At 40.9% G+C, this 70,289-nt stretch overlaps 2 protein-coding genes across 2 annotated transcripts; both read right to left on the bottom strand.

Annotated features, from left to right (window-relative positions):
* Positions 1-9,574: 9,574 nt before the first annotated feature.
* On the bottom strand, positions 9,575-31,941 carry LOC109876668 (hydroperoxide isomerase ALOXE3-like). Its single transcript, XM_031814567.1, has 14 exons — positions 31,845-31,941; positions 31,420-31,578; positions 26,288-26,369; positions 25,683-25,805; positions 21,613-21,716; positions 21,341-21,510; positions 21,069-21,209; positions 18,867-19,070; positions 18,537-18,623; positions 12,597-12,766; positions 10,562-10,683; positions 10,232-10,332; positions 9,931-10,101; positions 9,575-9,793 (listed from the first exon to the last, which is right to left on the bottom strand). The coding sequence occupies exons 1-14, from the start codon at positions 31,939-31,941 to the stop codon at positions 9,614-9,616; spliced, it is 1,911 nt and encodes a 636-aa protein (XP_031670427.1). The 3' UTR covers positions 9,575-9,613.
* Positions 31,942-54,457: 22,516 nt separating this feature from the next.
* On the bottom strand, positions 54,458-65,952 carry LOC116352906 (hydroperoxide isomerase ALOXE3-like). The gene is made up of 14 exons (XM_031814566.1): positions 65,860-65,952; positions 64,973-65,180; positions 64,637-64,718; positions 64,397-64,519; positions 63,533-63,633; positions 62,810-62,982; positions 61,223-61,366; positions 59,158-59,361; positions 57,737-57,823; positions 57,292-57,461; positions 57,037-57,158; positions 56,720-56,820; positions 56,332-56,502; positions 54,458-54,652 (listed from the first exon to the last, which is right to left on the bottom strand). The coding sequence occupies exons 1-14, from the start codon at positions 65,950-65,952 to the stop codon at positions 54,473-54,475; spliced, it is 1,959 nt and encodes a 652-aa protein (XP_031670426.1). The 3' UTR covers positions 54,458-54,472.
* Positions 65,953-70,289: the final 4,337 nt, after the last annotated feature.

Below are 70,289 nucleotides of genomic sequence, written 5' to 3'. Positions count from 1 at the left end.
AGTAACATGATTATTTCCAATTTGGGGACTTCTGTGAAAACATATAGATCCTACAATTCACGTGTGTTTATATTCTTTGTGAGAGCACACACAGGGCTCCATTGCAACATTTTCAGTTGGTGGCACAAGCCTATGATTTGGTCACGGCAATATTGTTGCAGGGTCAGGCAACAGAAAAAATGTGTAATCTAATAATCCTATCTAAACTAGTCAAAGTGCTCCATTCTAAGTGTAGGCTGCTTGACTACTAAAATGGTATGATTGAAAAGATGAGTTGTATAAACTAAATCGGATGTCCTTGCAGGAATTCATGATGCAAGTTACTTTGATGTGCAACCTTAGCCAGTGATTGTCACACCCAAAATGCATGACAATAGGACTACAATTCAAAATAGGGTTTCAGAATTGTTCCATATAGTAATTCATTTGTACACATTGTTTTGGGCACTAATGTCACATAAGATAATACAGAAAGCTTGGGACCCTATTTTTTGTCAACGTTAACAGTGTTCAAAACAGTGTTTTGCATGCATTCACAGTTTCAAATGTACAACAATCACTAAGCTTGTTCTATCCCACTTGTCAGAGAGGGTGAACGTGCACTGTAAATATGCAACAAAGCAGCAAGTAAAAACTCTATGGAGTCCAGACAACAGTCTGATTGGCCAGCAGGTCCGGTGTAAATGGTTTGGCAGCCTTATCTATTCATTCAATCAATTGGAATAGTAAAGAAGCAATCCACCCTTGATGAGCGATCAACAGGACAATAGAATCTTGCCGAGTTGAGAGCATGTGAGAAGTCTTAAGGGTGTGCGAAAGTGTTATCAAATGTTCCTATTAGACCAGGTAATCCTACATGCTATTAGATCAAGTAATCAGCTGTTTTTAAGAATGTAACTAATCCCGGGTTACATTTTCTAAATAATCCGGGCAGATTGAATTACATAAATGTAGTAACTAATTATATAATCCCTGTCATCATGTCATCTGTTACTACCCAACGCTGAACACAGGTATGTTTACATCATACATACCTAGTTTAACTAACGTCAAATCTTTGGAGTGTTTGGAGTGTTTTGGAGTGTTTTTTGGAATGTAGATGTGTAGCCAACTACTGGAACGACTCAATACATTTTTCTCAACAAAGGAAATAAATGGGAATTCATGTGTCATGTGAATGAAATATTCTGTTCCGACAACAAAGTTGACAGGACCACTTTGAAAATGAGAGCATGGAGTTATTGGTCTAGTACACTCAAACTCCATTCTGGACCACGAAGCCAGTTATACACACTTCTACTGCATGTTTTAATTGTTCCCCTTTGGTTACTGATTTAGACCTGAGACACAAAGTGGGTGCTATTAATTATCACGAAGAACAGAAAATAGTTGAATACACCTGGCCTGGTAGATAAAATGTCTAGCTCTAAAGACTCAAGTTCTGCGTCTCTTTTGAATGTTCAAAAAATAACAGGGTCTCTTATTAATCACCAGGTAGTTTTGATGTTACTCTGAAAATGTAGTTCACTACAAGTTAAACCCCTTCAAATTAGTGGATTCGGCTATTTCAGTCACACCCTTTGCTGACAGGTGTATAAAATCGAGCAAACAGCCATGCAATCTCCATAGACAAACATTGGCAGTAGAATGGCACTGTCATAGGATTTATTCAAGTGTCAAGTAATCGGTAGCTTGTTTAACTATATTTCAGAGTAGCTTCCCCAGCACTGCTGAATGAGTGGCCATCATATTCATCACGTTCATTGCATCTTATACGTTTCAAGTTCTTGTTCAAATGTGTATTATCATCATCATCATCATCAAGTTGCAGAAAGAAATACTCTACTTCTAGATTTGTGTGTGCCCACACTCATTGCCGTTTTCTTAATTTTTACTATTTTCTACATTGTAGAATACATCAAAACTATGAAAAAACTATGAAAAACACATATGGAATCATGTAGAAAACAAAAAAGTAGGAGATTGCAAATAGGATACTGATGACACTGATAAGTGCCACTGACCAGTAGTAACTGTAAATTGGAGCTGTTTTTATTTTATTTTTAGAAATTGAGTATTTCTTTCTGCACCCAGTAACCAATAACACCCATGGAATCATGTAGTAACCAAAAAAGTGTTATTTTATATTTGAGATTCTTCAAATAGCCACCCTTTGCCTTGATGACAACTTTGCACACTCTTGGAATTCTCTCAACCAGCTTCACCTGGAATGCTTTTCCAACAGTCTTGAAGGAGTTCCCACATATGCTGAGACCTTGTTGGCTGCTTTTCCTTCACTCTGCGGCCCAACTCAACCCAAAACCATCTCAATTTGGTTAAGGTCGGGGGATTGTGGAGGCCAGGTCATCTGATGCAGCACTCCATCACTCTCCTTCTTGGTAAAATAGCCCTTACACAGCTTGGAGGTGTGTTGGGTGATTGTATTGTTCAAAAACAAATGATATTCCCACTAAGGGCAAACCACACTGGATGGCGTATCACTGCAGAATGCTGTGGTAGCCATGCTGGTTAAGTGTTCATTGAATTCTAAATAAATCACTGACAGTGTTACCAGCAAAGCACCCCCCACACACCTCTTTCACCATGCCTCACGGTGGGTCCCACACATGCGGAAATCATTTACCATCATTTACTTTGATCTATTCTGCCTCTCACAAAGACACAGAGGTTGGAACCAAAAATCTCAAATTTGGACTCATCAGACCAAAGAACAGACTTCCACCGGGCTAATGTCCATTGCTTGTTTTTCTTGGCCCAATCAAGTCTCTTCTTCTTATTGGTGTCCTTTAGTAGGGGTTTATTTGCAGCAATTTGACCATGAAGGCCTGATTCACGTAGTCTCCTCTGAAGAGTTGATGTTGAGATGTGTCTGTTACTTGAACCCTGTGAAGCATTTATTTGGGCTGCAATCTGAGGTGCAGTTAACTCTAATGAACTTATCCTCTGCAGCAGAGGCAACCCTGGGCCTTCCTTTCCTGTGGTGGTCCTCATGAGAGTCCTGTTTTATTATATCGCTTGATGGTTTTTGCGACTGTACTTGAAGAAACTTTACAAGTTCTTGAAATGTTCCAGATTGATTGACTTTTATGTCTTAAAGTAATGGACTGTCATTTCTCTTTGCTTATTTGAGCTGTTCTTGTCATAATATGGACTTGGTCTTTTACCAAATAGGGCTATATTCTGTATTCCCTCCCTGCCTTGTCACAACACAACCGATTGACTCAAACTCATTAAGAAGGAATGGAATTCCACAAATTAACTTTAAACAAGGCACACCTGTTAATTGAAATGCATTCCAGGTGACTACCTCATGAAGCTGGTTGAGAGACTGCCAAGAGTGTGCACAGCTGTCATCAAGGCAAAGGGTGGCTATTTGTTATTTCATAGTTTTGATGTCACTATTATTCTACAATGTAGAATATAGTAAAAATAAAGAAAACCCCTTAATAAGTAGGTGTTCTAAGACTTTTGACCGGTAGTGTAAATATATATATTTTAAAGGAACAGTTTCCCCATAATAAAACAAGAGTTTAGTTCATGTTAGAGTGATATACACTACCATTCAAAAGTTTTGGGTCACTTAGAAATGTCCTTGTTTTGGAAAGAAAAGCACATTTGTCCCAAAAAATAACATCAAATTAAACAGAAATACAGTGTAGACATTGTTAATGTTGTAAATGACTATAGTAGCTGGAAACTACTGATTTGTAATGGAATATCTACAGTATATAGGCATACAGAGGCCCATTATTAGCATCCCTCACTCCTGTGTTCCAATGGCACGTTGTGTTAGCTAATCCAAGTTTATCACTATAAAAGGCTAATTGATCATTAGAAAACCCTTTTGCAAATATGTTAGCACAGCTGAAAACTGTTGGTCTGATTAAAGAAGCAATAAAACTGGCCTTCTTTGGACCAGTTGAGTATCTGGAGCATAAGCATTTGTGGGTTCGATTACAGGCTCCAAATGGCCAGGAACAAACAACTTTCGTCTGAAGCTTGTCAGTCTATTCTTGTTTTGAAAAATGAAGGCTATTCTAAGCGATAAATTGTCAAGAAGCTGAAGAGCTGGTACAATGCTGTGTGGTACTGTCACGCCTTCATCTGTTTCTCCTGTCCTTGTGATTGTCTCCACCCCTCCAGGTGTTGCTTATTTTCCCCAGTGTATTTATCCCTGTGTTTCCTGTCTCTCTGTACCAGTTCGTCTTGTATGTTTCTTAGTCAACCAGCGGTTTTCCCGTTCTCCTGCGTTTTGCTATTCTCCTTTTTATAGTCCTCCGGGTTTTGACCCTTGCCTGTTTCTGGACTTTGTACCCGCCTGCCTGACCATTCTGCCTGCCTTGACCACAAGCCTGTCTGCCACTCTGTACCTCCTGGACTCTGATCTGGTTTTGACATTTTTGCTTGTCCACAACCATTCTCTTGCCTACCCCTTTGGATTAATAAACATTAAGACTCCAACCATCTGCCTCCTGTGTCTGCATTTGGGTCTCGCCTTGTGCCTTGATAGAACGTTGGTTGCAATTTCAGTTTAATCCACCTGAAAAGACAGAACAAATAATACAACAAATATTGTGGTTAAACTCAAATAAACTTTATTTTTCGATGACATTTAAAAAATATATTTTTGTAAATTATATCACAAATAAGACTGGAGTTATGTTACACATGCATGGCTGTTACACATGCAGCTAACACAGACATGTGGAAATGTTTGCTCTACCCCAAATTACAACCAACTAATTGCATCATTACCACAAAAATGGAAGAGGCAAGTTGAAGTGGGAAAAAGTTAGGAACTTTTTTTTTCTAATGGCCCTGCATTAAAGACTACAATTGGTTAAAGAAAATTGTGATAAATATATACCAGTTTCATTTAAGGACCAACAAATTGACAGCTGTACCATATAAATTGCAAAATAGTTGAAGAGATTTTTGATGTACCGATTCCATGGCACATCGTCTTTGAATTGACTCGCAAAACAATGCTGGATTCAAAAAAAGAAACGTCCCTTTTTCAGGACCCTGTCTTCCAAAGATAATTTGTAAAAATCAAAATAACAGATCTTCATTGTAAAGGTTTAAACACTGTTTCCCATACTTTCAATGAACCATAAACATTTAACAATTGTTCCACAGGTGCATGTTCAATGAACCATAAACAATTAACAATCGTTCCACAGGTGCATGTTCATTAAGACACTAACAGCTTACAGAGGCACGTAGGCAATTAAGGTCACAGTTAGGAAAACTTAGGACACTAAAGAGGCCTTTCTACCGACTCTGAAAAACACCAAAAGAAAGATGCCCTGGGTCCCTGCTCATCTGCGTGAACGTGCCTTAGGCATGCTGCAAGGAGGCATGAGGACTGCAGATGTGGCCAGGGCAATAACTTGCAATGTCCATACTGTGAGACGCCTAAGACAGTCTACAGGGACAGGACAGCTGATCGTCCTCGCAGTGGCAGACCACGTAATAACACCTGCACAGGATCGATATATCCGAACATCACACCTGCGGTTCAGGTACAGGATGGCAACAACAACTGCCCGAGTTACATCAGGAACACACAATCCCTCCATCAGTGCTCAGACTGTCCGCAATAGGCTGAGAGAGGCTGGACTGAGGGCTTGTAGGCCTGTTGTAAGGCAGGTCCTCACCAGACATCACCAGCAACAACGTTGCCTACGGGCACAAACCCACCGTCGCTGGACCAGACAGGACTGGCAAAAAGTGCTCTTCACTGACGAGTCACGGTTTTGTCTCACCAGGGGTGATGGTCGGATTCGCGTTATTCGTCAAAGGAATGAGCATTACACCGAGGCCTGTACTTTGGAGCGGGATCGATTTGGAGGTGGAGGGTCCGTCATGGTCTGGGGCGCTGTGACACAGCATCATCGGATTGAGCTTGTTGTCATTGCAGGTAATCTCAACGCTGTGCATTACAGGGAAGACATCATCCTCCCTCATGTGGTACCTTTCCTGCAGGCTCATCCTGACATGACCCTCTAGCATGACAATGCCACCAGCCATACTGCTCGTTCTGTGCGTAATTAACTGCAAGACAGCAATGTTTGTGTTCTGCCATGGCCAGCGAAGAGCCCGGATCTCAATCTCATTGAGCACGTCTGGAACCTCTTGGATCGGAGGGTGAGGGCTAGGGCCATTTCCCCCCAGAAATGTCTGGGAATTTGCAGGTGCCTTGGTGGAAGAGTGGGGAAACATCTCACAGCAAGAACTGGCAAATTTGGTGCAGTCCAGATTTGCCAGGAGGAGATGCACTGCAGTACTTAATGCAGCTGGTGTCCACACCAGATACTGACTGTTACTTTTGATTTTGAACCCCCCCCCCCTTTGTTCAGGGACACGTTAGTTACATGTCTGTGGAACTTGTTCAGTTTATGTCTCAGTTGTTGAATCTTGTTATGTTCATACAAATATTTATACATGTTAAGTTTGCAGTTGACAGTGAGAGCACGTTTATTATTTTGCTGAGTATCTATGTGTATATATTCACCCTGGGGGGTTGGAAATGATGCAGACAATTACATTGATGGAAGCAACAATCTATCTGCAATATTAAAGCTGGTCACCCCCCCCCCCCCCAAAAAAAAGAACACTAAAGAAATAAAAAATATGTAAATATTGTAATTCTTTTAAAATGAACAATTCACTCGAAAAGCACCCTGGGAAATACACCCTACGGTGTTAAAACAACACCACCCCAAAATACTGTAACACTACATGTGTAATTCCCTAACACTGGGTAAGTGTAACAGCATCAGCTCTAATACAGCACTCATTTAAGTCAGAATTTGAAACACCCATGGTGTTAGGGACCCAATACTCTGAGGGTGTTAGTTCATCAACATATTGAAAACTGTTAGTTGAACACCATTTCGGTGGGTCAAATAGAATTTCTAAGAAAGTATTATTTTTAACACTGTGGGTGTTCAAATTCTAATCTAATTTGCTGTGTACTGGGCCAAACCGAGCCAGGCCAAGCCAGGTTGTACTGAGATAGCCTGGTTACATTCCTGAAACAGTTTGGTTTGGGTCAGTATGATTAAGGTGACTTAAAAAAATAAAAACATAAATGAGAGCTGTGCTATAAATTCATAATTTCCTAATCATTTTATGCATGTATTTTTATTTTCATACATGAGGGAGGTAGACAGCGCTTCAACCTAAATGAGATGAGGTGCAGGCCGTGTAAAAGATTTCAAAAAATATTCGCTTTAAATTGCAAACAAGAGTCACACCTATTGTTCTCTCATATTATTCTGACACTTGTTTAATGTTCATCAACATTTCAGTGTCACGTCATTTAGTAGGAGAGACTCATTTTCACCAGGAGTCCCTGTAGTCCGTAGTTATATGACACCAGAAATGAATCTGTAAGAAAGACACTGTATTTATTAACAGATATTAACACATACAAATGTAATAATAACATCAACAAGTTCTTTGCCTGTGAGGGGGACACCATGTGGCGGTGTGTGTTGGTTTAACACAGTTAACACTCGTGATACAGCGATAACATTCTGACTGAACCCATAGTGAGATTTCCCTTTATCTGATAGAACTGGGACAGTTTAGCGAAGCTGTAAAACATTGTCTAGGTTGAAGGTGTGGCATGTTTAATAGTGTATGCCTTTATAGATTGCTTTCAATGTAAGGCTTTGCGTTACCCAGAAAATGCATCAAAATAGGTAAAACTGAATATATTTATCTCCCGAGTCGTTTTAGATTGCTACACTGTTCTCTACATTCTCAGAGTTCAAATAGGTGTAGGGATTCATTATAGACAGAAATACTCCTCAGTTTCATCAGCTGTTCAGGTGTCTGTTTGGTAGAAGCAAGATGTGGAGGTCCTTGGCTGGTGGGGTTATACATGGTCTGTGGTTGTGAGGCCAGATGGACGTACTGCCAAATTCTCTAAAACAACATTGGAGGCAGCTTATGGTAAAAAAACAACAACATTAAATTCTCTGGCAACAGCTCTGGTGGTCATTCCTGCAGTCAGTTTGCACGCTCCCTCAAAACTTGAGACATCTGTGGCATTGTGTTGTGTGACAAAATTGCACATTTTAGAGTGGTCATTTATTGCCCCCAGCACAAGGTGCACCTGTGTAATAATCATGGAGTAAATGGCTTCTTAATATACCAAACCTGTCAGGTGGATTGATTATCTTGGTAAAGAAGAAATGATCACTAACAGGATAAAAACTAATATGTGCAAGAAATTTGAGAGAAAGCTTTTAGTTCAAATGGAACATTTCTGGGATCTTTTATTTCATCTTATGAAACATAGGATCATCACTTTACATGTTGCATTAACATTTTTGTTCAGTGTATTTGCCGCCATCTTTTCGAGGTCTGATCTCCTGTCATTGATCGAGACAGGTGGGTGTCATTCAAAGGACTCTTGATTTCTGAGTCAGGCTCATGACATGCAGCACTTTAGGGTGGACCGTCTGTGGGGTGGACACCCATCTGTCTTAACCATGGAAGTGTAGAAGACACTAGTGCCTTCCAAGTTGAGAATTAGGTATCGCCTAGTAAAGGCTTGTTGAAAAATGGTCCCCAATTCAATATCCAATGCCATGACCCTGTTCATGGGAGGATAATCAATCACATTACAAGTTATTTCAATAGCTGAATCATAGTTTAACATGAAGAATAATGACTGACTACTGAAAGTCTGGTGGAGATGTACACGTTTCACCATCTTCACCTTTTATATCCTTGTGTGCTACACAGTATAAGGCACCGGTGTGTAAAGGTTAACCAGTTTAACAAAACGGCTTGGGCAACATGGACAATGAACACTGAAAGAGACAAGGATGAAAATTAACTCAGACTTTATTGCATGAAATCAAAAAGCTGTTGATCAGCCAGCAAATAGAGTTACGAAGCAGAGTTAGAGATTATAATTGTATCTTGGATGTATGGACAGGAGTTTCCTTTTGGCTCTCACACAATTGAGTGGGTTCAAACTACACTTCTAATAAATCAGGAACGTCACATGTAATTCTCTCAGCAGCAAGGCACTATGGGAAGTGAGGTCTGTAGGTGTTGTCCATTTGGTAGTTTATTCTCAACACTCCCCTTTTAGAGGGATGCAGGTATTTGAAATAAGTTCTCCTTAAGGTCACCTGTCTCTATGGGAACCATACACCACACCTCCTGCTGGTTAGCTGGAAAATGGAAGCCCACATACTGAGTCCAGGTGAAGCAAATATAGTAGATTCCTGTTTTGCATGCAAGGTTAGGTTTTGCCAATAACAGGAAGGGACCTGAGACACAAACATTCAGTGAAGAACCCAACTAAATACTTAGATAAAAAGGGATCAGCTAGTGGCATTCACAACAACACAGACGTAGAAACATTTAACTTCTCATCTTGGCTGCATGTGGCTATTAAAAAGAAAAAGTGGACTGAACCGCAATAGAGTAAAGTGGGTCGTAATGATTAGGGCACACCATAAGATAAATGTTTTAAAACAGGTTTCAACAGAAAACAAGGTAGTCTCTCCTTGTATCTGTGCATTTCTTCCATTTGGTGCCTAATAAATACGACCAACCCATTTCACAGGGCCACACTGTTCTCCACATTGTTGGGATTCAGGTAGGTATATGACAGGGGCAAAGAGACATTCCTGCCTTGGATTTCAAAGTTGTATTTTTTCAGCACATTTTGAGTTTCGTGAATCAGTTCCAGAGGGGTCTTCTCACTGAAGTGATCCTGATAGCCATTTCCAAAAGCGACCTAAGGAGCAGAGTTGATGAAATTTGAAATTCATGAACCAGTGATATTAATTATGACTACTGAGGAAATGATTTGAGTGTCATGAAATGCTTTAACCTTATATATACATTTTTAAAAACAGTTTCTCATATACTCACAAAGTCAGTAGACTGTGAGCTTAGAAGGTACACCGCTGCCATGCCATGGACGGTGGTATTGATGTCAGGGAAGGTCTTCAGCATGGTGCTCTCAGTACACTGCCCCTTAGTGGTGGGAGGTGGCTGTTGCAGAGCGATGGCGAAGTTGGGCATCCAGCCCCCAAAATCAAACTGGAATGACAATGGCGAAACAGATCAAACCACGGCTTTTCCAATATAATTAAACAGAAGCAAACTAAAATCACATTTTGAATAACAGTGGAGGATACAGCACACAGGTTGACGTTTCAAAGTTCATTACCTGGCCATTGTTGAGTGCAGCATGTTGGACAGTCACTGTGAAGATCACCATGGTGAGAAACTTGATCAGCTCTGTCATCAAACTGAAAGACTGAGGGATTCCTGCACAGAGGAGATAGTATGCCACAATGATCAGACACCGAATGAACAAATGATCCAGAATATAGTTTGGGAATGAGAAGCATAAGGGAATGGACACGTTTATTATCAGAAATAATTTAAGTGTAGTCTGTCAAATTGCACCCTTTTCCCTATATAGTGTACTACTTTTGACCAGAGAGCTGTTGCCATTTGTGATGCAGATTGTGTCTTTAAATGAGAAAAGTGTAACCTGTGCTGGTTTCTGCCAGGAACCCATGGAAGAAGATCTCCTTGATCCAGTTCTGCAGTTCAGAGTCCTTCTGGACATCTGAGTCACAGGTGTAGTAGTGACCAATCATTTTCTGAACAAACCTATACATAATATCAGGCATTAGCCAAAACACAATGACAACATGGCAAAAGAGCAACGATGCATTTTAGAAAACCAGGTACTAAGAGAAATGTTTTTCAGTTTTGTTTTGGTGAAGACATTCTTGAGTTTACTAGCAATTATTAATATTTGGGTCTTTTTATTGATGAACATATTACCTTTCTATACGGAACATCAGCCCTGGCCGACTCAGCAAGTAGAGCTCTTGGAGTTATAGGAACAACAAAAACTCATAGATATTGGCTATGCTACGTATTCCAAACTGTATCAGATATGCATGTGTCCTGTTCTGGACTGTTCAGCAGGAGTGTGAGGTGCTAAGAGGTATTTTAAAAACAAACATGTCCATAACAGAGCAGAACGTCACTTTTTAGGTGTCCACAAGTTTGCACCTATACTTGCAATAACTGGGGACATGGGCTGGAAACCCTGTGAGGTGAGATGGAAGGCGTGTATGACAATAACAGGGGACATGGGCTGGAAACCCTGTGAGGTGAGATGGAAGGCCTGTATGACAATAACAGGGGACATGGGCTGGAAACCCTGTGAGGTGAGATGGAAGGCGTGTATGACAATAACAGGGGACATGGGCTGGAAACCCTGTGAGGTGAGATGGAAGGCGTGTATGACAATAACAGGGGACATGGGCTGGAAACCCTGTGAGGTGAGATGGAAGGCCTGTATGACAATAACTGGGGACATGGGCTGGAAACCCTGTGAGGTGAGATGGAAGGCCTGTATGGTGAGACTTTGGAATAGACTGTTGGATATGCCAACCGCCAGAATAGCTAGTAACGTTTTTCAGTGGGATCTATCCATAGGGGGAGCCTGGGCAATTGAAATGGACAACCTTTTTCAACAGTCTGACTGAACATCTGTACGAAAACCAAATTAAGGGAGACAGATGATTAAAAAACAACTGCTGATGCAATATGGAAAAAAATGGGTGGAGAAGATTAATTATAAACCCAAATTGAGAACCTTGTTTGATTAAAGGTGCATTTGTGTGTGAGTGATATTATGTATGACCTACCTAAAAGCAAGAGATCACTATGTGTACTGATAAGATCAGGGATATTGACTCTGCGTATTTAAACAAATTGGTATTGTGGTGAAATGGAAGAGGAAACACTATGTAACTATTGTGACCTCTAAGAAATAGAGAATAAAACTTCTTATCCTCTATAGCCCTTTCTACCATGATATACGCTTGTTCTTATTCCAGACAGCACACCATATATACCCTGGTATTATGTGGCTGAGTGATGAGGAGAAATTGTCCATTGTGTATTTCCATTTGCGGAATATAAAAAAAAAAGTTTGGACTAGAAGGGCTACCTATAATTCAATTGTAAAAATATTAGGCTTCTGTGGTTAATGGCGTGTGCATATAGATTGTGTATAATGTAGGCTTGTCTCCCATATGAATCTTCTTTGTGCCACACTAGGTTCAAGTGGCTTCTGTTCTTTCTTCTTCCTGTATTTATTTATCTGTATATGGTATGCATGTATATTATTTTACTGCTCTAGGGATGTCATTTACTATGTATTGATTTGTACCTTTATTCTATTTTTTACTCTTTATACAATGAGCAACGCAGAGAAACCCGGAAGAAGAATTAGAATTCAATAACCATAGTGAATTATTGTATTGTTCATGCATCAATTAATCCCATTAGGGAAGGGTTGCCAATTGACGTAAAAAAAAAGGGGGGGGGGGGGGAGCAGTAGAGTTTAGTAGAGTAGAGTTTAAACTGAGCAATGCAAAATGCAGTTGCATGAGTTTATAATACACAAATCAAATCATTCTGCTTATGGAGGTTTACAGAATTTCTTTATGCAGATCTGGGCTTTTTTTGCACCATGAAAATCTATAGGCCTGTACAAACATTACCTGTGGACGATGTCCCACAGCCTGAGTCCATCTTCCCTGTAGAAGAAGTTGGGGATTGACTCCAGACCACGTGCTGTGATGTCCTCCGGCATACAGAGGGAGCTGTAGGTCAATGAGGCCATCGCATTCTTCAGGAACTCCATCATCCCTGTACCTCCTATACTGGCATTCTTCAAGATGGGTTAAAGGGATAGTTAACCTTGTTTTGAAGGTCTAGTTTAGGGCAGACAGAGCAAAAACTGTAGTGTGTCTGGGGACTCGCGATGAGCATTTATAAAATCGCAGATAAAGTAAACTCAGAGGCAAACATTGCATCACGGCCCACTTTCCTGGAATTTAGATTTTTACGGGCTCCCGGGCACTCTACAGCATCCTGATAATTTTTTGATATGTTCGAAAAAGTACTAATCTAGTGTCAGCCATTAAGATACTAATGACTACCGTAAAACTTCCATTTCACAAGTTTAAGGATCAGACATGAAAATGGGTTTAGAATATTTGAGGAAATTATTGAGGATTAAGGAGGGAAATGAGAATGGACCAGAGGAAGCTAAAGGCTGCAGATGAAGTATTTGGAGAGATTGACCATAGGTTTGGCTTGGAGTTTCAGGTAGACATCAGTCAGGCCATGGTGGATAGGAATTGCCTTCACCACAGAAGCCTAATAAGAGAACTCCAAGTGAGTCGGACCCTGGAGGGGAAGTGAGCTGTTCTGGACTGCAGGTGCTGAATGGTTGGCGATATAGCTGAGGTAGTACAAGATGCCCATGAGTAAGCCAACAGACCCAATGAGCAACGGTGGTAATTCCCTTCAAGGAAGGAAATATGGAGGAACCAGGCTCAGCTGGGGAGCCATTCCTCTTTTGGCTGGTTGGGTACGATATGGTGCATGAGGTAGATGGTGTCCATGAAATGAGGCATAGACTGGAGGACTGTGCCAGATTTAATGCAGGTTCTGAGAGATGAGAAAGTTGTGGGCTGTCCTGATGTTGATGTCAGAAGAGATGTAGGAATGATAGGCTTGAGAGAACCAGCGGCCAAGGAGTTGTACGGTGTTGTCTTAGATGCCATGGAAAAGGCTCCAATGCGGAAAGATTGTCCGGAGAATGGGTCAGCAGGATAGCCGGACAGGGATAGTATTAGTCTCAGATGGGAATGGAACCAGAATCTGTGATGAATAGTGTATTGGATGGAGAGGCATTTTGAGATTGAGCTGCAGGAAGCAGAAGGGTGGTTCGATGGTAGACGGCAGCCAGAACAGGTAGACTGTGGTTCCAAACTGATTGGTTTTGCTGTGTTTGATGTGTTTGATGGTGAAGTCTTTGTTGAGGATGGTTACATCTGACACACCGGGATGACAAGGGTTGTAGATAACAGATGATATAAACTCTGAACATTGCAGGAATCCCAAAAGAAACCTTGATTCTAGTGTGGAAGAAACTGATGGAGATGTAACCAGACCACAGTATTTGGATGCAGGCAGAAAGGATGTCTAAGGTGATGGGCTGGTGGACTTGTGCGTTGAGGCGGTAGACTTGCGGGTGACAGGAATACGAAGACCCAGTAAGCAACTTGAGAAAGTGGCCGGATTCCGACCAGGTATGTCCAGATGGAGGATGTCTGCATGGAGAGGTGTGACAATGGCAGGTAATAGATGGTATGGAAACATCTCCAGGCTGTCCAGTAAGAGGACAGTGTCCTTGGTGCAATGGCAGATAGGATGGAGTGGCTGGGAGATTAGGAGAAGGTTCACGGGAAAGTCATCATGGTTTAAGGAGGGATTAGGGTTGGTAGGGGTTCTCCATACGGGGAAAAGCACCTGCATCTCTGAAATTGGAGGCGGGACAGAGAATCAGCGAAGGAGTTACATTGACCGGGTACATGTGCAGCTCTGAGAAGGAACTAATGGGTGACGGATGGCTAGGTTAGATGTCTTAAGAAACTCATGATAGGGAGGTAGTCAGAACGGCCCTTGTTAATGAGGTGTACTTCTCTCTGGAGGAACGAATGGTCGAAGGGCCATACCGAAGGTTGTCAGAATGGATGAGTATGGCCCTTCGACCATTCGTTCCTCCATAGAGAAGCAGCTATGACAATTAGGTACAACTCGAGAGGGGCAGAGGGGGCTGCTGGAAAGAAAGCAATCATCGAACGATCGATGATACGCTTCTTGCCTGAATACTTTTGGGTGGCAATTCCGAGGGGACTGATGCGGTAGGTGGAGAATAGCGGTGAAGAAAAGGGGCCAATCATAAACCCCTGCTTCACCTCCTTGACCAAGAGGGAGGAAACTGGCTTGTCAAGTGCAGAACAGAGGTTGGAGCAGAAGTGAGGAGAGCAGAAAAATATTTCAGGCCATCAAGAAAATAAATATTGGACAAAGGATGGGTCAGGGGGAAAGTCCAAGGCCGCAGCCATGGCGGTGAAGTTGATGGGCTGGTGAGGTTAGCTAACAGTCATTTATCAGTAGAAGGAGTGGGATTGATGGCAGGATTTTAGAGTCCCATGACGAAGTGCTGCAGCCTTAGTTATTGAAATTGTTGCAGATTATGCGACCGGAGAAGAGCACAGGACGACCACATTGGTCCTTCCTCCCACAAGACACGGCAAACGCATAATATCATCTAGCAGGAGGAAGAAGGTAGGGCGGAACAGCGAGCAGAGGCAGGGCAGATGACACTTCAGGGGCGACTGAGCAGAAAGAGAGCATGGTGGCAGGGTGGGATGGGCAACCACAGAGGTGGCAGGCGAAGGATACTTTGACAGCAAATATGCAACAGTAGAGCGCCACGTCGAGGGCGCCCCAGTATGTCATGATGTTCCACTGAAGGAGCCTGGAAGCAAAGTCTTCCGAGAACCGGCAATGGAAGTCGTAAAAGGTTGCACCACCGAAACGGTGGTGATTAGTAGTCATCCAACTCTTGAGAAGGATGGGATGAGCAGATGGCGTCTCTGTAATGGGAGAAAGCCAAGCAAAACTCTGGGACAGCGAACCTGGAGTGGTGAGGGTCAGTGGAGCTCAGGGGCACCTGGAAGAGGTCGCGGTTGATAATGTGGGGTAAGGCCTGTGCGGGAGAGGAAGTGAGGAGAGAGGCACGATTAACACCTACACCTTGTAGTATCTTCTGGCAGAGAGGGGAAGAGACTGCAGGCTGATTGAAGATCAAGAAGTTGGGTGGAGAATGAGCCGGGGTGGCCATAGAGAGAAACTGGTGGGCCAGAGAACACACAGAGAGAGATGAAAGGCAGGGGGGATGTTGAACTCCGGCGTGCAGGGCGGTGGGGAGAAAGACCTAGAGGCCAGATATGGCATTGCAGTTATTTTAAGGCCTGAAATAGTGATAGGGCACTCTGGTTAAAGATGGTGTGTCCTTGATAATGGGGTCTAGAAATTGGTCTGAAAACACATCGGAATCCGAGGCAGTGAGCTCAAACTCCATAGTAAACGAAATAAGGACGCTAACTTAATTAATTAGAACTACGATGAAACGAGTCTTATCACGTTCAGTGTCTTGCATGCAACGCAAAACAGAGAGGATGAATGACTGTTAGGTCAGATTTAAGTAAGGTGGTAGTGGTGATTAAGGAGAGTGAGAACAGGTGTTGAGGTTGAATAACAGTTAGTAGCAGATCGAGCTTGTTTGAGGAGTTATGTTCAAGGCAGCTAGTGTTGCCAACAGTAGTTGAGGCTGATTGGCAATGGTTAGCTGCTGGTGCTTGTTGAATTGGCAGGGAGCTGTGTTCAAAGCAGCTAGTTAAGTGTTAAAGTCTGGTCATTTCTCACAAATGTTTGTTATTCATTAACACCAAACTCTTATAAACGGCCGGGCATCATTTCATATTTTACCAAATAACACACAAGTGTAATTAGGCTTTGCATGACATATTTTGCCAGTCTGGTCTGGTGGAATCTAACAGCTTCTTTATCTCCTGCTGAATGATTGATTCCTGCCAAGCCAAAACGCAACTCTGTCTATAGCTAGGTTTCCATTCACTTGTCGAAAGATTTTCAAGCGAATGTTCAAATATTCAGATAAAAAATACGTGCATTTTAACTAATAAGAGTGTTTCTGTCAAACTGGCTTGATTTCCATCAAAGCTGGGCTTGATGACCTAGTACACATAAAACAGTACATGTTTTCATGTACTGAGTAAAAAACAGAAGTTCAATGTGTTTCCATCACATTTTCAACTCTATGGTTTTGTCACAAAAATTGTTGAGATAAATAGCAAACCTCGTCTTGGCGCATCCTCTCTTGTCTAGATAACAGTTTGCTGATAAAGTGGGGAGGGTAGGATACATGATGAAATATGGATAAGAGCAAGATCATTTTTACTTGAAAATAAGTATTGGCAGCCGTGCACCCATCATCATGTCATCAGCAGACAAATAATACCCTCGATATTTATTGAAAATTCGCATCAAACTCATCACCGTGCACTTAACCAAAATGCGTAATTCATCATAATTTATTTAATCTGTAGTCTAATAAACTCTTCATGCTTTTCCACGCTGTAGTGGGAATACAACATATCATTGCATGTTTACTTCAACATGATAGTCATTATATCAATATTTGAGCATAAAAGCCTTTCCACAGCAATTGTGGCATAATCTATTTCACTGATAAAATGATCCACCCTTGTCTAGCGTATTTTGTTTTGTCAATATTAGGATGCTTTCCTGAAAAATGTGCTATTTCCTTTAGGCCTGTCAGGAGTTTTTATATGCGTCATCTAATTCAGTGTTTTCTAACGGTGATCAGTGTTTTAAACATCAAACAGGGTTATCGAATACAGAACATGTGAATGACTGATTCCAGAGCTGCTCCGTGGTTGAAGCAAAACAATTACAGGCTATTAATTACATGTTTATGGCTGAGAGGTTCACAACAATGCAAACCTGACAGAGTTCAGCCCGATGATAGAATCACTCTACTGAGGTATGTGTTGCTAGGTGTACATCTCATAACGATAACCAGCTCCTTACGATTTGGCTTGACTGATTTGTCAAATGTGAGAGGTACCCCAATGTTAAGATTGTATAATCGTATAGTCTTCAGAAGGCCTTATTTGAGATTTACCGAGTGTTGTTTCATCCAAACAGTTTTTAAACCTGTACAGGCTCGGTGTCCCCACCGCGGGGCGGTTGAGCTGCCGTTCTGTACCTTGTCACACCACCCTGGATTACTGAGCTCTGCCCGCCATTAACCTGTAGTTTTGCCTGCCCCCTGTTCTAGTAATAAACATTTGTTACTTCGACACTGTCTGCATCTGGGTCTTCCCTAAAACATGATAAGCGCTTGATGGTATTTGACTGGTACTGTATATTTTCGGAGCTTTCTTAAATATCCTAGATAAAGCACAGACAGTTAAACATCTTATTCATTATGATTTATCAATGTGTTTCTATGGGCTACAGTAAAGGCCAAATTGAATATTTTATGAAATCATTTGTACATATTTTGTGGGATACCTAAAGTGGTCCTAAAATTCTACCAGTTAAGCCTACTTTGCATTTAACATTTAATTAAGAAGGTTCATGGGAAAGTATTTCTGTTAACCCACAATACGGTTATCACAACTGGCTATACACGGACAGAGTGATAGACAAACGCACGCATCACACAAATAGACTGGAGCAATATTGCTGGAAATGAATTGGCAGATATTGTTTTAGGTTTCGCTTTTTAAGCCAATAGTGGCAAACCAGGGGTGAGATAATGTTGCATTGATTAGATGGTGTCTAATACTTGTGAGATTTGTTAATGAATTGTTTGGCGAGCTAACCATGTGGTCTGCGAGCTATTGGTATCTCGCGATCGACCTGTAGGAGACACCTGTGCTAACTGATACAATCAGTTTCCGCTAGCATTGTGACATTCCATAAGTATTAGCGCATTATAGAACATAACACAATAAGAATGGAATAGGCAGTACCTCTGTGATCACCCCATTATCGGATATGAGGGCCTGTCTAGCTAGAGTGTTGATTTGCAGAGTGTAGCGGGAGTGAGAGATCAGGAGCTATGGAGAAAGATGTAACAATCGTACATGAAATTCACACCTAAAAATGCTATGTATTGTAGTATCCTACAACCTACTGCAATTTTCAATTATAAAAAAATACATGCATTTTATATATAATTTTTACAAATTCTTTAAGTTTCTCTTGAATTATCATGTTAAACATATTCAGTTGATTGGAAAATAACTCACACAGATATTGTTCAATAACAGTTGAAAACATGCACAGCAGTAGGTATGTACCTTGTAGATGGGATGCACCATTGGTAGGTTGCGCAGTGTCGACATGGCAAACACCTCAGCCAGCAGGTGAGTCCTCAGCAGGTGAAAGTTCAGCTCGTGTTCAGCGAAGTCAGCGCTCCTCACAAAGATCTTGGCCAGGAGCCAGTCATACTCAGAGTCAGTAGGAAGGAAGATGGGGTTGTCTTCTCCAGGATCCTGCTTCAGCTGTGAAAGGAAATGCAAAACACAATCATAGCTAGTTTCATTAATTGACTATGTGTATATTATTACTATAATTCATTTAAAGACAGAGTACCAGTCAAAGGTTTGGACACACCTCCTCATTCAAGGGTTTTTCTTTATTTGACTATTTTCTACATTGTAGAATAGTATTGAAGCCATCGAAACTATAAAATAACACATATGGAATTATGTTATAAAGGGGATTTACATTTTTGTGCTTTTCGTATAACTAATTTATTTGTTCTATTCATGTGCTATTCTATAAACCAATTTCTGTGTTCATGCAATGGTTGACTGTACATATCCTCACTCTCAGCAGCTGCAATTTGCCCAGACAGTGTTTTGAGAACAAACTAAAGATATCTGCTTCACGGTCTCAGCTTAGAGAGAAAGAAGCCTCGTGAGGTATTGGTCTGTCACATGTTATGAACCAGTATTGGTCTGTCACATGTTATGAACCAGTATTGGTCTGTCACATGTTATGAACCAGTATTGGTCTGTCACATGTTAAGAACCAGTATTGGTCTGTCACATGTTATGAACCAGTATTGGTCTGTCACATGTTATGAACCAGTATTGGTCTGTCACATGTTAAGAACCAGTATTGGTCTGTCACATGTTATGAACCAGTATTGGTCTGTCACATGTTATGAACCAGTATTGGTCTGTCACATGTTAAGAACCAGTATTGGTCTGTCACATGTTATGAACCAGTATTGGTCTGTCACATGTTAAGAACCAGTATTGGTCTGTCACATGTTAAGAACCAGTATTGGTCTGTCACATGTTATGAACCAGTATTGGTCTGTCACATGAATTCAACTAAATGGTAATGATGAATTAATTATGCTAAATCATGCAAATATAACTTGTCTGTATATTGCCGTATATATCCGTAAGACAACTGCTGGGTCTGCACAGACAGAGCTCCTGATTGACATGTGTACAATGGTGCATTGAGATGGTTCGAACCTCTCCAGCGCGCTGACAAACAATGATTTATTTCATATTCATTTTGAGTGTCCCTGTGAAAGAATTTCCACAACAATGTAGTAACCAAAAAAGTGTTAAACAAATCAAAACATATTTCAGATTCTTCAAAGTAGCCATTGTCTCTTCAGACAAAATAAATCTGTCCTTTGTCTGAAGAGTACATTTTCGATTTTTGTTTCCAACCTCCGTGTCTTTGTGAGACGCAGTAGGTGAACGAACGTTCTGCTCATGTGTGGTTCTCACTGTGAAGCATGGAGGAGGTGTAATTGTGTGGGGGTGCTTTGCTGGTGACACTGTCAGTAATTTGTTTAGAATTCAAGGCACACTTAACCAGCATGGCTACCACAACATTCTGCAGTGATACGCCATCATTCTGCAGTGATACGCCATCCCAGGACCTCAGAGTGAAGGTAAAGCAGCAAACAAGCGCTCAGCATATGTGGGAACTCCTTCAAGACGGTTGGAAAAGCATTCCTCGTGAAGCTGGTTGAGAGGATGCCAAGAGTGTGCAAAACTGTCGTCAAGGCAAAGGGTGACTACTTTGAAGAATCTAAAATATATAGTATTTTGATTTGTTTAACACTTTTTTGGTTACTACATGATTCCATATGTGTAATTTCATAGTTTTGATGTCTTCTCTATCATTCTATGTAGAATGTAGAAAATAGTACAAATATAGAAAATACCCTTGAATGAGTAGGTGTCCAAACTTTTGACAGGTACTGGACATAAGTTTAATTGTTTAAAGAAAACGTTGTTTTGAGTGTTGTCTGTATGGTACATAAGGTCATATGATATAACATGAATCAAATTCTTAACTCTTTAGTTTTAGGCTAACAGTATATGCTGTTACGTAATTTCTGGGCAATATTTCTCTCCATTTAGGGGACCCCTTTTGTTTCAAGAGCATCCCCAGTGGCAAATGTTCTGTTAAGCTTCTTCAATGTAGATTTCGGAACAGTACATTCTGCTTCATGTGAGATGTACCTGGATTGCGATGGGCATGAGCTTATTGTCTGTCATGTAGAGCAAGCAGAGAGGAGCAGCCAAGAAGTGCTGTTTCCCGTTGATCACATTTGCAGTCACTCCATGCAGGCGCTTGTAGTCAACCAGAAAGATGTTGCCTTTCTGTTTAGGTTAGGACATGAATGAGTAAGGAAGACGTCAACACCATACCAAAGACTAAATGCAACTTACTCAGGAGGAAACCATTAGAGCAATAATAGAACGATGAGTGACAACAGACTATTTTGACAGACCTGAATTTCCGCTACAAGACTTTTTCCAAAAAGGGAAGCCTTCACCATGTCTTCTGTGACGGGGAAGTTCTCTGGAAGCTTGGAGCAGCGATGGATCATCATGGGGTTGAGGCCGTTCAGAAGCTGGTACCCAAAAAACTCGTCCTCCTTCCAGTTCTTTTCGACATAGTCTAATAGATAACAAAAGTATCAAATAATGAGATGCTAATGGTTCCAGTAAACCATTTGAATCCATGACTTATTCAAGACAGACACCACTGACCAGACCTTACCATAAACATCAGTCTTGTGGCAATTGAAGACACGACTGAGTTCATCTAGGCTCTTCCATTGTTCCTTGTTGGTGGACAGTCCTGCTAGATTCAACTCCACCAATCTGCCGGGGCAGAGAAGGAAATTAACTTCAACATGCAAAAGATTTCGTTGGATGGTGCAGTTGGTTAGAGATTGGTTTTAACACTACCAGTGTCCCCCAGGTGTCTGTGTTGGGTCCCTTACTCTTCATCCTCCCCCTTGGGTGGTTGATTCATGCACAGGCCACATATATTGAATATGTGTCAATCGCGATTTGATAAATGTCTGCTCTTTGGGTTAAATGTGTTCCTATAGTCCTGTGTGGCCAGTTGGTAGACTATGGCTACAATGATAGTGGGTTTGATTCCTGCTGGGGCCACCAATATGAAAAATATATGCACCCACTTTAAGTTGCTTTGGCTAAAAGTGTCTGCTATATGGCATATATTAATGTATTATATTTATATAAGAAATAAACATACCATACATATCAAATCAAACTTTATTTGTCACATGCGCCAAATACAACAAGTGTAGACCTTACTGTGATATTCTTACAAACCCTTAACCAACAGTGCATTTCAAGAAGAGTTAAGTAAATATTTACCAAATAAACTAAAGTAAAAAATAAGTAACACAATAACATAACAATAAGGAGGCTATATACAGGGGTTACCGGTACCGAGTCAATGTGCGGGGGTACAGGTTAGTTAAGGCAATTTGTACATGTAGGTAGGGGTGAAGTGACTATGCATAGATAATAAACAGTGAGTAGCAGCAGTGTACAAAACAAATTGGTGGAGGGGGGGTCAATGTAAATAGTCCGGTGGCCATTTGATTCATTGTTCAGCAGTCTTATGGGTTAGGGGTAGAAGCTGTTAACGAGCCTTTTGGTCCTAGACTTGGCGCTACGATACCACCTGCCGTGCGTTAGCAGAGAAAACAGTCTTTGACTTGGGTGACTGGAGTCTCTGCCAACTTTATGGGCTTTCCTCTGACATCGCCTATTATATAGGTCCTGGATGGCAGGAAGCTTGGCCGCAGTGATGTACTGGGCCGTACGCACTACTCTCTGGTACGCCTTACGGTCAGATGCCGAACAGTTAACATACCAGGCGGTGATTCAAATGGTCAGGATGCTCTCGATTGTGCAGCTGTAGAACCTTTTGAGGATCTGGGGACCCATGCCAAACCTTTTCAGTCTCCTGAGGGGAAAAAGGTTTTGTCGTGATATCTTCACAACTGTCTTGGTGTGTTTGGACCATGATAGTTTGTTGGGGATGTGGACACCAAGGAACTTGAAACTCTCGACCCGCTCCCCCACTACAGCCCAGTCGATGTTAATGGGGGCCTGTTCAGCTCGCCTTTTCCTGTTGTCCATGATCAGCTCCTTTGTCTTGCTCACATTGAGTGAGAGGTTGTTGTCCTGGCACCACACTGCCAGTTCTCTGACCTCCACCCTATAGGCTGTCTCATCATTGTCGGTGATCAGGCCTACAGCTGTTGTGTCGTCAGCAATCTTAATGATGGTGTTGGAGTCGTGTTTGGCCACGCAGTCGTGGGTGAACAGGCAGTACAGGAGGGGACTAAGTACACACCCCTGAGAGGCCCTAGTGTCGAGTTTCAGCGTGGCAGACGTGTTGTTACCTACTCTTACCACCTGGGGGCGGCCCGTCAGGAAGTCCAGGATCCCTTTGCAGAGGGAGGTGTTTAGTCCCAGAGTCCTTAGCAAAGTGATGAGCTTCGTAGGTACTATGGTGTTGAACGCTGAGCTGTAGTCAATGAACAGCATTCTCACGTAGGTGTTCCTTTTGTCCAGGTGGGAAAGGGCAGTGTGGATTGAGTTTGCGTCATCTGTGTATCTGTTGGGGCGGTATGCGAATCGGAGTGGGTCTAGGGTATCCGGGAGAATGCTGTTGATGTGAGCCATGACCAGCCATTCAAAGCACTTTATGGCTACCGACATGAGTGCTACGAGGCGGTAATCATTTAGGCAGGTTACCTTCGCTTCCTTACTCACAGGGACTATGGTGGTCTGCATGAAACATGTAGGTATTACAGACTCGGTCAGGGCATATGTAATAACATACACTGAACAAAAATATAAACGCAACATGTAACAATTTCAAAGATTTTACTGAGTTACAGTTCACATACGGAAATCAGGCCCTAATCAATGGATTTTACTTGACTGGGAATACAGATATGCATCTGTGGTCACAGATACCTTACAAGGTAGGGGCATGTATCAGAAAACCAGTCAGTGTCGGGTGTGACCACCATTTGCCTCAGGCAGCACGACACATCTCCATCGTTGATCACACTATTGATCATTGCCTGTGGAATGTTGTCCCACTCCTCTCAATGGTTGTGCAAAGTTATTGGATATTTGATCGGAACTGGAACACGTTGTCATACATGTCGATCCAGAGCATCCAAAATATGTTCAATGTGACATGTCTGGTGAGTATGCAGGCCATGGAAGAACTGGGACATTTTCAGCTTCCTGGAATTGTGTACAAATCCTAGCGAAATGGGGCTATTCATTATCATGCTGAAAAATTAGGTGGTGGTGGTGGTGGATAAATGGCACGACAGTGGGTCTCAGGCTCTCGTCACTGCATTCAAATTGGCATCGATAAAATGCAATTGTGTTCGTTGTTCGTAGCTTATGCCTGCTCATACCATAACCCCACCACCATGGGGCACACTGTTTACAACGCTGACATCAGCCAACCACTCGCCCACACAATGCCATACACACAGTCTGCCATCTGCATGGTACAGTTGAAACCGGGATTAATTTGCAAAGCAAAGAGCACACTTCTCCAGCGTGCCAGAGGCCATCGAAGGTGAGCATTTGCCCACTGAAGACGGTTATGACATCAAACTGCTGTCAGGTTGAGACCCTGGTGAGGATGTAGAGCACACAGATGAGCTTTCCTGAGACGGTTTCTGACAGTTTGTGCAGAAATTCTTTGGTTGTGCATAGTTTCATAATTTGTCCGTGTGGCTGTTCTCTGATGATACCGCAGGTGAAGAAGCCGGATGTGGAGTTCCTCAGCTGGCGTGTCTACACGTGGTCTGTGGTTGTGAAGCCGGTTGGACATACTGCCATATTCTCTAAAACAACTTTGGAGGCGGTTTATGGTAGAGAAATTAACATTAAATTCTCTGGCAACAGCTCTGGTGGACATTCTTGCAGCCAGCATGCCAATTGCATGCTCCCTTAAAACTTCAGTCATCTGTGGCATTGTGTTTTGTGACAAACTGCACATTTTAGAGTGGTCTTTTATTGTCCTCAGCACAAGGTGCACCTGTGTAATGATCATGCTGTTTAATCAGCTACTTGATATACCACAACTATCAGGTGGATGGATTATCTTGGCAAAAGTGAAATACTCACTAACAAGGATGTAAACTAATTTCTCCACAAAATCTGAGAGAAATAAGGTTTTTTGAGAATATGGAAACATTCTGGAATCTTTTATTTCAGCTCATGAATCATGGGACCAACACTTTACATGTTGTTTATATTTTTGTTCAGTGTATATAACCTATATAACATTTCTGCTAAATGTCTTAATGGCTTGTTAGATATACCATTTTAGATATGATTTGCGTAGCTAAAAATATAAATCATTTAGGCAACCCTAGCCTGAGGTGTCATTCTTGGCATCGTTGCCATATTCCACGCTTCACACTCCTGGCTGCCAAATTCCCCTCTTCTCAGGATCTTGCAATTACCTAAACAGGTCTAGGAAAATCACATCTCATTTAAAAGGAAATGTTTTCACAGGTATGTTGGGGACATGCCAACATAGATTTTGACAGATCGAATACATTTCCTGGTGTTGCCTCATGGTTCTCAACCTAGGGTCCATGTAACCCTGGGGGTTCTTGGCCTGTACTTGGGAAGATTCATAAGAAAATCAGCCTAAAGCTGAAATTCACACAAAAGGGGTACTTCAGGTGTACTCCACAAAGAGCTATATGTGATTGGAGTACAGTAAGCAAAAGAAGGTTGAGAACCAGTGATATAACTTACGCTTCGGCTAATGTGAACTTGAACTCCAAGTCCTTGGTGAAAGAGAAGCGGACCTCAGCAGGGAGTTCAAAAGCCCTGTCAACTTTCATTATTTGGGGTAGACCCTCGGCATATATACTCCAGCTGAAGGGAACAGACATGGTAAATCAAGACGGGATACACAGCCTGTCATTCACTATTACACAACACACTATCATACCAGACCTGGGTTGATTATTTTTTAAGTGCAAACCCCTCCCACCTGCTACTCCAGGCAGGCTAAACTAAATGCTCAAAGTATTTCAAAGATTTACAATGGTATTTGAACCCAGGCCTAAACCATGCAAAAAGGGGGGCTTAAATAAAAATGACACGCTTATCCAGAGCAATTAGGGTTAAGTGCCTTTCTCAAGGGCATTTCAACAGATTGTTCAACTAGTCAGCTCAGGGATCCAAACCAGCAACCTTTTGGTTACTGGCTTAGCGCTCTTAACAGCTTGGCCACCGGCTGCTGTTATTACAATCGCACACCATTTTATCTGTGTGTAAGAGTTATGTTCTTATTTGGATTTGTTTAAAGTTGTTATTGTATCTTTACAAATTATTAATGTTTCCATAAAGCTTACCAGTACACCTCATGGCGACTCTGCAGCTCCTTCTTTCTCTCCTCTATGGCCTCTGGGCAGGTCTCATTGAATATCAGCTTACCTTATATACAAAAGACCAGAAATGTTGATCATTTTCATGTGTTTATGGATTGGTCAACATCTTAAGAAATCCACTGTATACACTACTGTTCAAAAGTTTGGGGTCACTTAGAAATGTCCTTGTTTTCCATGAAAATATACATGAAATTAGTTGCAAAATGAATAGCAAATATAGTCAAGACATTGACAAGACTATAAATAATGATTTTTTTATTGAAATAATAATTGTCCTTCAAACTTTGCTTTCATCAAATAATCCTCCATTTGCAGCAAGTACAGCCTTGCAGACCTTTGGCATTCTAGTTTTCAGTTTGTTGAAGAGATTTCACCCCATGGTTCCTGAAGCACCTCCCACAAGTTGGATTGGCTTGATGGGCACTTCTTACATACCACATGGTCAAGCTGCTCCCACAACAGCTCAATATGGTGAGATCCGGTGACTGTGCTGGCCACTCCTCTAAAGACAGAATACCAGCTGACTGCTTCTTCCCTAAATAGTTATTGCATAGTTTGGAGCTGTGCTTTGGGTCATTGTTGTAGGAGGAAATTGGCTCCAATTAAGCACCGTCCACAGGGTATGGCATGGCGTTGCAAAATGGAGCGATAGCCTTCCTTCTTAAAGATCCCACTTTACCAGCACCAAAGTACCCCCAGACAATCACATTGCCTTCATGATGCTTGACAGATGGCGTCAAGCACTCCTCCAGCATTTTCTCTGCATCTCACGAATGTTCTTCCTTGTGATCTGAACACCTCAAACTTAGATTTGTCTGTCCATAAAACTTTTTCCAATCTTCCTCTGTCCAGTGTCTTTGTTCTTTTGCCCATCTTAATCTTTTCTTTTTATTGGCCAGTCTGAGATATGGCTTTTTCTTTGCAACTCTGCCTAGACGTTGACGTCACTGTTGACGTTGAGACTGGTGTTTTGCTGGTACTATTTAATGAAGCTGCCAGTTGAGGGCTTGTGAGGCATCTGTTTCTCAAACTACACACTAATGTATTTGTCCTCTTGCTCAGTTATGCACCAGAGCCTCCCAATCGTTCTATTCTGGTTAGAGCCAGTTTGCGCTGTTCTGTGAGGGGTGTAGTTCACAGCGTTGTATGAGATCTTCAGTTTCTTGAAAATATCTACACTGTATTTCTGATCAATTAGATATTATTTTAATGGACAATTGTTTTTATTTTCTTTCAAAAACAAGGATATTTCAAAGTGACCCCAATCGTTTGAACGGTAGTGTATATCAACCATTATTCCATAAATATAGCCCCTTTCACACACATTTCAAAATAAACTATGACTACCCGGACTATTTGCAATGAACCCCTCTTTATTCTTATTAATACATTCACATACGCTGCTGCTATTCTCTGGTCATTATCTATGCACTTTACACCTAACCTTAATGGACATAGTACTTAAATGACCTTGACAACCTGTACCCCTGCACATTGACTCGGTTACCGGTACCCCTTGTACAGTGGCTTGCGAAAGTATTCACCCACCTTGGCATTTTTCCTATTTTGTTGCCTTACAACCTGGAATTTAAATAGATTTTTTTTGGGGGGGTTGTATCATTCGATTTCCACAACATACCTACCACTTTGAAGATGCAAAATGTTGCAGCAATTACAGCTGCAAGTCTCCTGGGGTATGTCTCTATAAGCTTGGTACATCTAGCCACTGGGACTTTTGCCCATTCTTCAAGGCAAAACTGCTCCAGTGCCTTCAAGTTGGATGGGTTCCGCCGTGCTTCTACACCTGCATTGCTTGCTGTTTGGGGTTTTAGGCTGGGTTTCTGTACAGCACTTTGAGATATCAGCTGATGTACGAAGGGCTATATAAATACATTTGATTTGATTTGATTTGTGTACAGCAATGTTTAAGTCATACCACAGATTCTCAATTGGATTGAGATCTGGGCTTTGACTAGGCCATTCCAAGACATTTACATGTTTCCTCTTAAACCTGTTAGGGCTAGGCAGAATACTGCCCCCTTTGGAGGAATTGCGTGCGTAAACAGAAAAAGAATCTGTCCAAAATTGCTAATATATGCATATAAGAATTATTATTGAATAGAAAACACTCTAAAGCTTCTAAAACCGTTCAAATTATGTCTGTATGTAAAGCAGAACTCACAGGGCAGCCATTCTCCCAAACTCTCTCTGTCATCAGGAAAGATGGGCCAACTTTGACGTCATCGCCCCCACCCTCCCCAACCAGCTACGGATCTGGGAACAGTTTCTATCTCTTCAGCGAGATGTCTTCTTTCAATAGGGCGTTTCATTGTGAAAATCGTGGTCTTTGACCCGTTGGCTGGCAAAAACATTGGTGTCACGTGAAAACACATGCACTTTCATGCGCGTTTTGCGCCTGGAGTTCCCTTTGTTCCAGGAATCACTACACGATACCGGTTTGTCTGTTCGAGTTGAGAATTGTTTTGCACGTTTAGAACATCCTAAAGCTTGATTCTGCACTTAGTTTGACCAGTTTAGTCGACATATAATATGTAATTTTGAAGTTTTGATGCGCAACCCCTTGAATTTTGGCTGCATTTCAGACGGAATTTGTCGCGTTTGAGAACACAGACACAGACTTGAAAACCAAACACAGTTTTTGGTAAGTATGACTCCTTACACGACTTATGATCGAAGACCATCAAAGGTAAGGGAATATTTATGTGGTAATTTTGTGTTTCTGTTGACTCCAACATGGCAGAGAAATATTGCTAATGTCTGAGCACCGTCTCAGATTATTGAAAAATGAACGATTTCTGTAACGTTAAAAATAAATGTGACAAAGCGATTGCATTAAGAAGGAGTGTATCTTTCTAACTATATGTAGAATATGTATATTTAGTCAAAGCTTATGATGTGTATTGCTGTTATCTGGCGTTATCTGGCGGAGTTATCATAATTTCTCCGGACATTTTAGTAGCATTTTTTTGAACATGGCCGTCAATGTAAACACGTGGTAGCGTGAACAAGTTTTAAACCACTGGGGTGTTGCTTTAGCAGTATGCTTAGAATCATTGTCCTGTTGGAAGGTGAAACCCTGTCCCAGTCTCAAATCTCTGGAAGACTGTTTCCCTCAAGAATTTCCCTGTATTTAGTGCCATCCATCATTCCTTCAATTCTGACCAGCTTCCCAGTCCCTGGCAATGAAAAACATCCCCACAGCATAATGCTGCCCCCACCATGCTTCACTGTGTTCTCAGGATGGTGTTCTCAGGGTGATGAGAGGTGTTGGGTTTGCGCCAGACATAGCGATTTCCTTGATGACCAAAAAGCTCAATTTGAATAACTTCTTTGGAATAGGGGGCAATCTTTTCACGTCCGGATGAAAAGCGTGTCCAAAGTAAACGGCCTGCTACTCAGACCCAGAAGCTAAGATATGCAGATTATTAGTATATTTGGATAGAAAACACTCTGACGTTTCTAAAACTGTTTGAACCATGTCTGTGAGTATAACAGAACTTATTTGGCAGGCAAAACCCAGAGGACAAAGGGTTCAGATTTTCTTTTTGAGGTCACTCTCTTTCCAATGGGTTTTCATTGGGAATCCAGATTTCTAATCGACTTTCCTGCAGTTCCTATCGCTTCCACTGGATATCAACAGTATTTAGAAATTGGTTGAGGTTTTTCCTTTGAGAAATGAAGTAACACTGTTCAGAACGAGGCTCGAGTCTAGTGACCTGAAAAGCACGCTCCACTTTGCTATCCTCAGATAATAGCATTGTTTGCTTTCGCAGAAAAGCCTTTTTGAAATCTGACATGTTGGCTGGATTCACAACAAGTGTAGCTTTAATTTGGTATCTTGCATGTGTGATTTAATGAAAGTTAGATTTTTATAGTAATTTATTTGAATTTGGAGCTCTGCATTTTCACTGGCTTTTGGCCAGGTGGGACGCTAGTGTCCCACATATCCCAGAGAGGTTAATCTGACCATATTACATTTTTCCATATGTTTGGAGAGTCTCCCACATGCCTTTTGGTGAACACCAAACGTGTTTGCTTATTTTTTTCTTTAAGCAATGGCTTTTTTTCTGGCCACTCTTCCGTAAAGCCCAGCTCTGTGGAGTGTATGGCTTAAAGTGGTCCTCAGGAGAGATACTGCAATCTCTGCTGTGGAGCTTTGCAGCTCTTTCAGGGTTATCTTTGGTCTCTTTGATTAATGCCCTCCTTGCTTGGTCTGTGAGTTTTGGTGGGCGGCCCTCTCTTGGCAGGTTTGTTGTTTTGCCATATTCTTTCCATTTTTTAATAATGGATTTAAATGGTGCCCCGTGGGATGTTCAACATTTCTGATATTTTTTTTATATCCGATCCCTCATCTGTACTTCTCCACAACTTTGTCCCTGACCTGTTGTTTGGAGCGCTCCTTGGTCTTCATGGTGGCGCTTGCTTGGTGTGGTGCCCCTTGCTTAGTGGTGTTGCAGACAATGGGGCCTTTCAGAACAGGTGTATATATACTGAGATCATGTGACAGATCATGTGACACTTAAATAAAGTCCACCTGTGTGCAATCTAACTAATTATGTGACTTCTGAAGGTAATTGGTTGCACCAGATGTTATTTAGGAGCTTCATCACAAAGGGGGTGAATATATATGCACGCACCACTTTTCTGTTTTTTATTTTTTAGAATCTTTGAAACATGTTCTTTTTTTCATTTCATTTATGTCCATTACATGAAATCCGAATAAAAATCTATTTAAATTACAGGTTGTAATGCAACAATATAGGAAAAACACCAAGGGGGATGAATACTTTTGCAAGGCACTGTATATAGCCTTGTTATTGTTATTATATTGTGTTATAGTTTATTTAGCAAATATTAACTTTAAAAAAAAACTCTGCTTTGTTGGTTAAGGGCTTGTAAGTAAGCATTTCACGGTAAGGTCTAAACTTGTTGTAATCGGCACGTGACAAATAAAATTAGATTTAAACTACAAATGACATTCAGCTAGCTGACCTGTAGCTATGTGTCTTGGGCACAGCAGTTATATCCAAAACTAAACCTACACAATGATGTATACTGTATACCAACATACTGACCAGTGGCCTCTCTGAACACCAGACGCTCATAGCCTGAGATCCAGCGGTAACAGGGGAAGCTGGCTGTGTCTCCCTCTGGTGTGGTCACCATTACTTTAGAGCAGAACCATCGTTGATGTAGGCGAGCAGGGCATACGGCTCTGTGTCCAGCACCACAAACTCCAGAGGGCCCAGGGAGGAGGGACAGGACACATTGTGCTCAATCATCTACAGAGAGATAGATGACATGTTAAAATGATCCCAGCAAACAAACAACGTTCTCTAAACGTCGACTAAGTTGAGACTGCTGGTTTTGATATTTTCGAATCCCAGAATGGAGATTGTATTTGGCATTCGCAACACCCAGATGGATTGTGGTATAATACAACTTTTTTGTGAACTTACCGATCCTTGGCAGGCGGTTTTAGGGATGTACACGCGTTTACTTTCTCCCTTTGTGCCGACCAGTTTGACGTAAACACTGTTCAATGTGCCGGCAAGCAGCATTTCTCCAGTAAACACTTTCACTGTGTACTTCACCATGATGATTCTGTAAGACAAATAATTCTACACACAGCAAGACAACATATTAGACATACAGCATTACAACTTAACTAGAACCAACTCAATGGAACCACATAAGACGATCAACTGCAACCAAATGTTTGCCACAGTAAATATTCGTAGTCTTTTTCAAGATGAAGATGTACCATACAACTTTTTCCACATTTTGTTGTTACAGCCTGAATTTAAAAGGGATTAAATTGCGATTGTGTCACTGGCCCATAATGTCAGTGGCATTATGTTTTAGAAATTATTAGAAATTAATTCAAATGTCTTGACTCTATTATATTCAACACCTTTTTTAGGGCAAGCCTAAACAAGTTCAAGAGTACAAATGTGCTTAACAAGTCACATTATAAGTGACATGGACTCACTGTGGGTGTGTAATAATAGTATTTAAACATGATTTTTGAGTGACGACCTCATCTATGTACCCCACACATACAGATAATTGTAAGGTCACTCAGTCGAGCAGTGAATTTCAAACCCAGATATAACCAAAGACCAGGGAGGTATTCAATGCCTCGCAAAGAGGTGCACCTATTGGTAGATGGGTAAAAAAAAGTTGACATTGAATATCCCTTTGAGCATGGTGATGTTATTAATTACACTGTGTCAATACACCCAGTCACCACACTGAAAAAAACAGGACAAGGTGGGCTGTCAGATTTATGAAAACATGCGATTTACTCAAACATGTTTTGTTTCTCCTCTCAATGTGATTTCATTGAGATTGGATTGGTGCTTTCATGCAGTTTAACAGTTTTCCCATGACTGCCTCCCGGTGACATACATACTTATTGAAATGGATGTAGAGTTCTTTTTAGCACTTGAACAGTGTTACTTTATATTATGGGTGTCCATTTATCAATACATTAAACGTATGTGCATATGAGTGGATGCATGCATAAATCAATAGATAAAACATTTCATAATGAAAAACATATATAATTTCATGAACAAAATGGGTATTTACAGGTCCATGATGTTTGCCAACCACATTTGTGCTGCTTTGTCTACCCATTCAAAAGCTATACAGTGTTTGTGAGTACTCTTACAGGTTGTTTGTTTGGTTGCGCCCAATTTCTTTAGGTCTTTAGGTCTTGTGATTTTTCTGCTCTCTTTTTTTCCACTGTTGTGTGAATGTGGAAATGTAAGGGGTGTTCAGAATTGGTGTCAAGTAGGTTCCAACTTTTGCATCATTACAAGTTAAAGCACCCACATTATGGCCGTACTGTCCGTTACCTATGTACATACATTGACTGTCCATGCGCATTTAAGACCTGGAATGCCTTAATTGTGCACCAAAGTCATGTCCACTCCACAGAGGTTACTACAAATCTGACTGAGAAGTGTTCCTTCACTGTATGTGGAGGATGGAAAACCAGTTTGAAATACAAAACTGGCAAACTACCGCGCTCGCCTGAGAAGACTGGGATGTCCAGGGGTGACAATAAACTCCTTGAAGCACAAAGCTGCAAGAAAGTCAAGTGCAGCCTATGGTGTTAAAAAGCCAAAGAGAGCAGAAGTGAACTTTTCCCCCACATATCCCTCAAGAGAAACAGAAGAGAGCCTCGTGGACATGTGGAAAGCTCTGCTGTCCCATCTTCATGGCAAGATGGCCTGCGCTCTTTGAAGTCATTGTGGTAAGTTACCCAACAATAAGACAAGCATGGCTGTTATCTGGGATTTGTTGGTGAAGGTAGAATATTATTTTCCTTCAGCTTGCCACATGAGTGAGCCTTAATCAGAGTTATCACCATTTGTGCCGACTGCCTAGTTATTTCTCTCCCTATAGAGAAACCTCTTGGTTGCTGCATGTGTGATCATCTCCAGTCTATTTTCCTTTCTGCTTTTAAAATAACATCTCATTTGTTTAACTACCATTTTCAGGTCAATGCTGAGTTTAAGAGAATCACCACAACCCCACTCCAGTCCAAATGTCTTTCTCAACGTGATATACAGTCTGAGGACCTGCTGAAGTCGTTCCAAAGAAGGAGGAGGACAGCTGGGCAGAAGACTCATATCAAGCATGGCACCTATGGCTGATGTAAGAATTCCTTATGCTTCAAAAGACATATTCATATGTGGTTCTACACCAAAAGATGATTTAAAAACTAGACATAAATCAAATAAATCCTTCTGTTTTGTTAGAATAGCAACATAGATGTGGGACGAGAGTGCGTCAGAAAGGAAGTGTGAGTGTATATGGGTGAAGAACCAGAAAGCCTTGTACAGGAATATGTGGTATGTTCTTTTTTTTATTATTTCACCATTATTTAACCAGGTTTTCATTTACAACGGCGACCTGGCCAAGATAAAGCAAAGCAGTGCGACAAAAACAACAGAGTTACACATAAACAAACGTACAGTCAATAACACAATGTTATTGTGTGTTAATAGATTGAAGCGTTTCCTTTCTCTTCCTGTTCCGTGTCACCATCGTATTCTATCACAAGCTATTTTGTTACTGTGTCATCTCCTCTGTCTTCCATCTTATTTCAATAGCAGCGGTGAGATGCACTTTTTTTTAAATCAGAATTGTATGATTCAGATTAGACTCCACGTCTTTTTTGTTGTTGCATGGATGCTGAATACAGTGATCAAATTGGCTGTGTCTCAAATGTAATCTGAATAGAATGGAAATCTTGTTTAGAACCACTTCATTTTAGCCTTGAAATAGTGTTAAAATATTACCAGCAGTTCTTGATTTAGTTGACACTGAAAAGGACTCGTCTTGATTTATTTCTGTCTGTATCATACTCTTGTGCTTCATGAGCTATACTTTTTTTGCAATCTAGAGTCCCTAACTGTAACTACTACATTGATGAATGATTCATTTTGTATGAGTGACACATTTTGCCTTTGTGTCTTGTTCAGAGCATGGATGAAGAGTCCACCAAGGCAGCCATTGAGGAAACTATTGTGGGGGGGGGGGGGGGACCATGCCGCGAGTGAGGAACCAGAGGACGCTGGGATTGTCCTTGAAGGCGTCAAGGTGCAGCAGGATCTGGGCAACGTAGCATTTGCTGTTCGGCCTGATGTATGCCATGAACCTCAGTTATCCTACTGAGCTCCGCCACACCTTTGAAGTCTTTCAGAAGGTTTTTATGGAACTGAATAGGAACAAACTTTAGAACAAAGCGGTTGCATTTAAAAACAGGCTGTTTCAGTGAGATGTTTTGTCAGTGAACACTGAATGTCAGTGAATTTACATTTGTCGTTCCAAAGAGCTGAACCGTTACAAAAAAATACAGTATAATTTTTTTAAACACATGCATTTTGCCTTTGTTGCTGATGCAAATGGTCTCTTGCTCCTTGGTTACACATATTTAGCATGTACTTTATATTTCCCTATTCATTTGTATGATTACAAACACTAAGGTAGAAAATGGCAGCATTTAATATTGTAATAATGATAATAATGATGTAGAACCTTGTCCATAATACAGAGTGATGTCATCAATAAAATAATGTTGGTTATTAAGTAGTGATCAGGTTTAGGGAACATGATCAAATCCATTTGAAGCTACACATTTAATTCAAATAAAATTAGCTTTACGAAATCATGTTAAATTGATTTTATTCCATTACAATGCATTTATGCAAATTATTATATTTGCTTCACAAAAAGAACATTTTGTGTTTAACATGTTTCATTCATGTGGAACCGATGTACATGTAACGGATGTGAAACGGCTAGCTTAGTTAGCGGTGCGCGCTAAATAGCGTTTCAATCGGTGACGTCACTTGCTCTGAGACCTTGAAGTAGTAGCTTTTGTGGAGCGATGGGTAACGATGCTTCGTGGGTGTCAGTTGTTGATGTGTGCAGAGGGTCCCTGGTTCGCGCCCGGGTATGGGCGAGGGGACGGTCTAAAGTTATACTGTTACATACACATTTGAATTAAGTAATGTCAAAGCACAATAATTTTTTCAGTGTACCAAGATGCAGGTATCCTTCCTAACTCAGTTGCCGGAGAGGAAGGAAACCACTCAGGGATTTCACCATTGGGACAATGGTGACTTTAAAACTGTTACCGTTCATCAAAGGCTGAGGATGGAACAACAACAACATTGTAGTTACTCCACAATACTAACCTAATTGACAGTGTGAAAAGAATGAAGCCTGTACAGAATAAATATTCCAAAACAAGCATCCTGTTATCCAACTAGGCACTACAGTAATATTGCAATATTCACTTTCACTTATTCACTTTTTCACCTGAATACAAGTATTATGTTTGGGGCAAATCCAAGACAACACATTACTCTTCATATTTTCACTTCATCAATGGTCTAGCCTATGGTCAATGGTCTAGCCTATTTGATTACATTGGGCAGGACAAAAATAAAACAGCCTTCATTGAGAGGAGGGGAGGCGATGTTCGGTTTTTAATTAAATAAAACGATAATGTGGAAAAAGCATTAGTCTTTGATGTTTCTTAAAATTAAGTATACAGGCACCAAAAGCACATCTCGTTCCATACACATATGGGCAATGTGCCTCACGGGTGTATAACCTGCATTTCCGCTGCCATAATTCATGCCATGACCAACTGCGTTACTACTAAAACCAGCTTTGTTTGGTCTTACATATCCCTACCAGCTCTGCCTGAAATTAGCACTGAATCATATTTAAGGACACGCATCAAATATTTCCACCCCTCCCATCTGAGCGCTGATGTTAGACAGGTAAATTGCTTTCTGGCAACATTCTTATCCCTTGCTTGCTAGCTAGCCAACATTGGCTAACACAGTCACGTCAAACAGTGCAGCCAGAATAACAACAAAGTAGCTTCATATGCATTTGTTCAAGCTGTTTTCTAGTGATTTATTTGTTATACATCCATAACAATCAGCTAATGATGTGCCATTTCGGATGGCATAGAACATTTGCTCTTTCGCCTGGCCACTGTTCATAAGAGATTGCCAACTACACAGCTAACACAATCACTTCAAACTGAAGCTGGAAGGACAGCAGACTAGCTGCATTTTGTGTTTTTCTGTTGATTTCTTTGTATATATGCATAAAAATCATGCGGATTCATGATTTCGACTGGCTGAGAAAAGCTGCCCGCCTGTGTGTCTTGTCCCGACATTCATTACCATAGGACAACTGGAGATCGATATTTGCAACAGTGAAATTCAGAGAGACAGACAGCAAGGTTACTACAAATCTCCGCTGTTGAAAACCAAAATGTTAGTCTAAAAGAAATAGGACATAATGTCTAGATGCTTTTTAAAGTGTAGATCGAGTATATACACATTGCCTGGCTGAGCTGATGAGACAGTGGATTGCGCAGTGTAAATTTCAACATCAGATTTAGCCGGTGACTTGTGGAATCAACACCAGCTGGAACGCAGTTTTAACAAATGAGCATCCAGGATTAGACCCACACGTTATATAAAATAAATGGTATATTCAGTTGAGATACTGATGACCAATCATTTTGTTTAGCTAGGTTCCTTTTGACAATGTGAAACATTATATTCAACAGCAAAGTCAAATGAGAAAAGGCCATGGAATCCATCTATTACATGTCAAATAATAAAGAACGTTTTGAATATGAGCTTTCTTACCCCGATAAGATGCAGTAATTCAGCAATGAGAAATCGTTCCTCTGTACTCAGCACCTCAGACGTCATGGCTCTTTTATATAGTTTGTTATCTCGTATGGACAATGTAAAGTGTTCATTGACACACCTTTCTGATTCAGTGGAAAAAGGAACATTTATTTGCTTATGACAAATGGACCTTCTCTGGAACCAAAACAAATTGCTTCTGCAATGTATTTAGACCCTCCCGAGAAACAAAATGTTGCCACTTTGTATGAATCTTGTCAACCAAGCCCCTTGGTGTGAATTGTATTTGCTCAAGCTTAGAAATCAGAAAATGTTCATTGGTCACATACACATATTTAGCGGATTTTATTTCAGATGTAGAAACATGCTTGTGTTCCTAGCTCCAACAGTGCAGTAGTAACTAATAATTCACAACAATACACACAAATCTAAAAGTTTTAAAAAATGCATTTAAGAAATATATAAATATAAGGATGAGCAATGTCGGAGTGGCATAGACTAAAATACAATAGAATACAGTATATACATATGAAATTAATAAAGCAGTATGCTTATTAAAGTGACTTCTGTTCCATTATTAAAGTGACCAGTAATTCCATGTCTATGTACATAGGGAAGCAACCTCTAAGGTGCAGAGTTGAGTAACTGGGTGGTAGATGGCTGGTGATGGATGTTGACAGTCTGATGGCCTTGAGATATAAGCGTTTTTTCAGTCTCTCGCTCCCAGCTTTGATGCACCTGTACTGACCTTGCCTTCTGGATGATAACGGGGTGAACAGGCCGTGGCAAGGATGTCCTGATGATCTTTTTGGCCTTTTTGTGACATTGGGTGATGTAGGTGTCATGGAGGGCAGGCAATGTGCCCCCAGTGATGCGTTGAGCAGAACACACCACCCTCTGAAGAGCCCTGCGGTTGTGGGCAGTGCAGTTGCTGTACCAGGCAGTGACACAGCCCAATAGGATGCTTTCAATTGTGCAACTGTAAAAGTTGGTGAGGGTCTTAGGTGACAAGCCGAAACATGAGATCGTTGCGCCTTCTTCACCACACTGTCTGTGTGGGTTGCCAATTTCAGATTGTCATTGATGCGTACTTTGCGGAACTTTTCACCTTTTACACTGCGGTACCATCGATGTGGATAGGGACTTACTCCCTCTGCTGTCTCCTGATGTCCATGATAAGCTCCTTGGTTTTGTTGACGTTGAGGGAGAAGGTATTTTCCTGGCACCACTCTGCCAGGGCCCTCACATCCTTCCTGTAGGCTCATCATTGTTGGTAATCAGGCCTACTACCGTTGTCATCTGCAAATTTCATGATTGAGTTGGAGGCGTGAGTGGCCATGCAGTCATGGGTGAACAGGGAGTACAGGAGGAGGCTGAGCATGCACCCTTGTGGGGCCACTTTGTTGAGGATCAACATAGTGGAGGTGTTGTTTCCAACGTTCACCACCTGGGGGCAGCTTGTCAGGAAGTCCAGGACCCAGTTGCACAGGGCAGTGCAGTGCGATGGCATCATCTACGGATCTATTGGGGCGGTATGCAAATTGAAGTGGGTTTAGGGTTTCAGGTAAGGTGGAGGTGATATGATCCTTAACTAGCCTCTCAATGCACTTCATGATGACAGAAGTGAGTGCTACAGGGAAATAGTCATTAAGTTCAGTCACTTTGCTTTCTTGCCTACAGGAACAATGGTGGACATCTTGATCTTGACATCTTGAATATGTCCGTAAACACTCCAACCAGGTGGTCTGCGGATGCTCTGAAGATGCAGCTAGGGATGCCGTCCGGGCTGACAGCCTTGCGAGGGTTAAATGTCTTACTCACTTCTGCCATGGAGAAAGAGAGCCCACAGTCCTTGGGAGCAGGCCGAGTTGGTGGCACTGCACAGTGTTATCCTCAAAGCAGGTGAAGGTGTTTAACTTGTCTGGGAGCAAGACGTTGCTACCCGCGACGTGGCTTGTTTTCCCTTTGTAATCCGTGATTGTCTGTAGACTGCCTCTTGTGTCTGAGCCGTTGAACTGCGATTCAACTTTGTCTCTGTACTGACTGTTTGCCTGTTTGATTGCCTTACAGAGGGAATAACTACACCGTATTCTACCATATTCCCAGTCACCTTGCCGTGGTTAAATGCGGTGGTTCGCGCATTCAGTTTTGCTCAAATGCTGCCATCTATCCACGGTTTTTGGTTTGGATAGGTTTTAATAGTCACAGTGGGAACAACACCCCCTAAACACTTCCTGATGAACTCAGTCACCGTGTCAGTGTATACGTCAATGTTATTCTGAGGCAACCTGGAACATATCCCAGTCCATGTGATCAAAACAATCTTGAAGCATGAATTCTGTTTGGTCAGACCAGCATTGAATAGACCTTAGCACGGGTACTTCCTCTTTGAGTTTCTGCTTGTAGGAAGGAAGGAGCAGGATGGAGTCGTGATCTGATTTGCCAAAGGGAAGTCGAGGAAGGGCCCTGTAGCCATCCCGGAAGGGGGAGTAACAATGGTCAAGAGTTTTTGATGTGCGAGTACTAGAGGCAATGTCTTGATGTAACTTCAGGAGCGTTTTCCTCAAATTTACTTTGTTAAAATCCCCAGCTACAAAAACAAGGCCTCATTTCAGGAAACTAGGCATATGTCGTGAGTCACTACTTCACATGAGAGCGATTTGAACATGAACTTTTTTTAATCAAAATGCATTTTTTGGCAGAAATGCCTTCTGGAACATATTACATTTCATGTGACTTACTAACAAACTTGTATGCCATTGTCACGTTCGTCATAACGATGAGACCAAGGCGCAGCGTGAGATGAATACATTCTTCTTTTATTAAAACGACGAACACGTAAAACTTGTTATGGCTGCAATCCCGTTAACGGGATAATTGTCATCAACAACCGCTGAATTTGTAACGCTCAATGAGTGAATAGGTGTGGAGTCAGGCGCAGAGAGCAAAAGGATGTGGGAAAAACACACTTTAATGTCCAGAATAAATCACAGGAACAAAAATAGAAAACAATAATGTGAAAAAATAAAGGACAGCGAGAAACCCGAAATGCAAACACAAACCACTCTAACACATACAGACGAACAAGTCCGCACAAACAGAAGTGGGCTGAACGAACTTAAATAACCCCACCCTAACAACCAAACAAGAAACAGGTGAAACCAATTAGACAAAACCAAACGAACACAGAACAAAGGATCGGTGGCAGCTAGTAGACCAGCGCCACCCGAACAAGAAGGGGAGTCACCTTCGGTAATATTCGTGACAGAATAGCATAGCGCCACATTGAAACAATATTACTAAAAATATTCATATTCATGAAATCACAAGTGTAATATAGCAAAACACAGCTTAGCATTTTGTTAATCCACCTGTCGTGTCAGATTTTGCAAATATGCTTTACAGCGAAAGCAATCCAAGCGTTTGTGTAAGTGTATCGATCACTAGACAAAACATTATGTACACTTAGCATCAAGTAGCTTGGTCACGAAAATCAGAAAAGCAATCAAATGAATAGTTTACCTTTGATGATCTTTGGATGTTTTCACTCACGAGACTCCCAGTTACACAATACATGTTCCTTTTGTTCCATAAAGATTATTTTTATATCCAAAATACCTCAGTTTGTTTGGCGCGTTATGTTCAGAAATCCACAGGAAAGAGCAGTCACGACAACGCAGACAAATTCCAAATAGTAATGTCCACAGAAACATGTCAAATGCTTTTTATAATCAATCCTCAGGTTGTTTTTAAAATATATCATCGATAATATTTCAACCGCAACTGTATTTGTCAGTAGGAGAGGGAAAGGCAATGGCTGCCCAAACTCTGTTGCGTGAGCCAAACTCATGTGAACACCTGACACAATGTTATCTTTCTGGCTCATTTTTTAAAATAAAAGCCTGAAACTATGTCTGAAGACAAAGGCAGGCTATGGAACATTGCGTTTTGAAAATAGAAGTCACTTCCTGGTTTGATTTTCCTCAAGGTTTCGCCTGCAATATCAGTTCTGTTATACTCACAGACAATATTTTGACAGTTTTGGAGTGTTTTCTATCCAATACTAATATGCATATATTAGCGACTGAGGAGCTGGCCGTTTACTCTGGGAACCTTTTCATCCAAGCTACTCAATACTGCCCCTGCAGCCATAAGAAGTTAAACAAACTAACAAAACAAAACAAACGTGCCGCTATAAACACAAGTGCTGACATGCAACTACACATAGACAATAATCCACAAAACCAAAATGGAAAATGCCAACCTAAATAGGATCCCCAATCAGAGACAACGATGAACAGCTGCCTCTGATTGGGAACCAATTCAGGCCACCATAGACCTACATTTACCTAGACAAACCAAAACCCCATAGATGTACAAAAAACCTTAGCCCACACAAAAACACACATACCACCCTCGTCACACCCTGACCTAACCAAAATAATAAAGAAAACAAAGATAACTAAGGTCAGGGCGTGACAGCCATCTGTAAATATGAATAAAATATTTTAATTCCAAGCCTAGTTGGTCTAGCCAAAAAGTCAGCAACCTTCCCGCTAGCCATGATTGGCTGAGATAATGAGTGGGCTGGACATGCCGAGAGATCGAGTTTTGAAATCAGTGGAATTAGAGTATGATAGCTAAGGAGATGGAGAAAACACCTGTCTCCGGATTACATCTTCAAACTAAGGGCAACCATGGCATCGGTTACAAAGAGGGAGAAGATAGCTAGACTAACTACATTTTCTGATATTACACGTTTCTGATATTACACGTTACTGTTAGCTGGCTGGCTCGCTAGCTAACGTTATGTGTGTGATCTGTGTAGTAATATTATTCGTATCTCAGAGCCATTTGCTTTTCTAGTTATAGCCTAATAACAGCTAGCTAATATTTAACCTGGTTGGTTAGCTACCTGCAGATTTATGCAGGGTAGTAACGGAATGAGTTGGGAGTATGGTTTATTGTTAAGCTAACATGTCTTAACAAAATACTCTACTTTGCAAGTAACCATTTCAATAGATAGTTCATGATGTCACTGCGACAACTGTTGATAGACGTAGCTGGTAAATTCGCTCTGGCTATCTACTCTGACTTCAGAGCACTCTCGTCAAATGCTCAAGAGCCATTGAATATGGAGCAGTGTCAGTCAGTAAACGTTGGTAAAAAAGCGTAATTAAATTGTTGCCAGCAAAGTAGCAAGCAAGCTAGCCAACATTAGCCAGTTAGCTTGGGTGCTTGACTGCTGTTAGGACAGAATGCTCGGATCAACCCTACTCCTCGGTCAGAGCGTCCAGTGTGCGCTTTGAACGGTCCTGAGATCTAAACGCTATGAATTTATAAATGGACAAACTGGCAATGCTATGAGTTTACGGGCTGAATGGGCGTATACAAAGAAGAGCTCTCCAGTGGGTGTGCCAAAACATTCAAAGGCCATTTTCTCAAAAGTGAGTTTACAAGTTTATCAACTTTCAATGCAGAATTACTTTTCCATTGATCCTCAAATGTAGTGTATGATATACCTGTAGTAAAGGCCCATGGAGTTGGTGGAATAATCCTTTAATTCATTGCCGCTTACTCAGCTGGGCCAGGGGCGTTTTAATTAGGTCAGTTGGAAATGTCCGACAGATCTCAACTCCATAAAAGGAGGAAATTGCCATCGCCTGATCTTGCTGCTTTCTCATCCTTAACTCCGTCCGATCCAGAAGTTCTGTGCGTCCATGAATCCACATAAGTCCACCGACCCTGTTACCTTTCATCTGAACTATCTGTGGTGATCGGGGGAGTGGGCCATCAGTTATTGCTTATTGTTATTACCGTGGAACGCGGCTTGGAGCGCACGCTTCAAACATATTGTGTAATGTGAATTGTCAATGATCATGGCCCTACGGATCCTCATAGGCCAATTATGCAATCGATATGGTTAATATGTAATGAAATTAATTATATGTACACATGAAGACAATTGAAAGGGTGAAATGAGAAACGTCATTGTTTGCTAACTGATCGACTTTGATACCAAACTAATGGGGATTATAGATAGATTCACTGTTTGTATTCTTTCATGATTTATGATAAATGGTTGAGCCTAAATGACTCACGGATGATTACTATTGACTTAATGAACTGGATTGTTGACTTCCCTAATTATGTTCATCATGAATGATTGTTATATGATCTTTGGGATGAGGAATTTGATCAGATACATGTTATTTGTTTCCTTTGTGATGCAGCACAGACTACTCAGTAAATATACCACTTTATGGTTAAAGGAATTCCTGCCTCAGTCTCATCCATCCCTCTGTCACCTGACACGTGACCACCTGTTCACCTTCACTGTCAGTCATCCTACCTGTCCAGCTACCCACACAGATTCCACTAATCTTTCAATACCCTTTTATAGCTTCGAGTCTACTTTTATCCAATGTGACAAACACAATTTCAAATTCTGCTACATATGAACAAATCGAGCCATTTGGTCACATATGTGATTTCCAGTTTGGACAAAATCCAGTGTAGTTCCTTGAGGGCTGTCGTGGTATCGGCTTGAGGGGGAATATACACAGCTGTGACTATAACCAAAGAGATGTATCTTGAGAGTAGTTCATCACACCACTATCACCACTGTTGGCCTGAGGGGGAGGTTTATGACCCCCAAAAATACCTTTCCCCTTTTTCCTCTCTACTCTACCGATGTGACTATTGAAAATCCCGTTGTTAACATCAAAAGATGGGAAACGGAACAATATTTTGGTAATCCAACCAGTTGAAAATATGCGTTGGTACTTAATGAATATGATCTCAGATCAGTTGTTGTCTGAGACATTATTACTAATGACAGGATGACATAAACTGTATCTTGGAAAATCGACACATTCTAGTTATCAGATTCACATGGAATTGTTGTGCAATTTAAATGTTTAAATATGAAACTATTTGTGAAAAGATGAAATGTAATTTTAGCTTCTTAATGAGAGAACAGTTTGTCATAGAGTAAACTCTGCCAACTCAGTGGCCCTGCCCATGTGAACAGACAGTGGTTGTAAACTGTGAAACACGGCCCTCTCTCCCAAACCTATATAAGCCCCTTTACAAAAATGTAACTTTCTGTTCCAAGTACGTGAGGACTTACCATCCCCACGTTGAAAGGACAAAGACCATCGACAGAACTATGCCAACCTCAGCAAGAACCTAACAAACTTGGCATCAAATTTCAATGGGAAGGTGATGACCTATAAGCCGGAAGGACGAATTTCAACTCTACCAGCCAGAATATAACATGAGCTTAAAGTATGGCAAATTTGTATGAACTTTGAACTCTTAATCACTAATGAAGTGATCCCCCCGAGCCGTCGCGTTAGTGCTGCAACTGTAGATGTGGGCTAGGAGAGAATGGACAGAGTATCTGTTCTACCACACAACGACGGTACTACCAAGTGTCCATCCTACCACCAGACATTCTTCAAAGGACAACCCTGCCTCCTATCTACGACCAACCGATCGAAGCGCAGCTCAGAGTAAATATTTATTGCATTTTCCTTTTCCAAATGGGGGGTTATTTAGAATGCATAAGATTCTGCATTTACGATAGAGTAGCTGCCTATGGCCCGATAGAGACAAAGCTTCTCCCTTTGTTGCTCAGTGTTCCTGCTCTTTCATTCAAAACCCCACCCCCTTTCTTTGTGTAACCAGCTGTCATATTTGTTCCGTCCGCTAGGGACGTTTTCCTTTATGAAATAATTTGTAATTAATGTATGATACATTCTGTGTATATGTAATTCTCACAAGTACTCAACTGGCAGTGTCATTAAATAGTACCCGCAAAACACCAGTATCAATGTTAGCAGTGAAGAGGCGACTCCGGGATGCTGGCCTTCTTTGCAGAGAGAAAGAAAAAGCCATATCTCAGATTGGCCAATAAAAATACAAGATTACGAAGGGCAAAAGAACACAGACAACTGGACAGAGGAACTCTGCCTAGAAGACCAGCATCCCAGAGTCGCCTCTTCACTGTTAACCTTGATACTGGTGTTTTGCGGGTACTATTTAATGATACTGCCAGTTGAGTACTTGTGAGGCATTTGTTTCTCAAACTAGACACTAATGTACTTGTCCTCTTGCTCAGTTGTGCACCAGGGCCTCCCAATCCTCATATTCTGGTTAGATCATCAGTTTACGCTGTTCTGTGAAGATAGTAGTACACAGCGTTGTACGAGATCTTCAGTTTCTTGGCAATTTCTCACATGGAATAGCCTTCGTTTCTCAGAACAAGAATAGACTGACAAGTTTCAAACGAAAGTTTTGGTTTTCTGTTCATTAAATTTAATTATTTCAATATGATTTCATTAATTGAGTTCCCTTAATCTATTTTATGAGAATTTGTAAGATTCTTGTTTGCATAAAATAGACGGAGACCAGTCTTATCAATAATAGGTAACAGAATTTATTCTTGGAGCGTGCTGCCACATTACCACGAGCAACAGTTTATGTACAATAATATGACATAATTTCATTGCTTCTAGAATGAATCCCCTCCTCCCGACCTAGAAGTTAGTGAGTTTAAAAGTTCATTCCAATTCACTAACACACTCACAGGTCACACAACATAAATGAATTAACTCTTGACTCCTCACCATTATCAATCACCACTTAGCTGACAGTTCTAATTAACAGAAAACCTAGGAATGCACTCACTGTCTTATCTAAAACACCCCAGAGCTCAGTTTCGTCGATTCAACCATAGGTTAACTACCTTATCTGCTTACTTAATCCACAACCCATTCATTTCTGCTTAGTTGGAATGTTCATTAACTTTAATTACTCCTTGTCCGTGTCACACAATCCCTTCTTATGAACACATATTGTTAATCAGATATAATAAAACAGAGTATAAGTTTACTTAGTTACAGTTCTATTTAAAATGAGGATATTGTTTATTCATTTATTCATAATATTCCTAACATTTTCGCCATTTTGAGCCTGTAATCGAACCCACAAATGCTGATGCTCCAGATACTCAACTAGTCTAAAGGCCAGTTTTATTGCTTCTTTAATCAGAACAACAGTTTTCAGCTGTGCTAACATAATTGCAAAAGGGTTTTCTAATGATCAATTAGCCTTTTAAAATTATAAACTTGGAATAGCTAACACAACGTGCCATTAGAACACAGGAGTGATGGTTGCTGATAACGGGCCTCTTTTCGCATATCTAGATATTCCATTTAAAAAACAATCTGCCGTTTCCAGCTACAATAGTCATTTACAACATTAACAATGTCTACACTGTATTTCTGATCAATTTCATGTTATTTTAAATGGACAAAAAAATACACTTTTCTTTCAAAAACAAGGAAATGTCTGTGACCCCAAACTTTTACACTTGTATGTATTTGTCATCACTGTTAATCTCCCGGTTCATTTTATGGGGAGTCAGTCGACCTAAAGTCTCTGGTTGTCCACCAGAGGTCACCATGTCCTTTGTAGTCGTAGCTTCTTGGTCTCGGAGTGTCTGTTAGAATGAATCCTCCAGAGGTGTACCACGCGAGAGGTACAGAGAGGCTTGTTAGGATAGATCCTTTAGAGGTATCTATTGTGGTGAAAGGAAATTGTGCTTTGTCTCTCGTCTTCAGTCAAGTTTCCTAGACTAAGTTACATTACCCAGCTGCCTGCCGACTGAGAATGTTTGGTATACTCACTTGTCGAGAGTCTGAGGGTCTTACCATTTTCTGGTCTTGTAGTTTTTAAACCATTTGTCACGTGTAGCCACCACTCCACGCTTTCTGGTCTCTATGGTTGACTGATTCAGGCTACAGCTAGAACAACTCCTCACACCGGCAGAAACCCGGCATGTTTTGGTCTCTAGAGATATAACCATTTGTAACGTATTCAGCTCGCACTGCACGAAATACTGGTCTAATATCAATTCCGCCAGCTGTCCCCTTGTGCACTCTGGAAAAAAGGTGGTTCCACCCCGTGGGCACAATGTCTGTGCTTACATGGGCGTGGTTACTGACTTGGCAAAAGTCTCTTATGAAAACAAATTCTCATTTAGAAGGCCCAAGTCACATTTAATCTCACAAATAGTTTCATATTTAATCATACGTTTTACAACATTTGGATGCAACTCTGACCTATACGTTGTGAAAGCTTTTAAAGTCAATGTTTCCGTTTATTACGTCTTTAATGATATCACAAAACAAAATGTGACTCACCACCTGGATTCTGACTTATGTAGCAACATTTGAAATTGTGTTTTTTACATTGGATAAAAGTAGAGCCTCAGAGCTACAAAATTGTATATCACACACTGCATTTGAGGAAACAATGGGAAAGTAATTCTGCTTTGAAAGTTGTAAACTCACTTTTGAGAAAATTGTCTTTCAATGTTTTGGTACTACTATTGGAGAGCCCTTTGTCTACACCCATTCAACATTATTCACACCCTCTTAAGCCTTAGCCCCAGCCATCTCTACAAGGGTTGAGCCAACCATTCTGTACTAACTTGCCAGCTACTTCCAGACGAGAGAGCGAGCGAGAACAGCTCACTGAACATTACTCTCCCTATATTTTTTATTATTTTATTATTTTACCTTTATTTAACTAGGCAAGTCAGTTAAGAACAAATTCTTATTTTCAATGACAGCCTAGGAACAGTGGGTTAACTGCCTGTTCAGGGGCAGAACGACAGATTTGTACCTTGTCAGCTCAGGGATTTGAACTTGCAACTTGTCTGATGTCACTAGTCCAAAGCTCTAACCACTAGGCTACCCTGCCGCCCCAACTCTCTGTGGTTTCGCATTCAGTGCGCACACTTGATGCTCTGGCCAATAAGTAGGGTTGTTCCGAATGCTCTGACCTCACAACTACAGTCAAGCACCCAAGGTAACTGTCTAACATTGGCTAGCTACTACCAGACACATAATGAGAGAACACCCCACTCTGACCATTTTACTCACCCTAGCAGAGCTGGTTAGGATTTTTTCATGTTATCCAGAGCATTGGTGACTGTACTGTTCTGCTGGCAACAATTTATTTACGCTTTGTTGCCAACGTTTACTGACACCTGACATATTCAACGGGTGTTGAGCGTTCGAAAATGCATCAGTTATTCTGCGCTCTGGCACACTATGAGAGTCTTTTGTTAATAAACTTAGCTAGATAGCTAGCTAGGTAAACAATGAATTCCAAAGCATGACGTAATGTTAGTTAGCAAGCCAGCCAGCCAGCCAGCTATCTAACAGTACACTAACTTGAAATTAAAATACTTTGTCAAAAATAGAGTGGAGTCTTTTGTTAAGACGTGTAGCTAGCTAAGCAATGGACCATAATCACAAATCATGACGTTACTACCCTGCATGAATATGCAGGTAGCTAACCAACCAGGTTGTATGGCTATGACTAATCAAGCAAATGTTTCTGAGATACAAAAAAATAAGATCAAACACATAGCGTTAGCTATCAACCCAGTCAGCTAACACTAGCTAGTTAACAGTACACTTGAAATGAAACCACTTTGTCAAAATTAAAATAATAAAAAATTATTATCTGAATTATTATCTGAAAATCTTACCAGTATACATTATGTCTGGACGCATCTCCTGTCTGATGTCATGCATGGTTGCCTAAATTTGAAGATGTAATCCAGACTGGTGTTTTGTCCATCTCCTTAGCTATCATACTCAAATTCCACTGATTTCAAAACTCGGTCCTCCCCAAAGTGGAAAGCATGCACATAACGTTAGCTAGCGAGCAGTACACTTTAAATTGGCATTAGGTTTATGCAGTTTTATGTGATATATTCTTTTTTAAAGCAGCGTTCGGCATGATTACCTAAACATACTGACCAATAGACAGACGCCTGCTATATGGTAGACCAATCAAAACGCATCTCTCAGCATATCCAGCCCACTCATTATCTCAGCCAATCATGGCTAGCGGGAAGGTTGCTCATAATTTAACAATTTTATTTTGTATTTACAGATGGCATATAAGTTTGATATTAAAGCACATGAAAGTTAACATGTTCGAGAAGGCATTTCTGCCAAAAAACTAATTTTAAATAAAATATTTTCTTACATTCAAACACCTCTCCTGTGAAGTCGTGACTTGCTACATACACCTAGTTTCCTGTATCGGTTCACAAATGATCTGCCATGATTGTTCTTTAAGTCCCCCCTGGCCTTTTCCCTCATTCTTGGTGTTTCATTATCCACTTTTGGATGTTGGAGTTTTGGCTGGAAGAATCTTGTTGTAACAAAAGGGTTATTTCACCTCAATACCGCATGGCAAGGGAGAGGAAGTTCCTGCAATGTATTTACGACCTTCATAAAACTGTTCAACTCCCCCAGGAGAGGGGGGTCTTGAAACCTTTGATTAGCCGGTATCCAGTAGGGTATCCAGGAGGGCAAGTCATGGCACGGATTATGCAACCTGTTTTTCCACTCGACTACATCAATCCAATACTAAGCATTGGATTCAATACCAATGTTTTTTTAGAGTTGGTGTTTACCAAATGCCTCTCTTTTGTCTGGCTCCTTCTGGCCTCAAGGGAAAAATTTACTGGAAACTGATCTTGCTTTGGATAGGCAAGATCTCAAAGAGATGGTCTACGTACTGTAGGTGAGAGTGTGGAGACGGGTCATTTTGAAATGCTTGTAGTTTCTGCTAACACAAGCATTGGTCATAGGAGGGGTTTTCATACTACTTAATGGGACACATGTCATCCACAAATGAAAATCAAGTTTTCCAAAAAGCCCCTGGAAGCACCTGGATGATCATCAAGACTCTTGGAAGGATGTTCTATGGACATATGAGTCAAACTTTTTTGACAACATAGTCCCATTATGCCTGGGGAACACCAAACACTGCATACCACAGTAAGAACCTCATACCACCGGTCAAGCAAGGTGGTGGTAGTCTGATGGTTTGGGGATGCTTTGCTGCCTTAGGACCTGGAAGACTTGCCTGAATAGAAGGAACAATGAATTCTGCTCTGTATCAGATAATTTTACAGTAGAATGTCAGGCTATCCGTCTGTGAGCTAAAGCTGAAGAGCAGCTGGGTAATGCAGCAAGACAATGATCCAAAACACACAATCAGGTCTACATGAAATACCTAAAAAGCAACAAATAATTAGAAGTTTTGGAATGGCCTAGTCAAAGTCCAGACCTAATCCCAATTCAGATGTTGTGGCAGGACTTGAAACGAGCAGTTCATGCTTGAAATCCCACAAATGTTGCTGAGCAGTTCTGCATGGAAGTGTGGGCCAAAATTCCTCTAAAGCAACGAGAAAGACTGATCGACAACTACAGAAAGTGTTTGGTTGGAGTCATTGTAGCTAAAAGGTGGCACAAACAGTTATTAAGTATAAGGGGGCAATTACTTTTTCACATACTTTGTTTATGAAATAAAACAAATAAGTATGCAATTGTTGTGTTATTTGTTCACTCAGGTTCCCTTTATCTAATATTAGGTTTTGGTTGAAGATATGATAACGTTCAGTATCAAAAATATGCTAAAATAGAGACAATCAGAAAGGGAGCAAAAACTTTTCCCCGGCACTGCGCATACATACACAAAACATACATACAACGCACTACATACATACCTACATACATACCTACATACATACCTACATACATACATACATACAACATACATACAACATACATACATAAAATATACATACTTACATAAAATATACATACATACATACACACATACATACATACACAACTTTGTTTATGAAAATATGTAATTTTTGTGATATTTGTTCACTCAGGTTCCCTTTATCTAATATTAGGTTTTGGATGAAGATCTGATAACATTCAGCATAAAAAATGTGCAAAAGTTGAGAAAATTAGGACAAAAACTTTTTCACGGCACTTTAGAATGTTCCCAGGACTAACGGGAAACTGGGCATTCAAACATCAGAGGAACATTACAAAAATGTTCTCTCTCCCTATACTTGTTAGCTGGGTAAGCCCCTATTTACACCCTGAATTAACATGCAACATGTGATAGGAGCATGTGGTGCATGGCTCATGGCCACATTGGACCAAATCGGGGACATATTCATTAGCAAAATGTTTCACAACGGAAAACAAATAACACGCATTTCTTACTGGATAAATTCCGCTTGGTGTGTATACGACCCTGGTGTTGTCTCGAAACATAAAGGACGCATTATGATCTGAAGAAAAATATTTTAATATAAAATGTAGACACTTAAATGTGATCTAATTGTGATTCTACTTTCTTGGTCTGATAACAGTTGTTAATATAGTCACATTTGTACTGTAAACTGGGTCAACGTGTTTTTTTACACTACAACAACAGGACATGATAGGTGATATGTTGTGTTGAAATCATCTGGGAGGCATGTTGGCACAAGTTAGATGAGTTCCAGAAAACAGGTGAAATCAGATAGAAAATGATTGGGAGTGGAAAAGGAAAGAAGGGGAGATCTGGTTCTCAATATGACTAAAAGAGAGGGACTGAAAACGGACTATTTCTCATTTCAGTTGTGTCAAACTTCTACTAAACCAGTTGGCTATTTGACCAAGAAGGAGAGTAATGGAGTGCTGCATCAGATGACCTGGCCTCCACGATCAACCGACCTCAACCCGATTGAGAAGGTTTGGGATGAGTTGGACCGCAGAGTGAAGGAAAAGTTGCCAACAAGTGCTCAGCATATGTGGGAAATAATTCAAGACTGTTGTAAAAGCATTCCAGGTGAAGCTGGTTGAGAGAATGCCAAGAGTGTGCAAAGCTGTCATCAAGCCAAATGGTGGCTACTTTGAAGAATCTGAAATATAAAATATATTTTGATTTGCTTAACACTTTTTTGGTTTCTACGTGATTCCATGTGTTTTTTTGTAGCTTTGATATCATCACTATTATTCTACAATGTAGAAAATAGTAAACATAAAGAAAAACTGCAATGAGTAGGTGTGTCAACTATTGACTGTTACTGTAGGTTTGGGAGTGTCAGGTATTGGTATGGAACTCTTCTGAGGAATACAATCATTACACAGACATGGGAGTGTCAGGTCTAGGCATGAAACTCTGAGGAATACAATCATTACACAAACATGTCTTTCTGAGGAATTCTGCCTACGTGCATTGTTCCCACCTCTGGGGAGTAGAAGTGTTTTGATCACATCCTGTAGGTCTGGTGATCTGATTGGAAGTTAACTATTGGTCAACAACTCAAAGTTTGAATACCGTCAGAACAAATGGTTTTAAAAGGTTCTCATGTCTCTTTTTGATGCTGAGGTTTTCCATCTCTAAATGATCATTCATTTAAAAGTTTGCTTTTGCGTTGTATAATGGAATTCATTCATTTTACAATGTTATTAAATGCCTTTGATTTAACTTTCAGACCAATGTTTTGTATGTATGTATGTATGTATGTATGTATGTATGTATGTATGTATGTATGTATGTATGTATGTATGTATGTATGTATGTATGTATGTATGTATATATACATATATACATACATATATATGGAAAAGGAGAAATTCCTTATTTGCATAAGTATTCAGACCCTTTGCTATGAGACTCGAAATTGAGCTTGGGTGCATCCTGTTTCCATTGATAATCCTTGAGATTTCTACAACTTGACTGGAGTCCACCTGTGGTAAATTCGATTGATTGAACATGATTTGGAAAGACACACCTGTCTATATAAAGGTCCCACAGTTGACAGTGCATGTCAGAGCAAAAACCAAGCCATGAGGTCGAAGGAATTGTCCGTAGAGCTCTGAGACAGGATTGTGTCAAGGCACAGATCTGGGGAAGGGTACCAAAAAATATCTGTCGCATAGAAGGTCCCCAAGAACACATTGGCCTCATCATTCTTAAATGGAAGAAGTTTGGAACCACCTAGACTCTTCCTCGAGCAGGCCGCAAAGCCAAACTGAGCAATCGGGGGAGAAGGGCCTTGGTCAGGGAGGTTTAACCTACAGTGTTAAAAATATAAATACATGTCATTCCCTAACACTGAGTAAGTGTAACAGCATCAGCACTAACAAAGTGGTCATTTATGGCAGAATTTTAAACACCCATGGTGTTAGGGACCCAACACTTTTGCTGTGTACTGGGCCGAACTGAGCCAAGCTGTACTGAGATGGCCTGGTTACATTGTTGGAACCAGTTTGGTTCAGGTCAGGATGATAAAGGTCACTTAAAACAAGCAGGGAATGAGAGTATAACTTCATCATTTTTATACATTTATTTTTTTATTAATACATGAGGTAGACAGGGCTTCAACCAAAATGAGATGTGGCAAATATCACAAGAAGACTAGAGATAAAAATGATTAGCTTTGAATTGTAAATGAGAGTCACACCTATTGTTCTCTCATATTATTCTGACACTTGTTTACTGTTCATCAACATTTCAGTGTCACATCATTTAGCAGGAGAACTCATTTTCACCAGGAGTCCCTGTAGTCCATAGTTATATGGCACCAGAAATGAATCTGTAAAAAATACCCTGTATTTCTTAACATCCATTAACACGTACAAAGGTAATAATAACATCAACAAGTGTTCTTAGTCTGTGAGAGACACCATGTGGCGGTGTGTGTTGGTTTAACAGTTAACACTTCTGATACAGCGATAACATTCTGACTGAACCCACAGTGCAATTTCCCTTTATCTGATTGAATTAAGACATTAGTTTATTGAAGCCCCAAAAATGATCATGCTCAATAAAACATTTTATAGATTGAAGCATATTTACTAGCGCATGCCTCCAGAATCATTGGGTCATGTTCATCAGGGCACTCAATGGAAAACATTTTAAAAAGCTGCACAAAGTACAACAAAAATAAACCTAACTGGAAAAGTCCAGGTAGGTCCTCAGTTTTCTTCCAATTAGTGCCTAATGAACTGGACCCTGGTCTAGGACTTTGGATTATCTAAATGGCCACGCTGTTCTCCACCAAAGCGGGGTCCATGTAGGTGTATGGCACTGGTAGTCCAGAGTTCCTGGCCTTGACGGTCTCGCTGAAGACCTTCAGATCCGTCTGGAATTTCTGAATCATCCTGCAGGGTGGTATCTCGTTGAAGTGCTCCTCTGGGTACTGGCCAAGGGTCACCTGCATATGGAGAATAATTGAAGTTAGCAAAATATTGCTAGTTACTAAATCATTAACATTAAAAAGCACATGTTGTCATGATGTTGCCCTCTTTGGGTACAGCGAGCACCCCTCCCTCTGCACCAGCCCTTTTCTATGCACCATCCCCCTACCCCCCTGTCTTCTACACCCAGGCTGCTGTGGTCAGAGAGAGGTCGTAAATTCCTGGAGGAGATTATCTCGTCATGGCCACAGTATAGTGAGAGAGTAAAGTTTTCATAGAAGAGAACAAAGGAATTTCTTCCTCCTCACAGAACTTGAGGTCCGAACAACATTTATGTCCTGGAGATGGTATAAAAGATCGGCGAAGAATCCAGCTACGAACGGGTCCTTTTGGTACAATTTTGTGAAACTCATGGGAGACAATACCATAAAGGGCTATTACCATAAAGCTGTTTATATAATAACCTCAGATATGAGGTTTACATCTAATTGTTGTATAAGATGAATGAGTGAGGATGATACTGTTTGTAAAATTATGTAATGTGATTTTGGACTGTTTAATGAAGGAAACTCCACTTTCCTTTTGAATTTAACTAAATCAGAGGACCGCCCATGAGCACAGTTAGGACCTGGCGTCATGAGACAGCCTTTTTCTGCTCTCCCGAATAAAAGCCCCACCTTGAGAATTTCTCAACAGACCATGTTTCTCTCAATTACGAGAGGACAAAGGTTGCAGACCAGCTTACCTCGATAACGAGAGGGCCAAGGTTTGAGACCAGACTGCTGAATCTTTTAACCATCCCAAGTGGTTAAACTCTTAGACTATCGATACCGACAGAATAAGAACAAGTCTTTGATATTAATTACTAGTCTGCAGCTAGGAATTCGGTATCATTGAACGCGAAGACCGCCGACCGCCGAAACATCTATCCATAACAACATGAATGAATGTCACTCTGAACTATCCATTCTAACCATGACAGAGAGGGCGGACAGACTCTCCAACAGAAACAAACTTTTCAACAGAGACCCCGATGACACACTGAGCGTAAATATATATATTGATTGCAATTGTTCCTGAATGAGTGAGCGTTCATGTGCAAAGGATTAGCATTTCAATTGATATAATTATTAACTGTGTGTTGTCTTATCTCAGTCGACCCCCACTTTCCTTTTGTACACCAAGCTGCGATGCCGGTTTATCCCACTAGGGAAACTCCGTTATCATATCCTTGTAACTATCTTTGTTTGTTTATGCATTTCTGTGAATTACTTAGTTAGTAAATCAATTATTTAATTCAATTGAGGTATGGATGACTCATAGTGAAGACTGGGTTCGTGCAGATAACCAACAATTTACGATGTTTGGAATGAGACTAATGTGAGGTAAAGTAAATAGTTCATTAATTAAGAAGACTAATTGATCAGATATTAAAATATCTGAAAAGTTGTATGAGGAAAATTATAACTTTGTAATCTGAATATTTTCCTTGGTGCCCCGACTTCCTAGTTAATTACAGTTACATGATTAATCAGTTAAATCGCGTAATAATAATTACAGAGAGTTATTTGATAAATAAGTCTTCAGTCTAAAGATGCCATAGATACGACAACGTAAATAGGATATTTTGTAGCTAAATATAGTATTTTGGGCCTAGATGATATTGATAATAGTTCATGAAAGATGGCAGACTCACAAAGTCAGTGGATTGCTTGCTAAGGAGCCACATAGTGGACATGCCCTGTGCTGTTGTGCCGACATCTGGGAAGGTCTTCAGCATGGTGCTCTCAGTAGACTGCCCCTTAGTGGTGGGAGGTGGCTGTTTCAGGGAGATGGGGGTGTTGGGCATCCAGCCACCATAGTCATACTGTAACAAGAAGAAGAATGACTTATTATTACTGACATCCAATATGCTGCTATTCTAAAATGATGATATGATAGTGGCAAGGAGTTACAGCAAAACCTTGCAACATTTTTACAAATACGTATCTTCCTAAATGGTAGAGGAGGCAGAAAACGTCAGTAGTGCTTAGATTTAGATTTATAACACACCTGAAAAGAAGTATGGGCTACGCTACACCCACCTGTCCAGAGTTGACAGCAGAATGCTGGCCTGAGCAGGTGAAGATCACCACGGTGACGAACTTGACGACCTCTGGCACAGTAGAGAAAGACTGAGGGATTCCTGGACAGAAAGATAAGAACGGAGAGAGGTGTGTGATGAATGGAGTTATGCCAGTGGAGCTGGGTGGACTGTTACTATAGGACAGTCACGTCCATGGAAGTTGTGAGTTATGTCGGGGAAGTTATGGACCAGAAACCAAAAAACATATTGGCAAAAACAAGACATTTCACCATACGTCATTACAACACCCCCCCCTATTACCCTGTACATCGTCACCTGTGCATTCTTGGGCCAGGAAGCCATGGTCAAAGATATCCTTGATCCAGTTCTGTACTTCCTGGTCTTCCCGGACCTCTGAGTCACTCTTGTAATAGAAACTAATCACTTCCTCTACAAACCTATACGGAAGGCGACAACGGAAGAACGAAGGAAGAAGATATCATATCTATGTAGAGCTATGCTTTCACTGTAGATTCTGCCAGCTGATGATACTGTACTACCACCATGTAGGTTTGCTCTGTCGTAGCCTACCTGTGGATGATGTCCCACAGCTTGAGTCCATCATCCCTGTAGTAGTTGTTGGGGACTGACTCCAGACCTCGTGCAGTGATGTCTTCCGGCATACAGAGGGAGCTGTAGGTCAATGAGGCCACAGATCTCCTCAGGATCTCATTCATCGCCTCTCCGCCCGAAGCAGCAAACTGCAAGTCACTTAAAGTTACTTGATTACATAATTCTGTAACATTATAATGTACTTTAACTAAGCTGCAATATTACACTGGTTCTATGAGAGATAGTGAACCTACCAGCAAGTATGTTGACCAGGAGGGCCAAATGACAATACTTGGGGGTACTGTAGGTTCACTACAAGACATACAACCGCATGTATGCTGACTCTGACACAACTTCCATGGATGTGTGATTCCTAATATGGACACCACACACTTCTATGGAAACAGTCCACTCAGTAGCCTACCTGAGTGAAAACTCCTTCATCAGCTATTAGAAATGCCCGGGCCAAGAGGTTGATCTGGAGGGAGTAGCGGGTATGTGGAATCAGAAGCTAAAGCAGTAAACCAGGGTGGAGAAAAGGATGGATGGTCAACAATCTCAAGAGAGAAACAAACTGGCATTAGTAAGGACTGTCTGGAGGACCACATTAGAAAGAAATGTATTATACTTTCATGTGTCATTATCCTCTGTCATGGTCCAAACACACCAAGACAGTCGGGAAGAGGGCACAACAATGCCTATTCCCCCACAGGAGACCGAAGAGATTTGCCATGGGTCCTCAGATCATCAAAAAGTTCTACAGCTGCACCATTGAGAGCATCCTGACCAGTTGCATCACCGCCTGGTATGGCAACTACTCGGCATCCGACTGTAAGGCGCTACAGAGGGTAGTGTATATGGGCCAGTGCATCACTGGGGCTAAGCTTCCTGCCATCCAGGACCTCTATACTAGGCAGTGTCAGAGGAAGGCCCCAAAATTTGTCAAAGACTCGAGTCACCCAAGTCATAGACTGCTCTCTCTGCTACCGCACGGCAAGCGGTACTGGAGCGCCAAGTCTAGGTCCAAAAGGCTCATTAACAGCTTCTACCCACAAGCAATAAGATTGCTGAACAATCAATTAAATGGCCACTATTTATATTGACCTCACCCCTCACTTTACCACTGCCTAAATGTACACATTACCTCAATTACCTCGAGTAACCTGTATTCCCGCACATTGACTCGGTACCGGTACCACCTGTATATAGCCTCGTTATTGTTGTTTTATTGTGTAATTTTTTTGTACTTTAGTTGATTTAGTCAATATTTTCTAAACTCTATTTGCTTAAAACTGCATTGTTGATAAGTAAGCATTTCACGGTAGGGTCTACAGCTATTATATTCGGTGCATGTGATCCTTGGAGCACTATACTTTTCAACTGGACATGCTATGCTATATTATGTTATGCTATATTATATTATGCTATGCTATATTATGTTATGTTATGCTATGCTATATTCTGTTATGCTATGATATATTATCTTGTTGTATGCTATATGATGTTATGCTATTCAATGCTATGTTATGCTAAACTATATTATATTATGTTATGCTATGCTATATTATGTTATGCTATGTTATGCTATGATATGTTATGCTATACTATGTTATGCTATATTATGCTATGCTATGCTATATTATGTTATGCAATGCTATGTTATGCTCAGTGGAGGCTGCTGAGGGGAGGACGGCTCATAGTAAAGGCTGGAATGGAGTGAATGGAAGCCATGTGTTTGATAACATTCCACTCCAGCCATTACCACCAGCCCGTCCTCCCCAAATAGGGTGCTACCAACCTCCTGGGTTTATGCTATGTTATGCTATGCTGTACTGTGTTATGTACCTTGTAGAGGGGGTGCACCATGGGCATGTTGCGCAACAATGCTACAGCGAACACCTCAGCCAGGAGGTGAGTGCGCAGCAGGTGGACATTGAGCTGGTGCTCTTGAAAGTCAGCGCTCCTCACAAAGATCTTGGCCAGGAGCCAGTCATACTCAGAGTCAGTAGGAAGGAAGATTGGGTTGTCTTTTGCAGGCTTCTGCTTCAGCTGTGGAGAGAGAGAGTGTTAGGTACCTCATAGATGGCTACCAGCAACATAATCCCTGTTTAATGAAAAAATACAAATAATAACAATAGCGGATTCCTTTTTGGTGCTACATAGAACCCTTTTTTGAAGGTTCTATAAATAACCATGAACATAAGGTTATAAATTGAACATTTATGGTGCTATAAAGAACCCTTTCCTAAAGTTCTATAAATAACTATAAAAATGGTTCTACATAGCACCAAAAGGGTTCTGCTATCGTTACAACTCTTTTTGGTTTAGGGCTTGACATTCACTTTTTTAGCCACTTGTCTTTAGGACAAGTAGGAAACATTTTTACCAAAAGCTCAAGACACAAAAAAAAGGTCTGTAACACCATTTGTACATCATTGTATGATGCAAGGAACCACTTTACAAAATTAAATGCATTACTAGATTTTTTTAACCATAGAGAATCAGACAAACATGGAGGCTACACTCTGTCTATTGGCTTCTTCAATCAGTCTCAAAATACAACACTGCCCCTTTAAGGCTCTCCTGGAGGATGGTTGGACACCCTTGATAGTCTATAAAATGTTGCAACATTACAATTACAACCAAATAGCCTACTTGTTATGTCTTTATAATTAAGGGCTTCCCGTCATCCCTGGGATGATACAAAATATGTCTATGGTTCAAAAGAATGACAGATTCAAAATGCATACAACCACTGCACATGAAAAATGTAAAAATGCAATAGGCTGACGCAACAGATCAGACCGTTTAGCTTAAAACTGTTGATACATTTGTTTAAAAAAATGTTTTATTCATATTATAAGCTCAACAATGCGCACATGGCTTTAGGATAATGTTAGTGGCATTGTTGAATTCGAATTTATAATAGCAAGCTAGGACTGATGGTTTGGTTAGCTAAACTAGCAAGTATTTTTGGTTACCCAGGCAACTAGTGTCGCTATCTAGTAAACTTGCTAGCTATTTCAGTGGATGTTGAACTCTTTTATCCCTGCAAAGGAACACATTTCTAGCAGTAAATGTGCTAAATTATAGCCATGGTATAAAAGGGATAATCAACTCGGGGCTGTAATGGTTGTCATCTTCCTCTTCTGAGGAGGAGTAAGAAATATCGGACCAATATGCAGCGTGGTAAGTGTTCATCATATTTATTCCACTGAACACAGAAAACAAGCAAATAAAGGACCATACCAGGCCTAAACATAGAAACACAACACCTAGACATACAACATAGAATACCCACCCACATCACACCCTGACCAAACTAAAAATAGAAACATACAAAGCAATCTACGGTCAGGGCGTGACAGGGGCTCTATGCGTACTCTGGAAAATAATGTAACTCTGTGGAAGGTTAGTTAGAAGGTTAGAGCCTTGAGCAAACCACAACCCAAAATAATTATGATCTGCCCCCCACACACACATTTGAATTACCACAAAAGAGGAAAGAACCCTTTTCTGAACTCCAAAGAATCATTGAAGGACTCAAAGGTTTCACATAAAACCATCACCCTTCCCAAAGCACCCTTGATGAACCATATGTTCTAAGTGTGTAATGCATTAATTCAAAGCATTTGAAGACAATATCAAACATATTTTCTTTGGGCGCTGTCAGATACAGTGGAGGCTGGTGGAGGGAAACATGGGGAGGACAGGCTAGTTGTAATGTTTGGAACGTAAAAAAGGGAGCGGTAGTAATGAGCCTGTACTCTCCATTTCTATCTCCACCAGCCTCCATGGGTAAGTGGGCTCTCTAAAGGAGATTGAAACTTGATGGGTTTACAGACTCTCTCACTTGTAATGGTCTCCGTGACTGTAGTCTTCACTTCAAAGTTAGTTAGGGCAACCTTACCTGGATGGCGATGGGAACCAGCTTGTCATCAGGGGTTCTGTAGAGCAGAACCAGAGGAGCCGCCATGTACTGTTTTTTCGTATGGATCACGTTTGCCTTTAATCCATCCAGGTTCTTGTAGTCAAGCAGGAATATGTTGCCGCTCTGTTTGGGATTGGATGACATGGGAGAATAAATCCACAAGTTACAATGCAACAGGTTAGGATTATGGTCCACTTTCTTGATATTTTGGAATGGGACAGATATTGTAGCTCTGTGTTTTACTAGGATTATCCCCAAAAACATCCAATAAAGTTATTTTTGCGATTACTTTCTTGGATTTTAGGGTTACCATCCCCCCCACAAAAACATCAAAGAAAGGAATACAGGGATGTTTTTCATTTTTTCAGTGACCAGGTTTCATCCAACATTTTTGAAGTACATGTCAGATAGAAAATGTCACGACAGGCCTGAAGGAAACAGAATGTTTGTCTGTAAACCCTCAGCATGTCAACAAAACAAAATATGCTAGACAAGGTGGGATATTTTTGTGTCTGTAAAATGTTTTATGCGAGACATGGTGGTGGAATGGCACTTTTATGTGCAAAAATTGGATATAATAACCATCATATCTAAATAAACTTGGAGTCACATGACATGTTGTGTGGTCCTCTCACTACGACTCAGGAAAACATGCAGTTTATTAGATGAAATAAGTTATGATGAACTTCACAGGGTGGTGAAAGTGCACAGTGATGAACTTGATGCTCCTTTCCAATACATATCTAGGGTCATTTTCTGGTGACATGATGTCAGATGCTTGACTGCCATTGATAAATAAAAATTATATTTTTTGTCGATATAATAATGTCATCATGTAGTCATATACCTGCACTGTATCTGCCAACTGTTGGCTAGAGTGCACGAGCCAAGACCAGAGTGGGCACATTCGCTATATAACGGAAAAATTATTGTGACAAAGCCATCAGAGTTGAAAATGCGATGGAAATGCCATTTACATGTTTAAATGTTTTATGTTTTGGTACATGGGAATTTAATCACAAAGGTTAAATTTATGTTTGGGTACATGAGAACCACAAAGGTTATTTTTATGTTTGGGTACATGGGAACCATAAAGGTTATTTTTATGTTTGGGTACATGGGAATTTAACCACAAAGGTTATTTTTATGTGCACTACATCATCACACAGACTTATATCCGCAACAGGTCAATTTGATGGAAACATCTATCGTGGGGAAATGTGCATATTGTTTTTATGTGGAATTGAGAATATTTGCATGAAAATCTATCGCCAATTGGATGGAAACCTAGCTATTGAGAAACATACTGGATGGACCTCCACAAATGTAATCTGTAGGTCCAAAAAGGAATCTGGTACATGGTTCTGATGGTCCAAGAAAGTGGACATCTAGACATCCAACAAAGGGATCTCTATTGACTTCCATTGATAATTGTGAATATCTAAGATATTCACCTTAGTCCAAGAGGACTGCCCCTAGTCCAGCGCCACCCTTGGTAGAAGTGGTACTGCAAATAATTTAGCCAACTTTTAACAAAGAGTCCCATTTTGACATACTATACAGTACCTGCAATTCCTTTAGGAGGCTGGACGATCCACGAAGAGAGGGCTTGACCATGTCTCCTGTGACGGGGAATTTTGCCGGCAACTCCGAGCAGCGACGGATCAAAATGGGGTTGCAGCCGTTCAGATACTGGTACCCGAAAAACTCATCTTCCTTCCAGTGCTCCTGTGCGTAGTCTGGAAGGAGGAAATTCTGGGTCGTATTAATTAGTGCACACCATAGCAAAACCTTTTGCAACAGAAAATAAAATCAATAGTTTCTTATTGGACAGGTATTCCCTCCCTGTTTCAGTCTGTTTTCTTCCAGATTATGCCTAGTAAACCAGGGTCGTTTTCAGTACGTAGAATACCAGTCAAAAGTTTGAAGCTGGTTAAGAGAATGCCAAGAGTGTGCAAAGCTGTCATCAAGCCAAAGGGTTGCTACTTTGAAGAATCTCAAATATAAAATATTTGTTTAACACTTTTTTGGTTACTACATGATTCCATATGTGTTATTTCATAGTTTTAATGTCTTCACTATTATTCTAAAATATAGAAAATAGTGAAAATGAAGATAAAAAACTTGAATGGGTAGGTGTGTCCAATCTTTTGACTGGTACTGTATGTAATATATTTGAAAAAATCAAGTAGTATTACTGCCCCCTTTCTCTTTGTTTCAAAACGTTTACCACTTAATAAACAGGCCCCTGGAGTTAATATTGCAAAAGCACCTATGAAATGCACTCACCTGAGATGACAGTTCTATTGAGGCAGACATTGCTGATTTCATCAATGTTTTTCCAGCTCTTCTTGCTGTCAGAATACCCCATTAGTTTCAGCTCAGTGATCCTACAGAATGGGAGACAAGGAACTATGTCAAGCTGAGCCAATAGAGTTTCGCAGAGCAAATGTACAACTCAACAATATAAATGAATGGAATACTTTAGAAGAGTATTAATGATCTTCTGCAGGAAGTACTATTTGAACTGTCCTTAGAGGATGAATTATGCCCGACGTACACAGCGCAATTAGCTACGCAAAAATGGCTGCCCTGCATAGTCGTAAAAATATGCAAGTGTATGCAACCCAAAATGTTAAACTCACCACGTACTGGACAAAGGAAAAAAGCTCAAATCCGCACTGAACTATTCTTAAGTTTGAATGTAATTATCAGCAGGAGAGGGCAGAGCAATCAGACCCATTTGGGCGACATACTTCATCAGCTTTTGGAGAAAAATTCACATTCACACATTCACACATAGTTATAAATGATGAAACATTGTCGTATCTTTTTTCACAATCATAATTTACATTCATTATTCACATACATTATTCTACTATTTTTCACAACTTCTAGTGCCTAAAAATACATTAAAATGTAAAGAATATTTTAATGAATGAGGGTTTTGGGGGTTTTTCCCCTCTAGTGCATGCCTTTTGAACCCGGCACCCAACAACTTTTTGTTACTACAGACTTTCGAGTTGAGCACGCCAATTCCTCATTCTGTAACTTACCACATAACCAAATAGGGAAGCCATTATGAGTAGCACATTACATTCTCGTGTTGTGTACTCTAGTCGGGTATACATTTGGCTTAGGTGAGGAACTCACCCGGTGGCGGCGGTGAAGAGGAACTGGGTGGCCTTGGTGAACGAGAATTGGATCTCGCTGGGAAGATCCAGAGGGTTGTCTGCCTTCATGCTGCCGGGGAAACCCTCCTTGTAGGTATCCCAGCTGAGTAGGAGGAGGAGCAGGAGGAGCAGGAGAAAGAGGAGGAGCAGGAAATATATGGAGGTTGGTCAGATATAATGGACAGACTGGGCAGCTAGGACGAAAGACCACAGCACCTACCAGTACAGCTCAGTTCTCGTCTTCATCTCCAGTTCCCTGCTGTACCTGGCAAGATGATTAGTTTCATCACAGAGCCTTTTAGCTGAAAAAAAAAAAATCTAGTTAATCACACATATTATTGCACTAATCCTTCAAAACCAGTGTTGCATGTATTACTGTATGTACGGTGGCCCTAAGAGGAAAAGTAGCTTTTAAAACTTAGTGACATCATACACACACAAAGAAAATGCCCCCCCCCCACCCACAATGGCTGCAAGTATCCACTTTTTCCCCAAGCATTACTCATTCTAACATTTTTGCATGTGATGTTGTTTCATAACGTCACACCGTGCTGACCTGTGCCCTCTCTGAACAGGTGCACTTCCTTGTCCATAATCCAACAGTAGACAGGGAACTGGCATGTGCCTCTCTCTGGTGTCGTCACAACAACCTTGGATGGGAACCAGGCATCCAGGGGGAAGAGTGGGAGGGGCTGTTTGTCCAGCTCTATCAGCACCAGCTTGCCAAGTGAAAAGGGGCACACCACGTCGAATTCACGAGACCCCTGCAGAGAGAGCAGGGGAGAGAGAGAGATGGAGGAAGTGAGAGATAGATGGAGGGAATGAGAGAATGAGATGGAGGGAGGGAGGGAGTGAGTGAGTGAGAGAGAGAGAAAGGGAAGGGCAGAGAGAGAAGATGAGAGCGGAATCTGGACTGTGTGAGAAAGCAAGTAACAAAGGCAAATATAACTAATCCTGGACTACCAGTATTATTACTTAAGGGTCCAACATACAGGCAACAAAGTCTTCATGTCATATACACTATATGTGTATGAACATATTGGGTGCGTTTGGGTGTGTTTTGAGTACAGTCTTTGAAAAATGCAAATGGTAAGTTTATTGAAGCTAGAATCATTTGTTGCTACATCCATTTTTTGGACTTATAAATTATATATACTCATAGATTCTTGAATGTAATTTATAATTGCTTAGTTCAACTGTCGTACCCAATCAGAACCCAATGATTGTAAGCAATGTAAATGTGAACAAACACTAAGCTATAGCCACAAAACATGGTTAAAAGTACACATTCTTCCATGAGTTTGAGAATGGTGACATTTCTACAAGCCCATCCCTTAGCTTTTTACCAAAACAGAGGCGGGGTGCCTCTTTGTTATTGTTTCAATTAAGGATTCTAGATTTAAAGAGAAATATCTCTTAGTACTGATAGGAGCACTGACTTACTGTGTCTTGATAGAAGATTCCCTTCAAGCTAGTGAGCCACGTGCGCTTACTCTCTCCTTTTTCGCCAATCAGCTTGATGAAGATGTTGTTCATCGTGGTGCCAGTTGCGATGTTGTGTGTGTGCACAGTTACCTTGTATTTTGGCATTTTGACTCTGAAAAACACTATGATAGGCTTATCTGCACACACTGAGACTGCACAGCAAACAACAGTTCATTCAATGTAGGCAGTGCAAATATTTCTGCAAATATTAAGACTTGCATGATATCGATTGATCCATTTTAATAACAAAAACTGTTTTGAGGGTATTCTTGCTTGAATAACAAACTTGCAAAGCCACAATTATTGCATACACACAGCACTCCATAGACAGGAGTAATATGCTTATTCAATGTGCATATTATCCAAAATACCCATTGCATTGTGTGCATTGCATTCATGGCTCAGTACACTGATCTCTGGTTAAATAATAGCCTCCTCATTCTACACATAGTAGAGTAAAACAAAACATGAAATCACGCTGCACATCAAGTTGAACTGTATTTTCTGCACACATCTGTGCTCTTTTGCTTGATGAAAATGTCTTTCATATTATCAAAAATAAAACATTCAGAGTTCCCTTACCTGATTGGTTGATAGTTTGTAGTACCCTGTTAACTGTGCTTTAACATGCATGTAATGATCACCTTCCATACTGCTTGTTTTATACCTGGCTGGAGTAGTGTGCAGAACCCTGAGTACATATTGGGTGTTACTTCCCTCCATTGACTTTGCTCATCCTGCATGATAAATTCTGCCACTGTTGATAGCGAAGCGTTAACCAATCACCTATTGTAAATACACAGCAGAAGTGTTGAATCTGCTTGTAAAGGTTGAGCCATGGTTGAAAGGGTGTTGTAATGCCACTTTCCCAGTTCTGAGGGCATGCAGTTAAATGTTTGCTCAGCACTGCAATGCAAGTTACATGTGGAAAATTGAATTGTTGTCACAGACTCTGTTTAGGTGGTCTGCAAGATATCCAAACAGGATTTCACAAGTCTTTCACAAGCCACCGGGGTCTGACAATATGGATGGAAAATTACTGAGGATAATAGCGGACGATGTTGCCACTCCTATTTGCCACATCTTCAAACTACTTGAAAGTGTGTGCCCTCAAACCTGCTACCCAAGAATACTAAATCCCCCTTTATTAGCTCAAATAACCGACCAATCAGCCTGCTACCAACCCTTAGTAAACTTCTGTAAAAAATGGTATTTTACCAGATACGATGCTATGTCACAATAAACAAATTGACAACAGACTTCCTGCATGCATATAGAGAACACTCAACAAGCACAGCACTTACATAAATAACTGATGATTGGCTGAGAGACATTTATAATAAAATGATTGTGCGGGCTGAAAAAACTGATGTTATGGCTTTACACCCCTTCTATAATGTGGATAAAGAGTTACTTGTCTACCAGAACACAGAGGGTGTTCTTTAATGGAAGCCTATCAAATATATTCCAGTTAAAAACAGGAATTTCCCAGGGTAGCTGTTTAAGCCCCTTGCTTTTTTCAATCTTTACTTACAACATGCCACTGGCTTTGAGTAAGGCCACTGTGTCTATGTATGTGGATGGCTCAACACTATACATGTCTATTCTGGTTAGAGCCAGTTTGTGTTGTTCTGTGAAGGGAGTAGTACACAGTGTTGTATGAGATCTTCAGTTTCTTGGAAATTTCTCACATGGAATAGCCTTCATTTCTCAGAACAAGAATAGAAGAAAGGTCTTTGTTTCTCGCCATTTTGAGCCTGTAATCGAACCACAAATGCTGATGCTCCAGATACACAACTAGTCTAAAGGCCAGTTTTATTGTTTTTTTAATCAGAACAACAGTTGTCAGTGCTGACATAATTCCATCTCTGCGTACTTAGAGAACATGCAGTTGTCTAGTTTCTGCAATGTGCATCTGATACTGGCCCTGATCTAGGTATCATCTGATACAGGCCCTGATGTAGGTATCATCTGATACAGGCCCTGATCTAGGTATCATCTGATACAGGCCCTGATGTAGGCATCATCTGATGCTGGCCCTGATCTAGGTATAATCTGATACAGGTCCTTATGTAGGTATCATCTGATACAGGCCCTGATGTAGGCATAATCTGATACAGGCCCTGATGTAGGCATCATCTGATACAGGCCCTGATGTAGGCATCATCTGATACAGGCCCTGATGTAGGTATCGTCTGATACAGGCCCTGATGTAGGTATCATCTGATACAGGCCCTGATGTAGGCATCATCTGATACAGACCCTGATGTAGGTATCATCTGAAACAGGCCCTGATGTAGGCATCATCTGATACAGGCCCTGATGTAGGCATCATCTGATACAGGCCCTGATGTAGGTTTCGTCTGATACAGGTCCTTATGTAGGCATCATCTGATACAGGCCCTGATGTAGGCATCATCTGATACAGGCCCTGATGTAGGTATCGTCTGATACAGGTCCTTATGTAGGTATCGTCTGATACAGGTCCTTATGCAGGTATCATCTGATAATGGGCATTATCTAGGTATCATCTAAAAAAGGTTCTTATCTAGGTATCATCTGATACAGGCCCTGATGTAGGTATCATCTGATACGGGCCCCGATCTAGGTATCATCTATGCATAGTCACTTCACCCCCACCTACATGTACAAATTACCTCAACTAACCTGTACCCCCGAACACTGACTCGGTACCAGTGCCCCCTGTAGATAGCCTCGTTATTGTTATTCTTATTGTGTTACTTTTATTATTACTTTTTATTTCAGTCTACTTGGTAAATATTTTCTTATCTCTTCTTGAACTGCACTGTTGGTTAAGGGCTTGTAAGTGAGCATTTCACGGTAAAGTCTACACTTGTTGTATTCAGTGCATGTGACAAATAAAGTTTGATTTGATCTGATACAGGTTCTTATCTAGGTATCATCTGATACAGGTTCTTATCTAGGTATCATCTGATACAGGTTTTTATCTAGGTATCATCTGATACAGGTTCTTATCTAGGTATCATCTGATAATGGGCATTATCCAGGTATCATCTAAAAAAGGTTCTTATCTAGGTATCATCTGATACAGGCCCTGATGTAGGTATCATCTGATACGGGCCCCGATCTAGGTATCATCTATGCATAGTCACTTCACCCCCACCTACATGTACAAATTACCTCAACTAACCTGTACCCCCGAACACTGACTCGGTACCAGTGCCCCTTGTAGATAGCCTCGTTATTGTTATTCTTATTGTGTTACTTTTATTATTACTTTTTATTTCAGTCTACTTGGTAAATATTTTCTTATCTCTTCTTGAACTGCACTGTTGGTATCTACACTTGTTGTATTCAGTGCATGTGACAAATAAAGTTTGATTTGATCTGATACAGGTTCTTATCTAGGTATCATCTGATACAGGTTTTTATCTAGGTATCATCTGATACAGGTTCTTATCTAGGTATCATCTGATACAGGTTCTTATCTAGGTATCATCTGATACATGCCCTGATGTAGGTAAGTAGGTAAGGGTGAAACTTGTTTCTTCAACATAATAAAGAGCAACACAGTGTTGAAAATATGCTGTAATACCACATCTATGGCATCACATGGTATCCAAGATGGCGTAGCAGTCAGATTTATTTTGTCCTCGTCTTATATATATTTTTATATATTTTTTCTTCTCATATATTTATTTTTATTTTTCTTAACCTCAACTTCAACATACTCTCCTGCAATCCGCCTCACCCAATGTGGTATGGATCTGATATTTTCTTTACTTTTGAACTGGAAACCCCAGAAGAAGCTAGCCAGCTAACTAGCTACTAGCTAGTAATCAGCTAGCCAATGCTAGCGGTCATCAGCTATCTTTAGCCCGGACAACTCTCGCCAGTCTGCACAGCACGACTCAAACCAGAGCAAATCGGACTTATTTTTCTCCATATATCCGGATTCCTACCGCAAGCTCTGAACTTTTTCCTCTGGATCATCGCAGCTAGCTAGCTGCTATTCGAGTGGCCACTCCTGGCTGACGTCTCTGTCCCGAAGTAAGAACCAATTAGCCTGGAGCTAGTCTTTGCTAGGCCCATCTCCCGGCTAGCCGAAGAGGTCCATCAGCCGCTCCTTGGGCTACAATACCTATTTTGTCAATTGGTCTGGACCCCCGCCGACCCATCACGACTGGACTACCGACGGTTTTTCAACTGGCTCCTCCGTCACGACGTCCCCTGAATGCCCATCACGGCCCGCTAGCTGTCTAGAGCATATCGGACTGTTAGCTTAAGAGGCCCATCGGACAAATCCTTTGGCCTCTATACCTATTTTGCTAATTGACCTGGACCCTTTTACCACACCGAGCCCTGCTGATCCATGACGACTGGTCTGTAGACGTAACAGCATGAGG

Source organism: Oncorhynchus kisutch, unplaced genomic scaffold (assembly GCF_002021735.2).
Source record: "Oncorhynchus kisutch isolate 150728-3 unplaced genomic scaffold, Okis_V2 Okis07a-Okis12b_hom, whole genome shotgun sequence".
NCBI lineage: Eukaryota > Metazoa > Chordata > Actinopteri > Salmoniformes > Salmonidae > Oncorhynchus > Oncorhynchus kisutch.
The sequence above is the reverse complement of the archived record's forward strand: the minus strand, read 5'-3'. Positions and strand labels throughout refer to the sequence as shown.

Bases quoted from the DNA above. Each gene is read 5' to 3' on its own strand.
- LOC109876668 (XM_031814567.1), bottom strand. From the start codon at position 31,941: ATGGTGAAGTACACAGTGAAAGTGTTTACTGGAGAAATGCTGCTTGCC. The intron at 18,624-18,866 runs GTACATACCTAC...CTTTCTCCATAG, and splicing joins TGGTGCATCCCATCTACAAG to CTCCTGATCTCTCACTCCCG. The intron at 10,102-10,231 runs GTAATGAACTTT...TTGTCATTCCAG, and splicing joins CTGCACTCAACAATGGCCAG to TTTGATTTTGGGGGCTGGAT.
- LOC116352906 (XM_031814566.1), bottom strand. From the start codon at position 65,952: ATGAACAACATCTTCATCAAGCTGATTGGCGAAAAAGGAGAGAGTAAG. The intron at 63,634-64,396 runs GTGAGTTCCTCA...CCCATTCTGTAG, and splicing joins CTCTTCACCGCCGCCACCGG to GATCACTGAGCTGAAACTAA. The intron at 56,503-56,719 runs GTGGGTGTAGCG...TTCTTGTTACAG, and splicing joins CTGCTGTCAACTCTGGACAG to TATGACTATGGTGGCTGGAT.